The sequence below is a fragment of the Manihot esculenta genome, chromosome 18 (genome assembly GCF_001659605.2).
Source record: "Manihot esculenta cultivar AM560-2 chromosome 18, M.esculenta_v8, whole genome shotgun sequence".
NCBI classification, from domain to species: Eukaryota; Viridiplantae; Streptophyta; class Magnoliopsida; order Malpighiales; family Euphorbiaceae; genus Manihot; species Manihot esculenta.
This window is the reverse complement of record NC_035178.2, coordinates 20,539,719-20,611,807: the sequence shown is the minus strand read 5'-3', so window position 1 is coordinate 20,611,807 and position 72,089 is coordinate 20,539,719. Positions and strand designations below refer to the sequence as shown.

Below are 72,089 nucleotides of genomic sequence, written 5' to 3'. Positions count from 1 at the left end.
CCTGGCCAGCCACTATAAAAGGGTCCCTTAGCCGAAAATGGGCGAGTTTTTCTCCCCATTGTCGGCCAAGGTGAGCTCTCCGCCGTCCCTCACCAATCTTTGAGTTCTTCCTTCAGATCTTTCAAGATTTTCACAAGTTTTTGCTTTCCTTTTAAGATTTTCAAGTTTTGAGCAAGTTTTGAACTTGGAGACCCAAGGAGCTAAATCTCTCCCAACTCCAAGTTAGATCGCCTCTACTCTCGATCTTCAAGAGGTAAGAGTCGATCTCTAGCTTACATTGTGTTTTAAACAAGTTTTATGCAAGTTCATGGGGTAGAAAATGCATGAGTAAGCTTATGTTGAGTTTATGGGTTTTTGATGAGTTTTTGAGCAATGTGGCTTGTAAATGTGTGTTTGATGTGTTGTAGTTGGGGTTTAAGGTAGTTTGAGACCCCTAGGAGCTTGTATGCATGTTTTGGTTGAGCTAAATGCATGATGGTATGAGTTAGGAGGCATTTGTGCATGTTTGAACCAAGTTTCTGCCCTTTGGGAGAAACCAGGTTCGGCAGCCGAAAGGACTTTCGGCCGCCGAAAGGACTTTCGGCCGCCAAAAGGACTTTCGGCCGCCGAACCCTCTTATGGAGGCAGCATTCGGCTGCCGAAGCTTGGCCCCGAAAGAGGACTTTCGCCTCTGTCTGGGAGTTTCGGCCGCCGAAAGTGCCGCCGAACATGCATGAGTTTCGCCTCTGTCTGGGAGTTTCGGCCGCCGAAGGTGCCGCCGAACCTGCCTGACTTTCGGCTCTGGAGGGACTTTCGGCCGCCGAACCTGCCGCCGAAAGTGCCCTGTCCAGCCTTTCTTTGCATGTTTTTGCATGGATGTTTCATGATGTTCTAGGGGGTTTTTGGGGGATGTTTTTAGAGTTATGCTCCAATTGTTTGGTCCCTCATTTGAGTCCACCTATATAGGTTCAGACCCGAGGAACCGAGGACCCCAGCAGTGAGTTCAGCTGCTTCTTATTCAGTAGAGCTTCAGCCAGAGGTGAGTGGAATAACTCTTATGCTTTTAAATAAATAAACCAGTTTTAGCATGATTCACGCATCATGAATGCCATGAGATATAGTAGGGTGCTTGCATTAGAACTCACGAATATGTTGCATTGCATAATATGTTGATGATGCGGATGAATGTTGAATGATCCTTTAGTCCTCCTATGTTATGATATGATGATGATACGGTACGGAAGACCAGTGAGGCCCATTCTACGCCCCTGGCACCATGTAAGACAAAGACCAGTGAGGCCCATTCTACACCCCTGGCACAGTTGGAATGTTATGTTATGCTATGTTATGATTATGTAAGAGAAAGACCAGTGAGGCCCATTCTACGCCCCTGGCACAGTTGGACCATGTAGAGGACTATTGGTGACAAATTCATCCTTGATGTGAGTAGCTGTGATGTGATGCATTTCATGTTATCATATGTTTCAAATGTTTTATTATTCTGCTCACTGGGCTCTTGTAGCTCACCCCTCTCCCTTAACCCCTAGGCTTGCAGGTACAGGGTAGACCAGGAGGTCAGCAAGAGTAATGAAGTCTTATGTATGTAATAGATAGCGTGGACATGATAAATGTATTAATGTTATGTAAAAGTACGGTTTTAGTCATGTAATGATATTGAGGATTAGAGATTGTGCTTGACTTTATGTATAAGATATCCCTTTTAATACATGATCTTAGATGTTTTATGATGCTTATGTAAACCAACTCAACGTACGATGTATCGCCCATTGGGGCATTGATGAGATCCCACAGAGGGGTCATGTTTATGATTATGTTTATGTTCAGTGCATGCACAGGTTGAGTTGGTGTATGAGAGAATGAATGAAAGAAAAGTTTTAAATTTTATGTATGTTGTTGATCATGTATGGGATTAAACAGGTTTATAGGTTGCATGTCAGGCTTGCTACGGGTCCCGGCGGCCTTAAGCCGACCTGGGTCCTAGCGCCGGTAGCGGTCCGATTTTCGGGTCGTTACAATAACCTTTTCAGTTATCAACAATATTACTACTGCAGATAGTGGTGAAAGGATCGAATTCACAGGGAATTGAAAACTTACCTATCTTCCTTATCAAGACCAAGAAAATAAAATGAGAGCGAATAAACTGAAAGCGAAATAAACTGACAATAAAAGTAAAAGAGGGGTCTTGAGATTGATTCAGTTAAACTAATAAAGAAAGTAATAAAGTAAGTGAATAATAAAAGTAAAGAGAAATTAATAATAAGAAAGCTTTAGTTGAAGAATTGGATCCACTTCAGTTGTTGGGATTGATCATTGACATTTAGGTTCCTTTGTTTGATTCAATAAATTAGTTATGGAGATAGAAGACGCTTCTCACCTCCATATCTCTCCTTGGGCATAAATCAATTAGGGAACGTCCTCTAATTAATCACTAATCAACAAGTTGCCAAGGAACGTCCTTGGACCTTTGGCACCAAAACAACTGTCAATTGCATTAAGAGATAGAGAGACCTAATTCTAGCTACCCAAACGCATGGTGATATTGCTAGATTATGCAATCTCCTTAGTTTTTACACCAAGTGTTCTTATGTTTGAATAATCCAAGCAATTACGGACTTAAACTACTCAAACTAACAAATTATTACTTTGAAATCAAGAATCAACATAGATCTAAACAACAAAGCAATAATGGAATCAAGCATGAAATTGCATAAATATTGAATAACCAAAAGATAAACAATGTATTATCAAGTCTCCTAATCCATAAAACAACCAAAGTTTCACCTAATCTTCAACTAGAATTAAAGGTTTCAGCCACTCATGGCTGAAACAAAACCAAAAAAATAAAGAAAAGAAGAATAAGATGAGTGGCCGAAGCCTTGGAGAAGGAGAGGTGGTGCGGCTGCCGTTGTGTGGCCGAATGGAGGAGTAGGTGTGGAGAAAAAAGATGGCCGGCCCTTGAAGAGGTGTATTTATAGTGTTTATGTGCCTGCCCTAGGTCTTTAACTTGCTGCACAAGTTGATCTCTTTGCTGCCCAAGTCCTTCCCTTGCCGCCCATGTGTGCATTGATGAGGTGGAACCTCTCTTTGAATTTTAAATTTTGAATGTGCAAGACTTGGGGGGCAAGTGTGTCTTCTTTGGCTTTTTTAACAAGCTGAATTTGAATTTTAAATTTGAATGTGTATCTTTTAGAGATTTGGCTTCTTCAATAAGGAAAGGGATTCTTGAAGATTTGAATTTCAAATTGCTATACACTTTCCTTGTTTGCCACTTTCCTTATTTAGCAGTTTCCTTATTAGGCTGAATCTTGAATTTGAATGCTCTTGGAGATTTGAAATTTGAATTTCAAATTACTTTCCTTATTTATCTCCTCTTCAATTGCAACTTGGCATGCTTGCTCTCCTTTGTTCCATTTTAGGCAGTTTTAAGGGTATTTTCTCCAAATTACCTATTTACACCATTTTCTGCAAAATAAGATCAAAATCACAAAATTAGTCAGAAAAAGTGTATATTAACATCAATTACATCATGATAAAATGGTCTAAATTTGGACTGATCAATTATGAATTTAGACAACTGATTTGAAAGAATATTTCAGAAGAGATTTTCATTTTGCCACTTAAACCTTAAACAAATAGAGGACAAAATTACCCTTATTCCAAATATTTTAGGTTTTGAAAGCTTAGAGGTTAAAACTGTCTTTTTCTCAAACCATCAAAACATTGCGTTTTAAGATCGCTCAAAACAAATCGTTTCATTAAATCGATTAAACGCACAGTTTTGAAGTTTTTAAAGCTTCTTCGATTAGAGCACATATAACAGAAATATATAGAACTTAATAATCTGGTTTCAAATAGACATTTGCTAAATTTAAAAACAGATATCTAAAGATAACCTGAGTGACAAAGTTTAGAGAGAGAATATGGTCATGATCTGATTAGAATAGCAAACAAATTTCATTCCATTTATTCAAGATGTATCATTCTTAGTTCCCTTCTGATTCTACAAAAGACTTCCTCACTTAAATGCTTAGTGAAAATATCAGCAAGCTGTTTTTCTATTGGAACGAATTCTAGATCAATATCACTATTTTGCACATGATCTCTTATAAAGTGATATCTGATCTCTACATGTTTCCCTTGAATACCGGACGGGATTTTTAGTTAGATTGATATCACTAATATTATCACATTTTATGAGCATATGATCAACTTTTATACCACTGTCATTAAGTTGTTGTTTCATCCAAAGGATTTGGACGACACAGCTTTCAGTAGCTATGTATTCAGCCTCAGCTGTGGATAAGGCTACTGAAGTCTGTTTCTTTCTAAACCAAGAGACTAAGGCATGACTAAGGAACTGACAAGTTCTAGAGGTGCTTTTTCTATCCATTTTACTTCCAGCAAAATCAAAATCACTATAACCAACAAGATTGAAATTGTCACACTTAGGATACCAGAGACCAATAGATGGTGTGCTTATCAAATGTCTAAAATTTCTTTTAATAGCAACCAGATGGGATTCTTTAGGATTAGACTGAAATCTAGCATATAGACATACACTAAAATGAATGTCAGGTCTGGATGCAGTGAGATAGAGAAGAGATCCAATCATACCTCTATATAATTTTTTATCTACTTCTTTACCTTTTTCATCTCTGTCTAATTTGATGTTTGAATTCATCGGGGTCCCAATCCCTTTTAGCTTATTCATCTTGAATTTTTTTAGCATATCCTTGATATATTTTGTCCGATTTATGAAGATTCCTTCGGCTGCTTGCTTAATTTGAAGTCTAAGGAAGAATGTCAGTTCTCCCATCAAACTCATCTCAAATTCACTCCGCATTAACTTGGAGAAATTCTTGCATAAAAAATCATTAATAGCACCAAAAATTATATCATCAACATAAATTTGGACAATCAAAATATCATTCTTTTGTGTTTGTGTAAATAAAGTTGTATCAACTTTTCCTCTTGTAAAATCATTGTATAATAAAAATTTGCTCAATCTTTCATACCAAGCTCTAGGAGCTTGCTTTAAACCATACAGATCTTTTGAAAGTTTAAAGAAATAATTTGGAAAAATTGGATTTTCAAATCCTGGGGGTTGTGCCACATAAACCTCTTCTTCTATTTAACCACTTAAAAATGCACTTTTAACATCCATTTGAAACAACAAGAAATTTTTAAAACAGGCAAAAGCACAAAGCATCCTAATAGCTTCAATTTTAGCAACTGGAGTAAAAGTTTCATCAAAATCTATTCTTTCCTCTTGGTTGTATCCTTGAGTTACTAATCTTGCTTTGTTTCTAACAACATTTCCATTTTCATCCATTTTATTTCGAAAAACCCATTTAGTACCAATGATAGATTGATTTTTAGGTTTTGGAACAAGTTTTCAAACCTTATTTCTTTCAAACTGATTTAATTCTTCTTGCATTGCAAAAATTCAGCTTTCATCGTTTTGGGCTTCATCAAAAGATTTTGGTTCTAATTTTGATATAAAAGCAACATTATTGAAATATCTTTTTAGTTTATTTCTGGTCATCATCCTTTGATTTGGACTATCAATGATATCTTCTCTTGGATGCTATTTGTAGTATCTCCAATCTTGTGGAAGATCAGTATGAACTTGATCATTAATTTGTAAATCTTCCACATTTGGCTGATGTCCATTACTTGTCTCTTTAGTTAAGGTTTCTTCATGACCAGCATCAGTTTCATCAATTTGTTTATATGCTATTTTCTCGTCTATTTTCTCTTTGTTAAACTTCTACTCAAATTCAGCTTCATAGATATCTTTCTTTTGCACAACAGTGTTAGATTCATTAAATACCACATTAATAGATTCTTCAATAATCAAGCTTTTTCTATTAAACTATAGGCTTTGCTCGTAGAAGAATATCCAAGAAAAATACCTTCAAAAATATTTCCATCAAACTTACCAAGATGTTCTTTATTATTTAAAATATAGCATTTACTTCCGAAGACATGAAAATATAAGATGTATGATTTCTTGTCTTTCCATAATTCATAAGGTATTTTCTTTAAAAATTCTCTAATAGTGACTGTATTTATACTATAACATGATGTATTGACAGCTTTAGTCCAAAAATATTTTGGAAAGTGATTTTCATTTAACGTAACTCTTGCCATTTTCTTGCAAGGTTCTGTTTTTCTGTTCAACCACTCCATTTTGTTGTGGAGTTCATGATGCAGAAAAATAATAAAATATGCCATGATTTGAACAAAATCTATTAAACATGTAATTTTCAAATTCTTTTCCATGATCACTTCTTAAAGATGTAATGTAGTACCATTTCTCATTTTGAACACGTTTGCAAAAAGTTTCAAACACATTGAAAGTTTCATCTTTATGAGCTAAGAAGAAAACCTAAGAAAATCTTGAATAATCATCAACAATAACAAAACCATATGATTTTCCTCCAAGGCTTATGGGTGTTATTGGTCCAAACAAATCGAGATGCAATAGCTCTAATAGTCTTGATGTTGAAACTTCATTTTGAGGTTTAAAAGTGACTCTTGTTTGTTTTCCCATTGAGCATGCTTTATATGGATGATCATTTTCAAAGTTTAATTTTGGTAAACCTCTAACAAGATTCCTTTTTGAAAGTTTTGAAATCAGATGCATGCTTGCATGTCCTAGGTTTCTATGCCATAGCCAACTATTGTCATCAAAATTAGCAAAGCATTTTTCTTCACTATTTTTGAAACACTCTAGATCAAGCAGATAGACATTATCAATTCGAGATGCTATAAACAGGGTATTATCATTCATATCAAGAATTTCACAATGTGTGGATAGAAATGTTACCTTGAAACCTTTGTCACAAAGCTAACTTACCCTCAACAAGTTATATTTCAGACTTTGAACAAAGTGCCACATTTTCGATACATGATTTTAATCTAATTATTCCATTTTCGATAATCTGCGCTCTTCCTTTATCTCCAAATCTTACAAATCCTTCTGATTTCATGAAAAACTTACTGAATAGAGTCTTGTCTCCATTCATGTGACATGAACACCCACTGTCAACATGCCACTTATTTGTTTCCTCTTTATTCTTCAGACAGACCTGAAATCAGTTATCTAATTTAGGTACCCAACTTTTTGGGTCCTCTGTATGTTAGTAAAAATAGGGGTTGTACCTTTTGATATCAAGATTTTCTTGACTTTTGTGTTTCCTTTTCTTATAGGACATGAATAAACCATATGACCTTTTTGATTGCAATATAAGCATGTAGTACTTGGAAAAGATGATGATGATATTTTTACAAAATGATTTCTATATTTATAATTTTGATTTGCAAAACTATTATATCCAATTCTTTATTTTTCTCCAAACAGTCTTTGTGAACCAAGTGGAAGCTTAAGAGATTGTTTTCCTTTTGTGAATTTTGCAAGATCACTAGTTAAAGACTCTGTTTTTGTTTCAAGAACTTTTTTCTTTTCTGAAAGTTTTTCACAATTTTATTTTGAAATTTCTAATTCTTTTTTTAAGTCATTAAAAAAAATCATCTGAGTTTTGTAAAATTCATTTTCTTTTAAAACCATACTAAGATAAATATTTGAATCATCACTTGAGCTTTCATCAGTTGCATCCCATATAGCGGCCATAGCCTTCTTTCCTTTATCTTCCTTCTTCTTTTTGCTTTTTGGATAGTTGGGTCTGATGTGACCTGGCTTGTTACATTCATAGCAGATAATTGCTTTTGGTCCATGTAACAGCCCGAAAACCGGTACCCTTCTGTAACGGCTCCAAACTGTTCGGCACTAGGATCCAGATCGGCTTAAGGCCGCCGGGACCCGTAGTAAGCCTGACATTCCTTCTATACTTCTGGTCTACTCCTATCCATGATCAATCTCTTCATAAAACTTTATACTTTTAAACACCCCAGGCTTACCCCGAGGGACTGTAACTAAAAACTTTTCTTTCATTTTCCAAGCTCAGCTCATGCATACTCTTACTTATTAAGCTTGGCCATAAAACATCTGTAAAACATTTCATGCATCATGAAAACATTTCTCTTTAAACTCATTGATCATGTACCATTCCAGAATTAGCCAACCATAGGCAAACCATACCTCTATACATTAGGCAAAGCACATATCTATACCATCTTTCTTAAACTCTTCCTAACATGACTCTATCTCTTTATAACATGGTCTTTCCTTTCATACCTTTTTCATTTCATACTCGTACATCCTTAGTTACATACCTTTCCTTTAGCATACATCATGTCCACAACTAAACTTCTATACAAGCATACATAACATAACATATCATTACTTTGAACCTTACATCTCACATATCATAATACCAAACATCTCTTCACAACATATACATAACCTTATCTATATATACATCCACACTATACTATTACATCACTTCTTCATCTTTGACTTCCTCTAATCATCTCTGATCAACTCTGGCCCTGCATACTGGGAATAGGGGAGAGGGATGAGCTTCTCAAGCCCAGTGAGTGGAATCCATAAAAACCATTCATTAAAACACATGCTCTTATGTCATACATCACATTACAATAATACACATCAAGGAAGAAGTTGTCACCTATAGCCCTCTTCCTAACTGACTCACTTGTACAATTTCTTTTGTACTTAACCTTCTGAAAACAGATTTGTCAGGGCGATTAGGCCTCCTGACTGATTTCTGAAAACGTTTTGTCAGGGCGATTAGGCCTCCTGACTAGCTCATGAAAACATTTTGTCAGGGCGATTAGGCCTCCTGACTAACTTCCTGAAAACATTTTGTCAGGGCGATTAGGCCTCCTGACTAACTTCCTGAAAACATTTTGTCAGGGCGATTAGGCCTCCTGACTAACTTCCTGAAAACATTTTGTCAGGGCGATTAGGCCTCCTGACTATACTGACTCAATAATAGGGGCGGTTAGGCCTCCCTGCTCATACTCTTTATGCTTGACTCTTCCATTACTCTTTTCTCGACTTTTCATGTCATACTGAGGGCTAAAGGGTTATTCAACATATATCCGCATACTCATCCAGTTATGCAATGCAGCATCTTCATGGTTCTAGTGCAACCTATTATCACATGGCATTCATGATGCATGTCTCATGTTCGTCACATTATTATCTTGTAGTATTAACCATCCTAGCATTAACATGGCAATTATGATGCATGGATCATGCTGAAACATTCTTTAATTTAAAACATGCATAGTTAGTCCCACTCACCTGGAACCTCTGCTTTACTAACTTGGGCCAACTCTGTACTGTAGCTAAACACCTCTCCTCTGATCAAATCCTACACAAAAGGACTCTTATGAGGTGTTAAACATCTCTAGCATAACTCTAATACACCTTCCCAAAACCCCTCTAAAGCCTCATAAACATGCATGAAAAATCATGCAAAGGAAGGCAAAACAGAGCACCTTCGGCGGCACTTTCGGCGGCCGAAAGTCTCCTCTAGAGACGAAACTCACCTACTTTCGGCGGCACCTTCGGCGGCCGAATGTGCATGACAGAGCCGAAAGTCCAACTTCCGGAAGCAGCCTTCGGTAGCCTAAGCCACCTCCACAAGGCATTCGGCGGCCGAAACTCACTTCGGCGGCCGAACCTGAGTTCTTTCAGAACTCAGTTCATGCACAACCACACTCCCTTAACTTCCCTAACTCACTTCTCTTGCATATAACCTCACCAAACCATGCATAACCCTCTAAACATACCTAAAGGGGTCTCAAACACCCTTAAACTCTAACAACATCAACACATAAACACATAGTGCACATAGGGTCCCTAAAACCCTCCCATGCACACCCATGCTCATCTAACCCTTTCTTCCCATAAAACTCCTAAAACTATCCATAAAACATGCTTAAAACATCATAAAACGTAGAGATCAACCCTTACCTCTTGAGTTGGTGTGACCTCAACTTCAAAACGTGGAGCACCAAGCTTTGCAAGCTTCAACTCCAAAATTTGCTCAAAACCTTCAAAACCAAGTTAAAACTTACTAAAACTTTGAAAGATCTTAGAACAACTAAGAAATCATGCCAAGGAGGACATGAGCTCACCTTGGATGGGAAGAGGGAGAAAACTTTCCTCTTCCACCGCCCTAAGTGGCTTTTATAGAGGAGCTGGTCAACCACGTTCGGCGGCCAAACATGCAGGCGAACCATGCAATGTTCGGAAGCCGAACTTTTCTTTCGGAAGCCGAACCTCAAGCACTTTCGGCGGCCGAATGTCACCTTCGGCGGCCGAACCTGTGCTTTTGTCTCCTTAGCCTTTCTCTTCAAAACTCAAAACCATTTTACATAAAAACCATAACACACTTAAAACATATAAAAACCTTTTGAAACCCTTTGCTTAAACCCCTACAGGCAACTCCGACATCCGAACTTCCACCGAACAATAGGAATTCCGATGCCTGAACAAGCCGGGTATGACATTCTACCCCCCTTAAAAAAAACATTCGTCCTCGAATGTTAAAACAACATATAACATATAAGCAAAGAAACATGCAAGCATGCAAAACTGAAAACTCTTCTCTACCTTTACTTTTCTCTTCTGCTCTTCTTCTCCTTCTTTGCTTTTACCTTTCTCTTTTCTGCCTTTTCTACTCTTACTATTCTCTGTTTTCCTCTTCTTTCTCTGTACTGATCTAACTTCTACTCTAGCCTTTTACTACCTGAACCGGAATCCCTGGTCTATCCTGCTTTTCCCACACATCACTGGAACATTCCAGGGTGAGGTACTAGGTCAGATAAACCATCGTCTACTAGCTGCTTTACAGCACTACTCATCCACTTCTCTTATAACTCTTACCTCTCAAAAACTCTTAGAACTTATACCAACACATCAAAGTTCACAACTCCACATATTAGTGTATCCAAGAGTGAACATACCTAACCCCATTAGGTTTGATGTGTCAGTCTCCTGTTGAGTCCAGGTGAAGATCCGTATCGGAGCTGACGGATTCGCTCCAGGAAAACCTACCAAAGAAGAAGGTACGCCTCTCTCTCCACCTTGACCGCTAGCTTGATCCAACGCTGGAACTGCTGGCTGAGCTGCTTCTCCTGAAACTGTTCGTGGTGACCGTGCCTTGTTAAACTTAGTAGGACACTCACGTGCAAAGTGCCCTTCCTGTTTACACCGATAGCAAGCAGTTGTCCCCGCTAGACACACTCCTCCGTGTGCTCTTCCACATCTCTTACATCTTTTAGGGCCTGAACCAGAGACATCCAGACTAGCCTTCAGCCTCTGCCCAAACTTACCCTTCTTTGACCTTCTCAGACCTCTGGTCTTCTTCTTGCCTCTTGTGGCGGCTGTGCTCCGAGTAGAGGGATCAACTTCTCCTGTGCTTGACCTCTTGGACTCCTTGGTCCGAGCATCATCTTCTGACTTTCTCATACTTTCTTCATCCATACTCACCTGCAACCCTACATCCCTCCTCTGCATCATTCCTTCCCTGTCAGCCTCAACAGACCTTCCTAGGTCTCCTGCTATCCCCTCTCTACTTGCTCTTGCCTCTGGCAATTCTGGGGAAAAGGTATCCATACCGTCCCATTCAGATGGATCTGACTCCACCGATTGACCATCACCTTGCATCTCAGCTCTTTCTGAAACACGTAGGCCCACATGCAATCAAACATAGCATCACGTAATCTCTTCTATAAACATATGTATTATGAATGCATCTGTCACCAATAATCCTCAACCTAGCATACATGTCATGACCAACTGTGCCAAAAGCCATTTCTGGTCTCTCAACTCATCTCATATCATAACATAGCATATTGAGGAATCAGGGATCAGTTAACATCCATAATACATCTAAAATGCACATGCATCAAACATGGCATTACACATCAACATGCAGGACAGGACTCCTTATCCTATCCTAGTGGACATGATCTTTCTCTTAATCGTTCTTATGGTGCTTGCCTTACTAAAACAACCTCTTTCCGATGTGAGAGACCTTGCTCAACTCACCGTACTTATGAGGCCCTCTGCTCTGATACCAACTGTAACAGCCCGGAAACCGGTACCCTTCTGTAACGGCTCCAAACTGTTCGGCACTAGGATCCAGATCGGCTTAAGGCCGCCGGGACCCGTAGTAAGCCTGACATTCCTTCTATACTTCTGGTCTACTCCTATCCATGATCAATCTCTTCATAAAACTTTATACTTTTAAACACCCCAGGCTTACCCCGAGGGACTATAACTAAAAACTTTTCTTTCATTTTCCAAGCTCAGCTCATGCATACTCTTACTTATTAAGCTTGGCCATAAAACATCTGTAAAACATTTCATGCATCATGAAAACATTTCTCTTTAAACTCATTGATCATGTACCATTCCAGAATTAGCCAACCATAGGCAAACCATACCTCTATACATTAGGCAAAGCACATATCTATACCATCTTTCTTAAACTCTTCCTAACATGACTCTATCTCTTTATAACATGGTCTTTCCTTTCATACCTTTTTCATTTCATACTCGTACATCCTTAGTTACATACCTTTCCTTTAGCATACATCATGTCCACAACTAAACTTCTATACAAGCATACATAACATAACATATCATTACTTTGAACCTTACATCTCACATATCATAATACCAAACATCTCTTCACAACATATACATAACCTTATCTATATATACATCCACACTATACTATTACATCACTTCTTCATCTTTGACTTCCTCTAATCATCTCTGATCAACTCTGGCCCTGCATACTGGGAATAGGGGAGAGGGATGAGCTTCTCAAGCCCAGTGAGTGGAATCCATAAAAACCATTCATTAAAACACATGCTCTTATGTCATACATCACATTACAATAATACACATCAAGGAAGAAGTTGTCACCTATAGCCCTCTTCCTAACTGACTCACTTGTACAATTTCTTTTGTACTTAACCTTCTGAAAACAGATTTGTCAGGGCGATTAGGCCTCCTGACTGATTTCTGAAAACGTTTTGTCAGGGCGATTAGGCCTCCTGACTAGCTCATGAAAACATTTTGTCAGGGCGATTAGGCCTCCTGACTAACTTCCTGAAAACATTTTGTCAGGGCGATTAGGCCTCCTGACTAACTTCCTGAAAACATTTTGTCAGGGCGATTAGGCCTCCTGACTATACTGACTCAATAATAGGGGCGGTTAGGCCTCCCTGCTCATACTCTTTATGCTTGACTCTTCCATTACTCTTTTCTCGACTTTTCATGTCATACTGAGGGCTAAAGGGTTATTCAACATATATCCGCATACTCATCCAGTTATGCAATGCAGCATCTTCATGGTTCTAGTGCAACCTATTATCACATGGCATTCATGATGCATGTCTCATGTTCGTCACATTATTATCTTGTAGTATTAACCATCCTAGCATTAACATGGCAATTATGATGCATGGATCATGCTGAAACATTCTTTAATTTAAAACATGCATAGTTAGTCCCACTCACCTGGAACCTCTGCTTTACTAACTTGGGCCAACTCTGTACTGTAGCTAAACACCTCTCCTCTGATCAAATCCTACACAAAAGGACTCTTATGAGGTGTTAAACATCTCTAGCATAACTCTAATACACCTTCCCAAAACCCCTCTAAAGCCTCATAAACATGCATGAAAAATCATGCAAGGGAAGGCAAAACAGAGCACCTTCGGCGGCACTTTCGGCGGCCGAAAGTCTCCTCTAGAGACGAAACTCACCTACTTTCGGCGGCACCTTCGGCGGCCGAATGTGCATGACAGAGCCGAAAGTCCAACTTCCGGAAGCAGCCTTCGGCAGCCTAAGCCACCTCCACAAGGCATTCGGCGGCCAAAACTCACTTCGGCGGCCGAACCTGAGTTTTTTCAGAACTCAGTTCATGCACAACCACACTCCCTTAACTTCCCTAACTCACTTCTCTTGCATATAACCTCACCAAACCATGCATAACCCTCTAAACATACCTAAAGGGGTCTCAAACACCCTTAAACTCTAACAACATCAACACATAAACACATAGTGCACATAGGGTCCCTAAAACCCTCCCATGCACACCCATGCTCATCTAACCCTTTCTTCCCATAAAACTCCTAAAACTATCCATAAAACATGCTTAAAACATCATAAAACGTAGAGATCAACCCTTACCTCTTGAGTTGGTGTGACCTCAACTTCAAAACGTGGAGCACCAAGCTTTGCAAGCTTCAACTCCAAAATTTGCTCAAAACCTTCAAAACCAAGTTAAAACTTACTAAAACTTTGAAAGATCTTAGAACAACTAAGAAATCATGCCAAGGAGGACATGAGCTCACCTTGGATGGGAAGAGGGAGAAAACTTTCCTCTTCCACCGCCCTAAGTGGCTTTTATAGAGGAGCTGGTCAACCACGTTCGGCGGCCAAACATGCAGGCGAACCATGCAATGTTCGGAAGCCGAACTTTTCTTTCGGAAGCCGAACCTCAAGCACTTTCGGCGGCCGAATGTCACCTTCGGCGGCCGAACCTGTGCTTTTGTCTCCTTAGCCTTTCTCTTCAAAACTCAAAACCATTTTACATAAAAACCATAACACACTTAAAACATATAAAAACCTTTTGAAACCCTTTGCTTAAACCCCTACAGGCAACTCCGACATCCGAACTTCCACCGAACAATAGGAATTCCGATGCCTGAACAAGCCGGGTATGACATTCTACCCCCCTTAAAAAAAACATTCGTCCTCGAATGTTAAAACAACATATAACATATAAGCAAAGAAACATGCAAGCATGCAAAACTGAAAACTCTTCTCTACCTTTACTTTTCTCTTCTGCTCTTCTTCTCCTTCTTTGCTTTTACCTTTCTCTTTTCTGCCTTTTCTACTCTTACTATTCTCTGTTTTCCTCTTCTTTCTCTGTACTGATCTAACTTCTACTCTAGCCTTTTACTACCTGAACCGGAATCCCTGGTCTATCCTGCTTTTCCCACACATCACTGGAACATTCCAGGGTGAGGTACTAGGTCAGATAAACCATCGTCTACTAGCTGCTTTACAGCACTACTCATCCACTTCTCTTATAACTCTTACCTCTCAAAAACTCTTAGAACTTATACCAACACATCAAAGTTCACAACTCCACATATTAGTGTATCCAAGAGTGAACATACCTAACCCCATTAGGTTTGATGTGTCAGTCTCCTGTTGAGTCCAGGTGAAGATCCGTATCGGAGCTGACGGATTCGCTCCAGGAAAACCTACCAAAGAAGAAGGTACGCCTCTCTCTCCACCTTGACCGCTAGCTTGATCCAACGCTGGAACTGCTGGCTGAGCTGCTTCTCCTGAAACTGTTCGTGGTGACCGTGCCTTGTTAAACTTAGTAGGACACTCACGTGCAAAGTGCCCTTCCTGTTTACACCGATAGCAAGCAGTTGTCCCCGCTAGACACACTCCTCCGTGTGCTCTTCCACATCTCTTACATCTTTTAGGGCCTGAACCAGAGACATCCAGACTAGCCTTCAGCCTCTGCCCAAACTTACCCTTCTTTGACCTTCTCAGACCTCTGGTCTTCTTCTTGCCTCTTGTGGCGGCTGTGCTCCGAGTAGAGGGATCAACTTCTCCTGTGCTTGACCTCTTGGACTCCTTGGTCCGAGCATCATCTTCTGACTTTCTCATACTTTCTTCATCCATACTCACCTGCAACCCTACATCCCTCCTCTGCATCATTCCTTCCCTGTCAGCCTCAACAGACCTTCCTAGGTCTCCTGCTATCCCCTCTCTACTTGCTCTTGCCTCTGGCAATTCTGGGGAAAAGGTATCCATACCGTCCCATTCAGATGGATCTGACTCCACCGATTGACCATCACCTTGCATCTCAGCTCTTTCTGAAACACGTAGGCCCACATGCAATCAAACATAGCATCACGTAATCTCTTCTATAAACATATGTATTATGAATGCATCTGTCACCAATAATCCTCAACCTAGCATACATGTCATGACCAACTGTGCCAAAAGCCATTTCTGGTCTCTCAACTCATCTCATATCATAACATAGCATATTGAGGAATCAGGGATCAGTTAACATCCATAATACATCTAAAATGCACATGCATCAAACATGGCATTACACATCAACATGCAGGACAGGACTCCTTATCCTATCCTAGTGGACATGATCTTTCTCTTAATCGTTCTTATGGTGCTTGCCTTACTAAAACAACCTCTTTCCGATGTGAGAGACCTTGCTCAACTCACCGTACTTATGAGGCCCTCTGCTCTGATACCAACTGTAACAGCCCGGAAACCGGTACCCTTCTGTAACGGCTCCAAACTGTTCGGCACTAGGATCCAGATCGGCTTAAGGCCGCTGGGACCCGTAGTAAGCCTGACATTCCTTCTATACTTCTGGTCTACTCCTATCCATGATCAATCTCTTCATAAAACTTTATACTTTTAAACACCCCAGGCTTACCCCGAGGGACTATAACTAAAAACTTTTCTTTCATTTTCCAAGCTCAGCTCATGCATACTCTTACTTATTAAGCTTGGCCATAAAACATCTGTAAAACATTTCATGCATCATGAAAACATTTCTCTTTAAACTCATTGATCATGTACCATTCCAGAATTAGCCAACCATAGGCAAACCATACCTCTATACATTAGGCAAAGCACATATCTATACCATCTTTCTTAAACTCTTCCTAACATGACTCTATCTCTTTATAACATGGTCTTTCCTTTCATACCTTTTTCATTTCATACTCGTACATCCTTAGTTACATACCTTTCCTTTAGCATACATCATGTCCACAACTAAACTTCTATACAAGCATACATAACATAACATATCATTACTTTGAACCTTACATCTCACATATCATAATACCAAACATCTCTTCACAACATATACATAACCTTATCTATATATACATCCACACTATACTATTACATCACTTCTTCATCTTTGACTTCCTCTAATCATCTCTGATCAACTCTGGCCCTGCATACTGGGAATAGGGGAGAGGGATGAGCTTCTCAAGCCCAGTGAGTGGAATCCATAAAAACCATTCATTAAAACACATGCTCTTATGTCATACATCACATTACAATAATACACATCAAGGAAGAAGTTGTCACCTATAGCCCTCTTCCTAACTGACTCACTTGTACAATTTCTTTTGTACTTAACCTTCTGAAAACAGATTTGTCAGGGCGATTAGGCCTCCTGACTGATTTCTGAAAACGTTTTGTCAGGGCGATTAGGCCTCCTGACTAGCTCATGAAAACATTTTGTCAGGGCGATTAGGCCTCCTGACTAACTTCCTGAAAACATTTTGTCAGGGCGATTAGGCCTCCTGACTAACTTCCTGAAAACATTTTGTCAGGGCGATTAGGCCTCCTGACTAACTTCCTGAAAACATTTTGTCAGGGCGATTAGGCCTCCTGACTATACTGACTCAATAATAGGGGCGGTTAGGCCTCCCTGCTCATACTCTTTATGCTTGACTCTTCCATTACTCTTTTCTCGACTTTTCATGTCATACTGAGGGCTAAAGGGTTATTCAACATATATCCGCATACTCATCCAGTTATGCAATGCAGCATCTTCATGGTTCTAGTGCAACCTATTATCATATGGCATTCATGATGCATGTCTCATGTTCGTCACATTATTATCTTGTAGTATTAACCATCCTAGCATTAACATGGCAATTATGATGCATGGATCATGCTGAAACATTCTTTAATTTAAAACATGCATAGTTAGTCCCACTCACCTGGAACCTCTGCTTTACTAACTTGGGCCAACTCTGTACTGTAGCTAAACACCTCTCCTCTGATCAAATCCTACACAAAAGGACTCTTATGAGGTGTTAAACATCTCTAGCATAACTCTAATACACCTTCCCAAAACCCCTCTAAAGCCTCATAAACATGCATGAAAAATCATGCAAGGGAAGGCAAAACAGAGCACCTTCGGCGGCACTTTCGGCGGCCGAAAGTCTCCTCCAGAGACGAAACTCACCTACTTTCGGCGGCACCTTCGGCGGCCGAATGTGCATGACAGAGCCGAAAGTCCAACTTCCGGAAGCAGCCTTCGGCAGCCTAAGCCACCTCCACAAGGCATTCGGCGGCCAAAACTCACTTCGGCGGCCGAACCTGAGTTCTTTCAGAACTCAGTTCATGCACAACCACACTCCCTTAACTTCCCTAACTCACTTCTCTTGCATATAACCTCACCAAACCATGCATAACCCTCTAAACATACCTAAAGGGGTCTCAAACACCCTTAAACTCTAACAACATCAACACATAAACACATAGTGCACATAGGGTCCCTAAAACCCTCCCATGCACATCCATGCTCATCTAACCCTTTCTTCCCATAAAACTCCTAAAACTATCCATAAAACATGCTTAAAACATCATAAAACGTAGAGATCAACCCTTACCTCTTGAGTTGGTGTGACCTCAACTTCAAAACGTGGAGCACCAAGCTTTGCAAGCTTCAACTCCAAAATTTGCTCAAAACCTTCAAAACCAAGTTAAAACTTACTAAAACTTTGAAAGATCTTAGAACAACTAAGAAATCATGCCAAGGAGGACATGAGCTCACCTTGGATGGGAAGAGGGAGAAAACTTTCCTCTTCCACCGCCCTAAGTGGCTTTTATAGAGGAGCTGGTCAACCACGTTCGGCGGCCAAACATGCAGGCGAACCATGCAATGTTCGGAAGCCGAACTTTTCTTTCGGAAGCCGAACCTCAAGCACTTTCGGCGGCCGAATGTCACCTTCGGCGGCCGAACCTGTGCTTTTGTCTCCTTAGCCTTTCTCTTCAAAACTCAAAACCATTTTACATAAAAACCATAACACACTTAAAACATATAAAAACCTTTTGAAACCCTTTGCTTAAACCCCTACAGGCAACTCCGACATCCGAACTTCCACCGAACAATAGGAATTCCGATGCCTGAACAAGCCGGGTATGACAGTCCATACTTTTTGACAAATCTTTTGTACTTGCTTCCACCTCTTCTAAATGCTCTTATGAAGAGCATTGCTAATATAACCATTTCTTCTTCATCACTGGATAAACTTGAAGACTCACTTGTATCTATCTTCAAATCAATAAACTTCTTTTTACCATCTATCAGCTTTTCTGATTTCAAAGCCATACCTTTCTTAACTTCTTTTTTCTCTATGATTTCCTTTTTGAACATCATTTCATGGACAATTAGTGATCCAATCAACTCATCATATGTATATCTTGTGAAGTCTTTTGTATCAAAAGTGAATATGGTTTTGGCTTCCCAAGACTTTGGTAGTGATCTCAAAATTTTTCTTTACCAACTCAACTTCCTTAAAGCTTTTTCAGAGTGCTTTTAGTAGATTGACTAGATCAATAAATCTAGTACTCATTTCAACAATGTTTTCACCCGATTTTTTTTCAAATAATTCAAAGTCACGAACTAGCAGTTTTGCTTTTGATCCCTTCATTTAATTTGTACCTTTATAAGTTACTTCAAGCTTGTCCCATACTTCTTTTGCAGACTCACAACCTGAAACACAATTGTATTCAGTTACATCTAGTGCACAATGAAATATATTTAAAGCTTTGGCATTTGCATATTTTTTTTCCAATCAACATCATTATATTCCTCTTCAGTCTTCTCTCTAGTTCCTTCTGTGACCAAAGGAATTTTAGGGCCTTTAATAATCCTTTGCCAAGCTTCTATATCAACTGATTGTATAAATTTTTTCATTCTAACTTTCTAAAAGGAGTAATTTGTACCATTAAAAAGAGGTGGTTGTGTGATTGAATAGCTTTCGGCTAAAGGTGTAGGTATACCAGCAGAATTAGATGAACTAGCCATTTTAGAATTTCCCTAAGGTGTTTGAACCTCAAACAAGAGAGTTAGGCTCTAATACCAATTTGTTGTCCCAAAAATAAGTGACTAAGAGGGGAGTGAATGGGTCACTTTATAGCTTAATTGAAAAATTGTGGCTACTAATTCTGAGTGTAAAAGATGAATGATTCAAGTAAGCTTTTATAAAGATTTCTTGAAAGATTTTGAGATGTATTTAACAACAAGTACACCAGTAAATAATAGAAGCTTTAAAAGAAAATCAGAGAATGAAATAGTAAGCTAAATTTATCAAAACCTTATCAGCAGAAATTATAACTTTCAAATGGGTATCTTAAATTAATAATAAACATTTAAAGATAAGAGAGAAGAAAATCAAACAGTGAGATTTTATAGTGGTTCGGCAAGCTTAGCTTACATCCATTCTCCCAAGGACCTCTATTGAGTCTTCACTTCACTATAACCCCTTTTAGTAGGCAAGAGAATAGCCTTTTACACAATCAACAAGCTTATCAAGTGCTTGTAGACCTATACACATTTGATTCACACTCAAACTCTCACTCAAGCTTTAACAGGTGCTTAGAGACCTATCAAGTGATCACACAATTGATCACACAATTGATCAACCTTATATAGGTTTTGATTTAGAAAAAGACACTCTTAGCAACTCTTTATCAGATACAGTAGAAATACTATTAAAAGGAGAGAGAGTAGATTTCCTAATGAAGACCAGTTATGAGAATGAAAAGCTTTAATGCAAAGGTATCAAAATTCTCTCAAGAATTTTGTGCTTTCATTACTTATTTATGAAGAGCTTTTCATCTCTTAAATAGATGTCCAAAAATCTTTTCTCTCATAGCTGCAGAGATATCTTAACGGTAATAATTTGAAAAACTAGTCGTTAAACCATTTAAAAACCGTGCAAACTTAAATCAGTTACTTTCACAGTCTGAGAGTAGTTAACTAAAAATGAGCATAGGTAGAAATTAGATATCTAAATTTAAACTGTTGCTAAAATTAGATATCTAATTTTAGTCTTTCAAAAACTTTAAACATTTTCTTTGCTTTTTTCAAGAAGTGAAATGAGATGAATAGATTCATTATTGGCATATCTACTCACTCTTTTACAATAAATCCTAGAGATACCTTTCTATACTTCTTCTTCTTTCTTTGATTCATCTTGTGTTGACATATGCAAAAGAAGTTATCTAGCGAAAAGCCTCAACCCAACACTCCAAATTCCAAATGGGCTAGGAAAGAACTGATACTCGTAAGTTATCCTTCCCAAGTTGTAGACACTTACTGAAGAAGAGATATCTGAGACGATAATAGGGCACCCCTCAACAAGAATGAGGGCATTTAATGGGATCACCGCTACTTTACCGGTGCACAACTCATTGGCACTTAACAACCTCACTCTTTTTCTTACATGTACAACTTGAATACACTGGGAAAGGTATTCAGAGCCACCAGAAACATCAGATACTTTAAAATATTTGAAAAAAGTTTGATTTGATGTTAAAGTTTTGCGTTTGAGTGTTGAGAAAAGGAAAGAAAATCTGAGTTCCTTTTAATGTTTGGTTGAAGTAAAGAATTCTTTATATATATATTTTAATAAGCTTAAATATGTATATTTATAAACTTAATATTTTATTTATTTACATATTTTATGAATTTGTTTTATTTATTTATTATTATAATTTATTTATTTGTAATTATATTTATTTATTCAATGGGGCATAAAAATGAAAATATAAGCATTTTTTTAAGGTTTTAAATATCTATATTTTTAAGTTACTGAAAAGTGCTATGATTTTAAAATTAAATGACTATTAAAAAAAAAACAAAGTTGAATTACCCTAAACTCCCCAAGATTATCATTATGCGATAGTTTATCCTCGTACATACTTTTAGATTTACATTACAAAGTCCCTAAATTTTATTTTCCTTTTATTGAAAAGTCTGTGTCAATGTCTTTTAAACAGGTCATAAGAGAGAGTTTTTTTTTTTTTTCTAATGATAAATATACCCTCATCTTCTTAAAATTTAAATCCCAATTTCAAATCTGAAAATCAATATTTATATTTTCATAAATATACTTCAAAACGTATAATTTAATTCATGTCAAAATAATATATGTAATATTATACTGTTAATAAAAAGTGTCAAAATAATACATGTAATATTATGCTATTAATAAAAAGTGATAATTTTTTAATAGTATATAATGTAATAATTAAAATATAATTATTAATTAAAAGATAAATATAACAAGATATATTATCATTCATTCATTTTTATTTTAGGATTTACAGTGTTATTTGTATTAAATTAATATTTTATAATATGATTTTCATGTTATATTTAGATGGCGTTTAAAAATTATTATTTTTTGCTAATAATATAATTCTCCAAATACTATTTTTATATAAATTAAATCACAGATTTTAAAATAAAAAATCAATAAAAGTATGTAGTACGTTTTATAATTTTCCTTATAATGGTATCAACATAAGAAAAAAGTAGGGTTATTAGGAATTTGATTTTTTATTTTGATTTTTTGGATTCTATTTAATATTTGAGGATAACGGGAGATAGGTGTAAAATGTACGTGTGTAAAATATACGAATGTCCTTATTTATAAACAAAAATATATTATAATGATAGGAAGATCCATAAATCAAACAAAAATATATTATAATAATAGAAAAATTCATAAATTTTTAAAATCTAAATTCATAAACAATAAATCAATGACACACCTTGTAATTTATATATAATAAAGTTGTTAAACGAATGATGTATATAAATTTAAAATTTAAAAATTATCTGAAATTATAGGGTTTCTTATCGAATTTGATTTTGCAAAATAAACTGAATATTTTAAAATTTACATTTTAGAAATGTATTTTAAAATAAGCCCAAGAAAATTTTATTTTCTCAGACACAAAAAAAAAATCAATTTGTTGAAACAATCAGTATTTTCTAATCTCTAAATTGATTAGAATCCATTTTAATTTAAATAAAAAAATGAGAAAAAGACAATCTCTAAATTGATTAGGATCAATTTTAATTTAAATAAAAAAATGAGAAAAAGACGGATAGAGAGCAGAGAGAGTGAGAGAGAGGAGAACTGAGCCAAAAAAAAAAACATCCAACCAATTTTTGTGTTGGTGGGCACTTAACTGCCCCCTTGCATTATCCTTCGTAGTTGCATGGCAATCCATGCAACTGCCAAGTCACTTTTTTTTTTTAAGTTATTTTTTTTCTCTTTTTATTTAATCAAATAATACATGGACTTTTATTTAAATAAAATAGAAAACTTTATTTTATTGTTTTTTTTTTTAACTTCTAGACTCAATTTTAGCTAAGTTTTTTTTTTATTATTTTCCAAACTCATACATGATAGACACATTATTATATACACTATGATTTTATACTTAATAAATAGACTATGTGACCTATACATATTTCGAGAGCTCAAATACTACATATGTTAGGATAGTATAATCGCTCATAAATACTATATATATTAGGATAATATAATCGCTCAAATGATGAAATTAAGAAGAATTGCATAATGTAATATCCTATATCATTTATCATATTTGATTACCATGAACTCAATTAATTTTTTTTTATTTATAATTATGTTTTATCGATAAACATAATTGATCAATTAATGAATACAAAATTAATATGATGCTTTCATATGATATTTCTCAAATATCGATATTTTCAGTCTTAATTCAATTTATTTTTCTAGAAATATCTTGTCCGATCGAATTATTCATAATTATTTGTAAATATCCAAAGATAGCAAACATTAAATTAAGTATCAAATAATAAATCAGAGTTCTAAGAATATTAGTAAGATTACTTATAATCTTTAGGGTTTCATACATTAACAAGTAGAGATCATCGCTTGTACTCCCATCAATAGTCACAAACACATGTGGTATGAATTACATGTTATGACATCCCTTCTATTCATAATGAAGCATATTTCTATTGAAGATACCATACATATGATAATTTGAGCATACCCAATATTCAAATTTGAGTTCTCTAAACTACTCATTTCTTATCAGAACTCCATTTGGCTATTAAGACAGATAATGTGACTTATTCATATAAGATTAATGTATCTAATACAATAATTTTCTACTATTATTCTTAATCCTTTTGAGATAAAATATCGCACTATAAGTTTTTGAGCTCTCAATTTTATTTACAGATTAAAAAAACTTATAATTCTCTTACGTTTTATTATCTCACTAGATAATAAAACCAATGCCATGAGATGAAGCATTTGTTATTTATCCGACACACTTCTGATAATTATATCTCTTGATATGAAATAGTATATATGAATTGCATAATTGCAATAATATTTTAAAATATTAGCTTAATACTTTATCCTTTATGCTAACTCAATGATTTTACCAGTTTGTATAAAACATCTTTCATACCAGTCTTCATTAGAGGACCCAAAGTCATTTCATGCATAGAAAAGACTTTCATATTATGTGTATCTATATCCCTGATATAGTAAGTAGTGCTATTCCTTATAACTTCTTACTTCTTAAAAAGATATATCCTGAGGTAGATTTAGACTCATCTAAATCTCTTGTCCAATATGTATCCTAATAGCCTCCCACTCACAGGCTATTTCCTTGATAACATCATGAATAATCTAATATGTATCTAAAATATCTCAATATCCATTTTACTATATCCAGTATGCTCACCGAGGGTTAGATTAATATTGAATTACTATACTCATAGCATAGAATATATCAAGTCTTGTATACTTCATAGCATACATTAGGCTCCTGACCTCACTCGTGTATAGGACATTTTTATTTGAGCTCTTTCTTCTAAAGTCTTAGGAAATAATTTCCAACTTAAAATTTTCTCTTTGAAAAAATAGGAGTATCTATAAGTTTGAATCTTACATATTCAATCATTGTAAGACTTTCATAATATATTGTTCTTGAAAAAAGAGACAATAATTTTGTCATTGATCCTTTAGAATCTTGACTCTAAGATTATATGCAATTTCTTTTATCTCAAAAGATGATAATCAATTCTTAATAGTTACTATATATTCACTATCATTTCTAACTATTAGTATTTCGTCTTATACAATGATAAGATTATTAATTTATTCTTGGATCTTTTTAGTATATTTACAATGATCCTTATTGATTACAGTAAAATTATAAGACCTGACTGTATTAAGAAATCTAATATACCACAGTTTTGAAGATTGTTTAAGGCAATAGATTGATTTTAAGAATCTGCGCACTTTTTATTTTTGACCATTTACACTAAAACTTGTGGGTTGTTTTTAATCAAGGTAAACCTCGCAGCAGGTTAAAAAAAAACATATAATTCTTTCCTTCCTATTGTGTGTATCCTTAGTTACCAAACGAGTTTTGTATCTCTTGATATTGCCATCAGCCTTACATTTCACTTTGAGAATCCACTAAATCTGAATCGCTTTATATCCTAATGACAACTCTATATTGACTAACTCTTTTTTGACTCCTGTTGTTTCAATATATATTCCAAGAGAGGGTGAATTGGACTTTTCAATTTTTCAGCCTTTGTGATGCGAGCACGGGAATGATACGATTATTCAACAATAAGTTGTGCATTGAAGTTTTCATACTCTTCAAAAATTCAATATGGGAAGCTCCAAATCATGACAAATTAAGTTACCATTGCTTAATTCAAGCCTTATGAGAGGAAAACTATATTTAGGAAGTATGGATAATGAGAAAACAAGCCACACTCTCTTCAACACATGTGGACGCGCAACATAATTTTAGATTGCGTAATGCATATATAGCCGAATTGCACTTAGACCAATTTTATTATTTTGATATTTTAGTATTTTGTGGAATTTATTTTAAATTAATTTGGCCTATATTAGAAGCCAAATTCATGCAACCCATTTAGTAAAGAGATTTCTCCAAGACAATTTAGGAAAAAGATCTTTAATGTAATCTATATTTGACTATTTGACTAGATGCCCTTTCTATGTTGTAATTAAACCTTCCTTTACTAGAATTAGGGTTTTGAGACTATAAAAACACCCTTAACGGTGGTAGTCACAAACGATTGATTGATCAATAAGATAAAGAAGTTGATTCTTAGAACTTTAGTTCTTCTCCATTGTTTAGCAACTTCTCAAGGCTCAACCTTATAATGTTCTAATATGGATTTTCTCCATAATTAACCTATCAAGAATTCTTGTATCATTCTCTAGCTGGAATATAGTTTTCATCTATTTGCTAATCTATTTGCAACCCTTACTCTAACTAGCCTATATCCACTCTCTCAAAGATCCTCTTTGTGTTTTCACTTCTACTATCTTCTCTTTTCAATGGGTAAGAGACAAGTCTTTTGCATCTACAAGACTTCACTAGGTACTTGCAACCCTTTATAGTGTCTCTCAAATACTCTAACTCTTCAAGCTTCACTAGGTGCTTGGACAACCCACACAATTAGCAATTAATGTTGATATTTCACTCAATTCACTCAATACAAATCAAATATAAAAGGATGAGAGAGTAGGTTTGCCAATGGAGCACAATAAATGAACTTAAAGCACTTGAAATGAAAGCAAGATAATAAATATGGTTTCCAAGGTTTTGGTGTATCTCAAGACTTTCATTAAGTGCAAAATGACTTTAGAATGAAGTATTTATTGTCCAAAACCAAATACAATAGTCTAAGACACTGCTAGGAACTAAAAAATACATTTTAAATGAAAATAGCCATTATTTTATCTTTTTTCTTCGAACTAGTGCAAAGATAGATTTTTATAATAGTAGCAAACTAATAACAATAGCAAATAGATTAACAAACGAATTACTGTTTCTGTTTGATTTTTCTCTTAAACAAAATTTAATTTGTCTAGACCTTAGAAAAAATATATTTATTTTAAAGACTCTCAAATATGTCTAAAATAACTCCAAGTGAAATAATCTAAAAACATGAAGGGTTAAATGTAATACATTGGCATTCCACCTTTTACCTTTATACATGAGTCCTATGATTTAATGAGCTAAATTTTAAACTTTCAATGATCTTAATAGCACTTGTAATATATTCTCTTGTCTTCCTTTGTCTTTGATTCATCTTGTGTTGCCTTGAATAGTCTTTACTTGTAGCTACTTTCAACACAACATGATAGTACAATAGAACCTATGAAGAATACTTGCATACAAACTGAAATATTGTTAGATAGATTCTAGTTAAGTTTTGCTATCATCAAAATCAATGCTCACCTTGAGTTAAGGGGTCAACAATCTCCCCTTTTTTGATGATGAGAAATCTCAATTGAATCTCCAAATAAGAATAAAAAAGGTGTGTGTGTATGTATAAATATATATGCATGCATGTATGATGGAAATTAACTTCCCCTAAAAACATGTACACATATACACAAGAATTCTTAAAACTCAATATTCAAAGATTCAAGGGAAAATTTTTCCCTAAATATATCAATCTTAATCTCATTAATATTTCTTAAATTATTCACAATATCAAGCTCAAATACTTTTAATATCAAGCTCAACTTATCAAATATCCAAAATCATATCATGATCATTCACATTCATTCATGTCAAATATCCACACAATATTAATTAAAATATCAAACATCCAAAAACTCTAAAATCTCTCCATTTTTGTCATCAGTAAAAAGACAAATATAGGAGAGACAAGCCTTTTACATTCACAAGACTTCACTAGGTGCTTTAACAATCTATATAACTAGCAATTAATGTTGATTTTTTCACTCAACTCACTCAATATAAATCAAACATATAAAAAATGAGAGAGTAGGTTTTTCTATGGAGCACAATTAATGAATTTAGAGCACTTGAAATGAAAAGCAAGACAATAAATATGGTTTAAAAGGTTTTGGTGCATCTCAAGGCTTTTATTAAGTGCAAAATGACTTTAGAATAAAGTATTTATAGTCCAAAACCAAATATGACCATTAAGACACTGCTGGACACTAAAAAAAAAATTAAATGAAAATAGCCGTTATTTTTTCTTTTTCTTCGAACTAGTACAGACATAAATTTTTGTAATGGTAGCAAATAGATTAGCAAACTAATTATTGTTTGTCTGATTTTTCTCTTAAAAAAATTGATTTGCCCAGATCATAGAGAAAATACAGTTATTTTAAAGACTCTCAAACATGTCTAAAATAACTCCAAGTGAAATAATATAAAAACATAAGGGGTTAAGTGGACACATTGGTATTCCTCCCTCTTACTTTTGTACATGAGTAACTTAATGAGCTAAATTTGAAGCTTTCAATGATCTTCAATAGCATTTGTAAGACATTTTCTTATCTTCCTTTCTCTTTGATTCATCTTATGTTGCCTTGAATAGTCTTTACTTGTAGTCACTTTCAACACAACATGATAGTATAATAGAACCTAAGAAGAATACTTCCATACAACTTGAAATATTATTAAATAGATTTTACTTAAATTTTGTTATCATCAAAATCAATATTCACCTTGAGCTACGGGGTCAACAAGTCCATTTCCCGATTCCATTAATTTAATATTTTTTTCTTAGTTGAAGACCTAAAAGCTTAAAAAACATTTTTCTCACCTCATCTGCATCAGGAGTAATAACTTTCCCTTCAATCTCAAAATGTTAACTAAAAATCCTTGGATGAATCATTCGTTGTAGCTGAGATTGATCTATTGACCCATTAATAGACATGTTACTCCCACTCGAATTAGATTCTATGACTACGCTTACTTCAGGATGCAATTATGAACTAATAACCATATTCAGTTGTATCCAAATTTCTTCCACTTAGGAGTGTGTCCATCAAAATGTCTATAGCGAAAACAACCTAGTTGCGAGTTAATTTAGACATAAGACTAATGATACGAATCCAATAGGCAGATCTGCAACAATGATATGGAGCAACCTTATATCATTCAAATGAGTCTACAAAAAATTCAAAATCATGTTAATATGATCCAAATACACTTGGGACATGCTTTAATTTATATGGAACAAATTTAGTGCAACACTTGCAATTTTGGGCTTAAGGAGCATAATAAAGCGTATGGGTCAAAGCTACTCAAAGGAAAGCCTAAAGTGAGAATAAAGGAAGGCTTTTGTGAATATTTAAGTCCATTGGGTCTAATTAGAGCGTGTACAAGTCCATCAAACCAAGTGAGAAGATTTGAAGAAACATGTGTAATGCATGTACAACTTAAGGAGCATGTACAAGGCATGTGCACAACTCATGGGCAGCCTTAGGGGAGTGTTATACATGTTATTTGGATCTTAATAATATACTTTGTAAGCCCATTTATTTGGGATAAGCTTATACTATCTTATTTGCTTTAGTATTACTAGTTTAGTTGTTTGGACCTAGTTTTTGGGGCTTAGTATGCTGCTCCTTTGCTATTAGCTTTTAATTCGGTTAGCCTTTTTTGGCACTTTAGTTTAGTTTATTCTTAGTCTTTTAGGGTTAGATTTAATTTTCTCTATATAAATTCCACCCATCCTTTGCGTGGAAGAATTTTTAATCAAAATTCAGAATTATTCATACTATTTACGTACCTTTGTTATTGTGAAAGTGTGAGATTACATTCTTCCAATTGCATCAAGAATCAAGATAAACTTATCAATTCAATTGTGGCATTTGTTTTATTTATTTAATCATCAATTATTGGTGGTCTTGTTATCCTTGCGTTGGGTGCCATAGAGGGGAGTTTACTATTGATCTTTGGAGCTTTTTCACTCTGTCATATTATTCTTGGACTTGATCAATACGATTCTGCGTCAGTTGGTATCCGAGCTAAAAGTTAAGATAAATTCTGATTTATCTTAGTTTAGTATTTTACATTTGAGTTTTTTTGCATTTTTAATTTCTGGAGTTTCAGTTTTGTGCTAGTTTAATTTGTTTAGGGTCTAAACTTATTTGAGTGCTTATTGATTTAATTTTGATTGTTAAATTAGTTAAGTTTTGTTCTTGATCAATTCGGTAAAAAAAATAGAAAATTAAAGGAAGAATAAGAAAGAAAATCGAAAAAATAAATAAGAATAAAGAAAGTAAAAAAAAAAAAAAAAAGAAGAAGAAGAAGAAATAGAATCCTTGATGTATCTTGTTGGATTTTTTTTTCCTTGTCCTTGCTGAAGCAGGATTTGCTTTCCTTAAATCTAAAAAGGAAAAAAAAAATTGCTCCCTTTGCCCTAATTTTTGGATTGCTATTATTTTAGAGACTGTTTGGATTGACTTTCTCTTGTTTTAATGAATTGAATACTATATTTGATCACCCATATAATTGTGCATATTTAGAGTTTTAAATAAATTTTTTTAGCACAAAATAATTAATTTGGCTTCAAAAATTAATTATACATGAGAATTCTTAATTAGTTTAAGTATTCTTGCTTTCTTGCTTTGTTGGGTAGAAATATTTTAGGTTCCATGTTTGATTTGCTTTGTAGTAATTTAAATTCTTATATTTTGTTTTCTTTACACTGTTAGGGTATTATTTGATTATGATTACACTCTAACTTGATATAATCAAGTAGTACATAATCTTGTCTTTGTGCTACCATTCATTTTGTCTTGTGTCCTCTTTCTAGTGTGTTTGAACTTGCTTTTCTTTCTTAGGATTTTAATCTTTGTTTCTAAGCATTCTTTTGAGTTGTTGGGTTGGTCTAAGTTCTGAAGTTCAATTGGAAGAATGCAAAGAGTGGTAAAAGAGTGCAAACACATGAGGGAGTGCTTTGCTACTAACTATATTTTTTTAATTGTGATTTTTGTTGTTATTTTTAAACATGAGTTTTGATAAGGATGGAGATAATAGAGAGGAATTGAGATGGAGATTAAGAAAAATATTTCCTATCTTATGCTTGATTTTGCAATAAATAGGTTTAAAGATTTGTATTCAGCATTGTGAAAATAGATGGATAAGGAAGTTATATATAACTTTAGAGAAGCTATGTTATTACTTGAGAAGCTTCAAGGTTATGAAGAGAATTTACGTGAAGTAAAGTTGGTGATGAAGAGGTTTGTTGCTAAGAAAAGAGAAGAGATAAGAAAGAAGAGGAGAAAGAAGAGGAGAAAGAAGGGGCTAAAGTTTCAATTTCAACTTCTATAGAGATTGAAATTAAAGAGAAAGCCGTAATGCATGAAATTAGTAAAGTTGTTGCTGAAAAATTCATCATTAAGCTTAAAGAAGAGATTATGATTGATGGTGGACATAGGGAGGACATGATTGATGAGGTGGAGGAGGCAAACGAGGTTGTTTTGGAAGTTATAGAGGAGAATGGGTCACATCCACATGTTGTTTCTATGACTAATATTGTTATGCCTAGTTTGCTTATTCTTAATGTGCAGGTTGTTGATGAGAAAATTCATTAAAAGAGTTTCATGCTATTCCATCTTGTCATAGAGTTCTTGGACTTGATCCAAAGGGTTCCGCGTCATGTCCTATCTCCAAATATTTCGAAAAAAATTCTAAAAATATGATATCCTATCTTTCAAACTCAGTTATACTTCCATTCTCTTGCTCACTAAAGAATATATATCCTTTTAACTGCTTAAAGTATCTAAGAAAGAATATATCGTTCCCCTTATACCTAAAATTTAGAAAGTTCGTGAGCAAATTTACAATCCTATGCTTTTAAAATTCACAAACAAGTTTGTGTTTAGTCCATAACTCATATGGAGTGGAAGTTACTAATTATGTGAGCATTAGGTTTAGCTTAATAGTGATTACTAATAATATATCACTCCAATAGATGATTGACAAAAGACCTAATCTAATAGGGTTCTATTTCTTCTTTCTATTATGCAATTTCTAAATTGCTCTGACAAAAATTTTCTACCTCGATTAGTTCTTAAATCCTTTACTTTTTTTTATCTAATTGATTCTCAATTAAATAAAAAAAATTAATAAAGCAACTTAAAATCTTAATTTAATAAGATATCAAATAGACATAACTTTATAGTGTGTAATCATTACTTACAAAATGGATGCCCCTTATGCCTAGTCCACATATATAAAATCACTAGATAGATTAGTCGCAACAGAAAATCAAATCTTATTCCCTTACAAAAGGTTTCCTATATATTTTCAAACTAGGCAATGTATATAAGTGGATATATTCATTTTGTTAATACTACCAAATAGGCCATCTTTGGCTAATCACTCCATATCTTTTAACTTATGAGGCTAAGCATAGGATGACACGTATTTACATCATTCATAGACGTATCAAAACATATAAAATAGGAAAAATATATACTCTGGGAGTTACTTATAATATCTAAGCCACTACAACCATTCCAGAAATATCTAGAGTCACTAGAACTTGTACTTAAAATAAGTTTACAGCCTTTTCATGAAAAATATAACCTACACAAAAACTGAATTCCAATGAATTTATGAGACAAAGTGGATATTTTTACGAGCAAGAACTACCTGCTACATATAGCAAGCTTGTAGGTACTTAACTCCTTCACCTCCACTATGAATTATTTCCTAACGAATATACATCTTACCCATAGAAAAAGTCATCAAAATTCTACGAAGGTATTTTGATGATGTTCTATACAGTTGAAACATTTAACCTTAGAAATTTTTTCCTTCTTCAATTCGAAAGGAACCTATGCCCTTCCTTTATTGTTGTTTCTTATTAGACTAAACTTTTCTTTTTCTATTTCTCACCTTGATATTTCCGTTAGTTCCCCTTTCTTTCTTGGAAATTAAAACTAGTTATGTATACTATTGTTGTAACGACCCGGAAACCGGACCGCTACCGGCGCTAGGATCCAGATCGGCTTAAGGCCGCGGGACCCGTAGCAAGCCTAACATACATCCTATCACCTGGTCAAATCCCATACATGATCAAAACTTTAACATAAAAACTGTAACATATGATGTATAGACCGAGCTTGACCTGTATGCGACATAACTGGAAACATAAAGAACCCCCTACTAGAGCCCTCATCAAAACTCTAGCTGGGTCAACATAACATACATCAAGCTGGAATTACATCCAAAGAACTAGAACCTAACCTGTGCATGCATCAAACCACAAACATAAGACCTCCACTAGGGTCCTCATCAAATACTCTAGCGTGTTAAATAATACATGCCACCAGTTTGGTTCAAACTCAACTCAACATTAAAACATAACATACATCATGTACTAAACAGGGACTAACCAAGTCTTAAGGCCAAGCACAACACTAATCCATAAATATAACTCTACTTTACGTTACATTACATTACATTATCTTACAATACATTATCTCAATTTACTTACATTACATGTCCACACTAAAAGTACTAATCTATTACATTAACAAGACTTTTACCCTTGACGTCTTTCGGGACTACCTCTGACCTGCAAAACTGGGGTTAGGGGAGAGGGGTGAGCTAAAAAGCCCAGTGAATAGAAATAGAAAAACAGTTCATTAATTATATGCTTTCATAAAATGCGTCACTGCACAAACATTTCACATAACGAATGGACATGACCACCAAAACTCCCTCTGTCTGTAACATAACATGGTGCCCGGCCCTTCGGGCTCATCAGGACTTCATTATGCCCGGCCCTCGATGGGGCTCCTTAGGACTTCATTAACATAACATATCTAGGGCTATTGGGGTCGCCTTGGTCCATCCACATCAACAGTAAATAATGCAATGCGTCATATTCGTGTAACTAGTGCAATCAACCTATTACATATAAACATGATGCATGAACATGCTTTAGGCATTTGCTTTCTTAAAGTAAAAGATTAAGTTTAGTTCTACTCACCTCTGGCAGACGCTGGACTGACTCTGCAACTGCTAACACTGATGGCCTCCTCGGTCCCTCGGGTCCAATCCTACACAGGTGGACTCGAATGAGGTGCCAAACACACTCTAAACAACTCATAAACAACTTTCCAAAAAAACCCCTAAAATATCACTTAAACATGCATAGAAAATGCCAATGAAAGGGCTGGACAAGGCACTTTCGGCGGCACTTTCGGCGGCCGAAGCCTCACTCCAGATCCGAAAGTCAAGCACCTTCGGCGGCCGAAAGTCTGCTCCAGATCAGAAACACAACTTTCGGGGGCAAGGTTAGGCGGCCAAACTATGCATGCACAGGCAGGTTCGGCGGCCGAAACTACCTTCGGCGGCTGAACCTGAGTTAATCCAGAACTCAGCCTCTTATGCATACAAGCCTCCCAAGCCTTCTAAACACCCCAAACAAGCACCCAACCTTTTAAAAACATGCATAAACCCTTAACCATGCACAAAGGAGCTTAAACAAGCTTAAACTCCAACAAAGAACATCATAGAGCATACATAAAGAGCTTATGACCCACATAAGCCAAAACCATCAAAACTATTCAAAACCTCACTTGCTCTCTCCCAATCATGCATACACTCTCCCACATGCATAAAGGAGCATAAACTAACATAAACTCTTCAACACAAACATCACATAACATATATTGGGCATAAAACCCACATAAACCTAAACATGCATATCTACCCATACTCAACCATTAAAACTCCATTAAACTTACTTAAAACTTCATTAAAACACAAGGAAAGTAAGGATCTACACTTACCTCTTAAAGATCGAGGGGTGGTGCGATCCCTAACTCGAAGGTGTGGAGGATCCAAGCTCCAAAAGCCTCCAAGCTCCCAAAACTCCTATTTAAGCTTCAAAACTTCAAAACAAGGGTAGAACTCATGAAAACTTAAGGGATGGGTAGAGAAAGCATGAAAACGACCAAAGGAGTACAAAAACTCACCTGAGCTCGAGAATGGGGAGAAAACTCGCCCATTTCCGATCTAAGGGCTCTTTATAGGTGGCCTGGTCAAAGACCTTCGGCAGCCTAACGTGCCCCCTAAACTCATGCATGTTCGGTGGCCGAACCTTGGTTCGTTCAAACAAAGCTTTCGGAGGCCAAAAGCGCTCCCGAAACCTTCCCATGTTCGGCGGCCGAACCTGGTAAATGCCTCCTTGGTCTTTTCTTTTCAAAACTCAATTCTTTTCCATTTAAAACCATGAAATCAGTAAAAACATTTTAGAAACATATTTTACCCCTCTAGAAGACTCTGGCATCTTCGAAATTCCAGATTCCAACGGAGATTCCACCGGAAGGGAGGGATTCCGATGTCAGAATCTAGCCGGGTATTACATTTTTCCCCTTTTAAGAACATTCGTCCCCGAATGTTCCACAACAAACAGGCATTCACAAATCATAACATCAATCATACACAAATAATCAAGCAAAACTTAAAAACCTCTCTCCTGAAAGAGAAACACAGGCACTGCTGGAGCAAGAACTCCCGGGTCTTCCAAACACACCTTTCCAAAAGAAACACCTTAGCAATACCCAACCTTCTCCTGAAACTCAACACGCTTCCACTGCGCTACTCTGATCCTTACTCTTTCTCTCTTCATCTTTACTAACTGGCTTCTTCTCACTGCTAATCCAAAACTAACTCTAACTCTCACAGGTAGTACCCGAATCTCAGATCTATCTTAGAAAACAACCAGCCCCTACTAGCTGCTCCAATAGATCATCAATCCTACATGGGAATACCTGCCCTTGGTAGTGACCTTGTTCAACTGCCCGAAGTTGACACAGGGTCTCAAAGATCCATCCTGCTTTTCCCACAACAACACTGGAGCAATCCAGGGTGAGGTACTAGGTCGGATAAAACCCCTTTTTTACCAAGCCTCGCCCCTACTCTGACTACTACTTCTCTCTATGCAGGCGCCATCCTGTAGGGGAGAATAGAAATGGTTCTGGGTCCAGACACCACTCCTATGCTCAACTCTAACTCCCTGACAGGTGGTAAACCTGACAACTAGCCTGGGAAGACATCTAAGCACTCTCTAACAACTGGCACTGAGGCTGGTTCCTTGACCGGACTACTAAACTCTCAAACAAGAGCTAGAACCCTTTGACAACCCCTCCTACACACCCTACGAGCCTGACAAGCCGACATCAAACCTCTAGGCATCCCTACACTGTCCTCACAGAAGACCACCTCTGACCCATCCCGTCCTCTGAACCTGACTACCTTGTCTCTGCAGACCAAGATAGCACTACGAGTAGAAAAACCCAGTCCAACCCTAAACTGACGTCCAAACAGTCAATTCTAGGACCTCAAAGTCGGGTGGAAGGCATCTACCCTCAACTGTCACAGAACTGAACCGGCAGACTGACTCTGCCACAGATGGGTCACACTCGGGTCCACTGACCCAAAGAGAACACTCTAGCCCAGAAGCTATCAACTCAACCTCTCGACGGCTCCTAGAGCAACTAAAGAAAGAGAAACACCAGGGTTTACAAAAACATATACATCAGAACATTCAAAAGCGAGCATACCTTACACCACCATGTTTAATGTGTCTGCCTCCTGCTGAGCTTGGGTGAAGATCCGAGCTGAAGCTGACGGACCTTCTCCGCGGGAACCTTCAGAAGAAAAGGCTAACCCTCTCCCTCTACCTCGACCACTGACCTGCAACAGGGCTGGAGTTGCTGGCTGAGCCGCTCTACCTGAAGTTGCCCGCTGAAACTGTGCCAACCAGGGCGCAATGGGACACTCACGTACCATGTGCCCTTCCTGACCGCATCTAAAACATAGATTAGTCCCAATCAGACAGACTCCCTTGTGCGGCCTACCGCACCTCAAGCATCTTGAACTGCCTGAGCCAGAGCTAGAACCACCACCTAATCCTAGACTAGCCTTCAAATTCTTCCAAAGCTTCTTCCTCTTCCCCCTCAGGGTTCTGCCCCACTTCTTGCTTTTCGTGGAGGCTGTACTCAGAGTGGAGGGATCAATCCCTTCTGAACCTGAGATTCTGGAATCCTGAGTCTGAGCATCCTCCTGAGAATCTCCCATACCTTCTTCTAGCACTCTGATTCCCAACCTGACATCTCTTCTCTGAACACCCATCTCTACTTCCCTCATACTAGCTGACATCCTTCTTGGAGCCATTCCTTCTCTGCTTACATTAAAAGACCTTCTAGGGTCCCTTGATGTTCCCCATCTGCTGACTCCCCACGACTGCGCTCTTGGCAGAGCAGGGGGAAAGGTGTCCATACCTTCCCTCTCAGATGGAACTCCAGTCGATTCCACAGATCGACGAAAGCCTCGCATCTTAGCTCCTCTGAAGAACAACACACAAACATGCAAACAATCATTAGCATCATACGGTTCAGGTGGAAACACATGAACCTGCAACATACATAGCATACATAGCATATCATTAGTGCACATGCAAAACATCATGGCATTTCACATCATCAATCAAGACAGGACTCTACATCCTATCCTAGTGGACATGATTTTTCCTATTGTGCTTGCCCTTCTATGACATCTATGAGCCCGACACACTATAGGTCCGACCATATGAACCTGAGGCTCTGATACCAATCTGTAACGACCCGGAAACCAGACCGCTACCGGCGCTAGGATCCAGATCGGCTTAAGGCCGCTGGGACCTGTAGCAAGCCTAACATACATCCTATCACCTGGTCAAATCCCATACATGATCAAAACTTTAACATAAAAACTGTAACATATGATGTATAGACCGAGCTTGACCTGTATGCGACATAACTGGCAACATAAAGAACCCCCTACTAGAGCCCTTATCAAAACTCTAGCTGGGTCAACATAACATACATCAAGCTGGGATTACATCCAAAGAACTAGAACCTAACATGTGCATGCATCAAACCATAAACATAAGACCTCCACTAGGGTCCTCATCAAATACTCTAGCGTGGTAAACAATACATGCCACCAGTTTGGTTCAAACTCAACTCAACATTAAAACATAACATACATCATGTACTAAACAGGGACTAACTAAGTCTTAAGGCTAAGCACAACACTAATCCATAAACATAACTCTACTTTACGTTACATTACATTACATTATCTTACAATACATTATCTCAATTTACTTACATTACATGTCCACACTAAAAGTACTAATCTATTGCATTAAAAAGACTTTTACCCTTGACGTCTTCCGGGACTACCTCTGACCTGCAAAACTGGGGTTAGGGGAGAGGGGTGAGCTAAAAAGCCCAGTGAGTAGAAATAGAAAAACAGTTCATTAATTATATGCTTTCATGAAATGCGTCACTACCCAAACATTTCACATAACGGATGGACATGACCACCAAAACTCCCTCTGTCTGTAACATAACATGGTGCCCGGCCCTTCGGGCTCCTCAGGACTTCATTATGCCCGGCCCTTCGGGCTCCTCAGGACTTCATTATGCCCGGCCCTTCGGGCTCCTCAGGACTTCATTATGCCCGGCCCTTCGGGCTCCTTAGGACTTCATTATGCCTGGCCCTTTGGGCTCCTCAAGACTTCATTATGCCCGGCCCTCGATGGGGCTCCTCAGGACTTCATTAACATAACTTATCTAGGGCTATTGGGGTCGCCTTGGTCCATCCACATCAACAGTAAATAATGCAATGCGTCATATTCGTGTAACTAGTGCAATCAACCTATTACATATAAACATGATGCATGAACATGCTTTAGGCATTTGCTTTCTTAAAGTAAAAGATTAAGTTTAGTTCTACTCACCTCTAGCAGACGCTGGACTGACTCTGCAACTGCTAACACTGATGACCTCCTCGGTCCCTCGGGTCCAATCCTACACAGGTGGACTCGAATGAGGTGCCAAACACACTCTAAACAACTCATAAACAACTTTCCAAAAAAACCCCTAAAATATCACTTAAACATGCATAGAAAATGCCCATGAAAGGGCTGGATAGGGCACTTTCGGCAGCACTTTCGGCGGCCGAATGTCCCTTTCAGAGCCGAAAGCCATGCAGGTTTGGCGGCAGGTTCGGCGGCCGAAGCCTCACTCTAGATCCGAAAGTCAAGCACCTTCGGTGGCCGAACATCACCTTCGACGGCCGAACATCACCTTCGACGGCCGAAAGTCTGCTCCGGATTCGAAACACAACTTTCGGGGGCAAGGTTAGGTGGCCAAACTATGCATCCACAGGCAGGTTCGGCGGCCGAAACTACCTTCGGCGGCCGAACCTGAGTTCATCCAGAACTCAGCCTCTTATGCATACAAGCCTCCCAAGCCTTCCAAACACCCCAAACAAGCATCCAACCTTTTAAAAACATGCATAAACCCTTAACCATGCACAAAGGAGCTTAAACAAGCTTAAACTCCAACAAAGAACATCATAGAGAATACATAAAGAGCTTATGACCCACATAAGCCAAAACCATCAAAACTATTCAAAACCTCACTTGCTCTCTCCCAATCATGCATACACTCTCCCACATGCATAAAGGAGCATAAACTAACATAAACTCTTCAACACAAACATCACATAACATACATTGGGCATAAAACCCACATAAACCTAAACATGCATATCTACCCATACTCAACCATTAAAACTCCATTAAACTTACTTAAAATTTCATTAAAACACAAGGAAAGCAAGGATCTACACTTACCTCTTGAAGATCGAGGGGTGGTGCGATTCCTAACTCGGAGGTGTGGAGGATCCAAGCTCCAAAAGCCTCCAAGCTCCCAAAACTCCTATTTAAGCTTCAAAACTTCAAAACAAGGGTAGAACTCATGAAAACTTGAGGGATGGGTAGAGAAAGCATGAAAATGATCAAAGGAGTACAAAAACTCACCTGAGCTCGAGAATGGGGAGAAAACTCGCCCATTTCCGATCTGAGGGCTCTTTATAGGTGACCTGGTCAAAGACCTTCGGCAGCCTAACGTGCCCCCTAAACTCATGCATGTTCGGCGGCCGAACTTGAGGTTCGGCGGCCGAACCTTGGTTCGTTCAAACAAAGCTTTCGGAGACCAAAAGCGCTCCCGAAATCTTCCCATGTTCGGCGGCCGAACTTCACTTTCGGCGGCCGAACCTGGCAAATGCCTCCTTGGTCTTTTCTTTTCAAAACTCAATTCTTTTCCATTTAAAACCATGAAATCAGTAAAAACATTTTAGAAACACATTTTACCCCTCTAGAAGACTCTGGCATCTTCGAAATTCCAGATTCCAACGGAGATTCCGCCGGAAGGGAGAGATTCCGATGCCGAAATCTAGCCGGGTATTACAATTGTACTCATTGGATTTAAATGCAGACGTTCCTATTCTAGCTCCAAAGAGCATATAATATCTTTCATATACTTAATATGAAAGTTGTGTGTAAATAACATGTTTCATGTGATCTTAGGTCTTTAGGCAAAAAGCGTATGACAGCTTGGATTTATTGTTTATCATTTATGTTGTCCCTTGAAGCAACCCAAGAGGGGGGTGAATTGGGTTTATAAAAAATTTAAAGGCAAAAACACAACTTAGAGAGGGATAAGGAAGAGTATGATCAACACAAGGATTTATAGAGGTTCGGCTATCTCAAGCCTACGTCCTCTCCTCAAGGCCCACCTTGAGAGTTCAACTCCACTATCAAATCTTCTTTAGGTGAAGATTAAAACCCTTATTGTAACATCCTCTGGGCCCACAATATTAGATATTGTTCGCTTTTTGGGTTCGAGGGCTTTGGCCCAGCCTTCCCCTCACGGTTTTGTTTCTCAGGGTTCACGCAAGCGTCCTTCCCCTGAAAACGCGTCTTCTGTGGTCTCTTGGGGCTTGCCCTTATAAGGCTTCCACCCTCCTTACCTCTTTCCGATGTGGGATACTTTCAATCCACCTCATAGGGCTTCTACCCCCCATAAGGCCTGAGCGTCCTCGCTCATCACATCGTACTCATAAGGCCCAAGCTTGTAACATCCTCTGGGCCCACAACAGTAGATATTGTCCGCTTTGGGTTCGAGGGCCTTGGCCCAGCCTTCCCCTCACGGTTTTGTTTCTCAGGGTTCACGCAAGCGTCCTTCCCCTGAAAACGCGTCTACTGTGGTCTCTTGGGGCTTGCCCTTATAAGGCTTCCCCCATCCTTACCTCTTTCCGATGTGGGATACTTTCAATCCACCTCATAGGGCTTCTACCCCCCATAAGGCCTGAGCGTCCTCGCTCAGCACACCGTACTCATGAGGCCCAGGCTCTGATACCAATTGTAACATCCTCTGGGCCCACAACAGTAGATATTGTCTGCTTTGGGTTCGAGGGCCTTGGCCCAGCCTTCCCCTCATGGTTTTGTTTCTCAGGGTTCACGCAAGCGTCCTTCCCCTGAAACGCGTCTTCTGTGGTCTCTTAGGGCTTGCCCTTATAAGGCTTCCCCCCTCCTTATCTCTTTCCAATGTGGGATACTTTCAATCCACCTCATAGGGCTTCTACCCCCCATAAGGCCTGAGTGTCCTCGCTCAACACACCGTAATCATGAGGCCCAGGCTTGTAACATCCTCTGGGCCCACAACAGTAGATATTGTCCGCTTTGGGTTCGAGGGCCTTGGCCCAGCCTTCCCCTCACGGTTTTGTTTCTCAGGGTTCACGCAAACGTCCTTCCCCTGAAAACGTGTCTGCTGTGGTCTCTTGGGGCTTGCCCTTATAAGGCTTCCCCCCTCCTTACCTCTTTCCGATGTGGGATACTTTCAATCCATCTCATAGGGCTTCTACCCCCCATAAGGCCTGAGCGTCCTCGCTCAGCACACCGTACTCATGAGGCCCAGGCTCTGATAACAATCTTAGAGCAAGCCTTTGCTCTTTACAATTCTCCTTTTTCACTCAAGAGCAATCCTTTACTCAATACCGCACTCACTACAGTAGAAACACTCAACAACCTTTACTCACTCTTGAAAAGCCAACAAATTACAACTCAAAACAAGCTTTCAAGAAATTAATGCTTTGGCTCAAGGTTTTGAGAAAGAGAGAGTGGAAAAAGATTTAATCACAATAAGTATTTGCTTAGACGGTTGTTGTAACCTATTCTTATCAAAAGCACGTTATATTTATAGCTCTATCATAAATATGGCCGTTTGGGGTGCATTAAATGCAACTAGAGCCGTTTATGTGCAGAAAAAACCGTTATATCGTGCTCAGAAAAACTCAGGTTCGGCGGCCTAAGGCTAAAGTTCGGCGGCCGAACCATTTGAGGTGAAGAACATCATCCTTTAAAAATGGACTTTCGGCGGCCTAAAGTCAAAGTTCGATAGCCGAACATGTGAGACTTTCGTCTCCGTCCCTCGCTTTCGGAAGCTGAAGTTTAGGCTTCGGAGGCAGACTTAAAACTCACTTTCGGCGGCCGAAGGTCAATGTTCGGCGGCCGAAAGTGTGGGACTTTCGTCTCTGTCCTTCAATTTCGGAAGCCAAACTTTTGGCTTAGGGGGCATACTGAAATCCCACTTTCGGCGGCCGAAGGTTAATGTTCAACGGCCGAAAGTGTGGGACTTTCGTCTCTATCCTACACTTTCGAAAGTCGAAGGTTTGACTTTAGGGGGCACAAAAATAATTCTTTAAATTTTTGAAAAATCATAACTTAGGTTATAAAAATCCATTTTTCAATCTGTTTGAATTTTTGTAACCTATATTTTTAGATCTTTTATTTTGATAAAGAATAATTTCAAAATCACTTCTTTTGAAAAATTTCATTTTAGTCCCCAAAAGATGAATGCTTAAAAAATTGGCCATATCTAAAAAACTTTTAGAAATGCAAGAAACCTTGAGCCATCACAATTAATTAATTGAAATTTACAATGAATAAATTGACAAAATATAAACAAGAGATTACTTTCTGATCCCTTTCTAGTGGTATGCTTCCAAAGTAGTCACTTTTAACTTTTGGAGACTGAAGCAATTTCATTCATGTTAGTAAGGGACCTACAAGCTCAACACAAACACCTTTGAAGATAATTAGTAGCACACCAATTGTTTATTAATTGTAACAGCCCGAAAACCGGTACCCCTCTGTAACGGTCCGAACCATCACTGGCACTAGGATCCAGATCGGCTTAAGGTCGCCGGGACCCGTAGCAAGCCGACTATACTCTCTGTGTACCTGATAAATCCCATACATGATAAAAAATACTCAACAATCCTGTAAAACTCTCCAGGCTTAACTACTGCTACTCAGATATGCCAATCTGAAATGACCCTCAGGGCCTATACCAGTGACTACTATCTGCTGTGGGTCAAGGGATTGAAACCCTTTTAATATGTAACACAATCCATTGGTATCTCATCAAAGCCATACATTAAGCCTGATACACACATTTCTCATCAAGAAATGTAAAACAGGATTCATGTACAAGGGATTAATCATACATCACACTAAAGCAAAGACATTAGGGAAAGCACAAGTCTATCCAGTATATGACAGTACATATCTATACATTACATCACAACTAATCTTTTATTTACATCATGTCCACTACGCTATTACAAACATACATTCATGCATATCTTTCTTTATTCTTGTTGACTCTGACTTCCCATAGCTATCTCAGAACCTGCAAAACTGGGGTTAAGGGAGTGGGATGAGCTCTATAGCCCAGTGAGTAGGAACAATAAAACAGTTCATTCATTACGTGCTCTCATGGAATGCATCACATCACAAACATATCATCTCACGGATGAATTTGTCACCACTAGCCCTCTACTGTATGTCATAATATGTCCTGCTGTGCCAAGGAGACTAGGTCATCACCTGGACTTCTCTTATCTATCTCATATCATAACATGTCCCACTGTGCCAAGGAGACTAGGTCATCACCTGGACTTCTCTTATCTGACTAGCTATCTGTCTATCTCATAGTACCAGGAGCGACCTGGTATGGCTATCTCATGCCATATCTCATCTGATCTCATAGTATCTCTGATTATATCAAGGGCTAAGGATCATCCAATATTCATCCACACAAATATCATCTTATGCAATGCATCATATTCGTGGATTCTAATGCAACACAACCTAATACATAACATGGCATTTTATGATGCATGAATCATGCTAGAAACGTGTCATTTCTCAAGTAAAATATGAAGTTTAGTTCCACTCACCTGTAGCCACTGCTTGACTCACTCTGGGCTAACTCTAACTCGGAAGCAGCTACTACTGCTAAACACCTCGGTTCCTCGGGTACAATCCTACAATGGAGGATGCAAATGAGGCACCAAACATACTTGATAGAGCATAATTTAGTCCATTTTATATTAATATTATTGATAAATATTTACATGATTTTTGCTTAATTTATTGTTTTTAATATTATTTTGCAGAAAATAGTGTAAAAGGACAATTTGGAGAAAAACCCCCTAAAACTGCCTTATTTAGAGCTTAGAAATAATTGGGCAGCAAAGGACACTTGGGCCCGCTTATGGACAGCCCATGGAGCCACTCAATTCACACCCATCCTCAGTACTTCACACACGGGCCAAGCTCGTTCAGCACACTGGACACATGCAAACGGCCCATTCCCGCACAATCGTGCACGGGACCAAAGCACTCCATCTACGCACACTTCACGTGGACCGAGCTTCTCACATGGGACCGCCCACTCAAGCCAAGCTCGTGGACCGCACTTCTTCACATGGACAGTGGACCCCATCCATTCACGCCCATTCCCGCTTCGACGCCCACTTCGCCATTCCCTCCAGTGGATCAAGCCCGCACGTCCACCTTGTACTCATGGACCGCGCTTCACCTAATCATGCGCATGTGGACAGCAACTCTAGATTAGGGTGCACATCTCTCACTATTTAAAGGACAATTCCAATCTCTTCCAGGAGACTACAATTTCTCATTCGGCAGTTTCCGCAGAGCTCCTGCGCAGCTCCTTCGGTTCTTTCTTTTTCCTTTATTTTATTTTATTTTTTTATTTTAATTTTCTATTTTTAATTCAGCCAATGAGTGGCTGATTTCTTTAATTCTAGTTGAGGATTGGTTGAAACTAAGGTTGTTTAATGGGTTGTGAGATCTGAACATAAATTATTGTCTTTGGTTTTGTTCAATATTTATGCAATTGATGCTTTAATTACATGATTACTTTGTTGTTTTGATCAAATTGGCCACTTGATTTTAATTGCAAAGTTAATTGATTGTTAGTTGGGATTATTTTTAGTCCGTAATTGCTGGAAATATTCTGACCTTAGAACACTTGGCGTAAAAACCAAGGAATTGCATGATCTAGCGTTATCTCCATACGTTTGGGTAGCTAGGATTGGATCTCTCTATTTCTTTATGCAATTGACAATTGTTTTGATGCCTATGGCCCAAGGACGTTCCTTGGCAATTTGTTAATTAGTAATTAATTAGAGGACGTTCCCTAATTAATTTAATCATAAGGAGAGACATGGTGGTGAGAAGCGTCTTCCACCCCCATAACTAATCTATTGAACCAATCGAGATAATTTAAGTTTCAATGATCAACCCAAACAACCAAAGTGGATCCATATCTTCAACTAGGCTTTTCTCATATTGATTTACTCTTTTATTTTAATTATTTGCTTTCTATTATTACTCTCATTATTAGTTACTACAATCAATCTCAAACCCCCCATTTTACTTTTATTGCAATTTATTTTTATTCTATTTCCAGTTTATCTCATTTGATCCCACTTTCAGTTTTTATCTCATTTTTTGTTTATCTCATTGTTTCAGTTAATTTTATTGGTCTTGTTGAGAAAAAATAAATAGGTAATCAATTCTCTGTGGATTCGATCCTTTCACCACTATCTGCAGTTGTAAAATTGTTGATAACCAAAAAGGTTATTTTTGACCGGTTTCGACAACCGCGAGTCAAAAATTGGCGCCGTTGCCGGGGAGTTGATTTAACTTATTTGTTTTTCTTTCAAGACCAAATAAAAAAAAAAAAAAAAAAAAAGAGAAAGGTAGCACCACTGAATCTACCTCTGAAGAAGTCACCATCGCAGAATTAAATCATGGATGAGGAATGGACACCTTTTCGCCTCGCAGAACTTTATGAACAAATCGCTGCTGCGAAAAGTTTTGTTATAGACCAAACTGCACAAGCTCTTGAAGCACAACAACTCCAACAAATACATGCATGTAAAGGATTCTATGAACCATCAAGATATGCAATGCCTCAAGATCTCAGAACTAATCTTCATAAGACGTTGGAGACTTTGCAAAATGTTCAACAAGAAGCAGATCGAATAGCCGCCAAAATGAGAGCAGACATGGTAAGAAAAGAGGAAGAGCTCCAAGATGGTGAGACAGATGATGAAAGTTGGCAAGTACAAGAACAAGCCTCTGAAGAAATACAACCAGAATACTGTTTGTCCAAACAAACTGATCAAACATAACTTGTTGATAGTTTAAATATCATTGATTGTTTAAACAAAGATGTTTTTGATATAAAAGATGATATACTAAATGATGATCCTTGCAGGGAAGAGAGCCAAAAAGAGCCGGAACTGAAAGAAACTAACTGTTACATCCAACAGGTGGACTGCGAACACGCACAGAACAAAGGAGAGCCAATCACACCTCTTTAGATCAATCTTGCGCAGTCAGAAGGAACTCCAACTGAACCACCTCAGCTTAGACCGCAGGACAGTCCTGCAACTCCTCTAGTTGCACCTCTTCAGCTTCCATCGCATGAAACTCCTTTCATTCTTCCATTGCAGATCAATCTTGCGCAAGAAGGAGTACCTGAAATCCTCTCAGGCGCGTCCTTTCAGCTTCCAACACAAATCAGTCTTCCACCTCAGTTAGGTCCTATGCAGAAGGAGGAAACTGAAACTCCTTTCATCCTTCCAATGCAAACAGTCCATGCCCAGGAGGAACAAATGGTAGTCCAATGGCCCAAACCAAAGGAGCATGCAGATCAATGCCTGCCCAAACCTCCAGATAAGGTAGAATTTGTTTTGCCTGAACTTAATGCCAAATTGCAGCCACCCATGGAGAAATATCAATTGAAGTTGGAAGTGCTCAAAAATGCAAACATAAAGGCTAGAGGCACACCTCATCTGAAAGAGGAGAAGCTAATCATGTTACTTCATGAGTACATGGAAAAATTAGGATGGGCAATGACCCAATCAAAAGGAATGCTACACTTTTTGCTCAATGCAGTTGGGACTCTTTTCCCTTCTCCAATTACTTGAGCCTTGATCAAGAGGATCGCACCATGCACACCACACCCAGGGGAGTACTCAGTTTCTTTTGCATTTTAATATTTCCTATACATTGAGGACAATGCATGATTTAGGTGTGGGGGTGCATATTTCTGAATTTTTACTTTTTAAGTTTATTTTTGCTTTGATTTTTAGTTTGCTTGCATTAGTTGAAATTTTTTTCATTTTTTTTGCTTTCAATAATACACACACAACCACAACCATCTTCTTCTTTTTGTTTTGCTCTACTCAAAACTGATGAACTATGTTGAATGAGTCTTTCTTTCCATGACCCCATTGATGTGAAAACTCTTTAAACTTATGTTGAATCACTTGCAGTGGGTTATATTCATGCTTGAGAATTGCCTTTTGAATTGAATCTTTGAGTTTGCCATGGTGAAAAATATATTGATGACCCTCAATTGATCGAGAATAAATTAAAATTGTGTGAATGAACTTAATGTGACTTGATTTAGCAATTGGTGTTGATTTGCCCAAATCATTGAGAGAAAGAAAATTCAGCAAAGGCAAAGACCTCAAAAGCACAAATTGAAAATTGCTCCAATGGTCAAAAGACTATGAACAAGGCAAGTAGCCACTTGGGTAGGTGACCAACTGAAAAATATAAACCTTCAAATAAAAAATAGGTTGGTGACCTTTCCAAGCGAGATCTAAAGTGCAAAAGCCTGAATAAAGTACTTCAAGGTAAGGGCAAGTCAATCCAAAAGCTAGAAAAAGTCTTAACAAAAATGTGCATGTATGGTCTCTCTTGAGGAAAACAAATCCTAGCCATGGTAAGTAAAGGGAAACAAGGAAAAAAGGTGAGTAATCTTCATACATATATTCTTCACTGCAATGATTCAAAATAGGGGTTTAGAGTAAGAGTTTAAGTGGAAATAAGGATCTAGAGTGAGAAAGCTTGTTTGACTATGTTTATTTGCTTGAGGACAAGTAAAAGGCTAAGTGTGGGGGTATTTGATAGAGCATAATTTAGTCCATTTTATATTAATATTATTGATAAATATTTACATGATTTTTGCTTAATTTATTATTTTTAATATTATTTTACAGAAAATAGTGTAAAAGGACAATTTGGAGAAAAATCCCCTAAAACTGCCTTATTTAGAGCTTAGAAATAATTGGGCAGCAAAGGACACTTGGGCTCGCTTATGGACAGCCCATGGAGCCACTCAATTCACACCCATCCTCAGTACTTCACACACGGGCCAAGCTCGTTCAGCGCACTGGACACATGCAAACGGCCCATTCCCGCACAATCACGCACAGGTGAATCAAGCACCCGTGCACGGGACCAAAGCACTCCATCAACGCACACTTCACGTGGACCGAGCTTCTCACATGGGACCGCCCACTCAAGCCAAGCTCGTGGACCGCGCTTCTTCACATGGACAGTGGACCCCATCCATTCACGCCCATTCCCGCTTCGACGCCCACTTCGCCATTCCCTCCAGTGGATCAAGCCCACACGTCCACCTTGTACTCATGGACCGCGCTTCACCTAATCATGCGCATGTGGACAGCAACTCCAGATTAGGGCGCACATCTCTCACTATTTAAAGGACAATTCCAATCTCTTCCAGGAGACTACAATTTCTCATTCGGCAGTTTCCGCAGAGCTCCTGCGCAGCTCCTTCGGTTCTTTCTTTTTCCTTTATTTTATTTTATTTTTTTATTTTAATTTTCTATTTTTAATTCAGCCAATGAGTGGCTGATTTCTTTAATTCTAGTTGAGGATTGGTTGAAACTAAGGTTGTTTAATGGGTTGTGAGACCTGAACATAAATTATTGTCTTTGGTTTTGTTCAATATTTATGCAATTGATGCTTTAATTACATGATTACTTTGTTGTTTTGATCAAATTGGCCACTTGATTTTAATTGCAAAGTTAATTGATTGTTAGTTGGGATTATTTTTAGTCCGTAATTGCTGGAAATATTCTGACCTTAGAACACTTGGCGTAAAAACCAAGGAATTGCATGATCTAGCGTTATCTCCATACGTTTGGGTAGCTAGGATTGGATCTCTCTATTTCTTTATGCAATTGACAATTGTTTTGATGCCTATGGCCCAGGGACGTTCCTTGGCAATTTGTTAATTAGTAATTAATTAGAGGACGTTCCCTAATTAATTTAATCATAAGGAGAGACATGGTGGTGAGAAGCGTCTTCCACCCCCATAACTAATCTATTGAATCAATCGAGATAATTTAAGTTTCAATGATCAACCCAAATAACCAAAGTAGATCCATATCTTCAACTAGGCTTTTCTCATATTGATTTACTCTTTTATTTTAATTATTTGCTTTCTATTATTACTCTCATTATTAGTTACTACAATCAATCTCAAACCCCCCATTTTACTTTTATTGCAATTTATTTTTATTCTGTTTTCAGTTTATCTCATTTGATCCCACTTTCAGTTTTTATCTCATTTTTTGTTTATCTCATTGTTTCAGTTAATTTTATTGGTCTTGTTAAGAAAAAATAAATAGGTAATCAATTCTCTGTGGATTCGATCCTTTCACCACTATCTGCAGTTGTAAAATTGTTGATAACCAGAAAGGTTATTTTTGACCGGTTTCGACAACCGCGAGTCAATACTCTATGCAACTGATAAACAACTCCCCAAAACCCCTTTAGAACACTTCAAAACAAGTATGCAAAACAAGCAAAGGAAGGTTGGACAGCGCACCTTCGGCAGCACCTTCGACGGCCGAATGTCTCCTCCAGAGACGAAAGTCGGGCATGTTCGGCGGCCGAATCCTCCTTCGGCTGCCGAACCTGAGTTCATCCAGAACTCAGCTTCGTGCATACACACGCCTCCCACACCTTCCAATCCTTCCCAACATGCATCCAACCTCTCTAACTCATCCATATCTCAAAACAACAAGCACATAGGAGCTTAAGACAACTTAAACTCCAACAAACAAGCTCAGCAAGCAAACATAAAGCATAAAGGGTCTATGAACCCTAATATGCACAACTCATGCAAACTCAAGCATGAACTCCCCTTCCCTTCATAAAAACTTATAGAAAACAGTATAAAAACCAAGGATCTCCACTTACCTCTTGAAGAACAAAGGCTGGTGTGATCCAAACTCGAAGATATGGAGATCCAAGCTCCAAACTCCTCCAAGCTTTCAAACTCTTCAAAAACACATAAAACTTACTTAAAACTTATTTAACTTTGAAAGATTTGATGAAAATCCATGAAAACAATCCAAGGAGATCAAGAACTCACCTAGGCCAGAAAAAGAGAAGAATCCTCCTTTTTTCTGGACTCGGTGCCCTTTATAGATGAACAACCGCCTCAGCTTCGGCAGCCGAATCGCATGCAAAACCATGCAACGTTTGGCGGCCGAACTCAGACTTTCAGGGGCCGAATCTTAGGCATTTTCTGCAGCCGAACTTTACCTTCGGTGGCCGAACCTGGCAAAATTCCTCATTGGCCTTTTCTCTTCCAAACGCAATCCTTTCGCTCTTTAAAACCTTCAAACACTTAAAACCTTTAAGAAAATCTTTCTCTTACCCTTCTAGATACCTCTGACATCCTCGAATTCCCCCGGGCGATAGGAATTCCGATGCCTAAGCTAGCCGGGTATTACATTCTTCCCCCCTTTAAGAACATTTGTCCTCGAATGTTCAAACAACAAACAAATAAACAACGAAGCGGAAATCTGCTCTCCAAAGAGAAACACAGATATCGCTGGAGTAAGAACTCCCGGGTCGCCTAGCCATACTACCCTCTTGGGGTGATTCTAAAGGACTTCTCTTCTCAGATCTTTCTATTCTTCTATTCTACGGGCTGAGTGTGTATGATCCGTTCTAACTATGCTATACAGGTGAGATTTCCTGAGATCTCCACCTCTGGTTCATACAGAACCTCTATCGGATCCAACACCATTCTAGAATAAAAGAACTAAGGAAACCAAATGGTTCTCCTCTTAGAAGTAGATTACTCCTAGCTCTTTAGTCCTCTACAGGATTCCATGGATTTAACCTTTTAGCTTTCACCCCTCAACGGCTCACCACACACAACACTGTAACCTTCTGCTACGCACTGTGATCCTTGCCCGCCTTTCTTCTTCTTTACTATACTGGCTTCTTCTCTTCTGATCCCTTCTAACTATAAGATAAGCTGGTAAGCGACTTCTGACTGAGGGCAGTTAACATCTCATCTGCCTCATCCAGTAGATATTATTTTGTATACTCAGAGTCACTGAGCAGTTTTACCCCTTACCTCTGTTTTAGACTCTTCACTATAAACTCCTTTGAGCGATAAAGATCTCATCTTCACTCAACTGCTAAACTGACTTTTCTCTAACTTTCGACATATAGTTCCCGACTCTCAGATCTATTATGAAAAAAAACCAGCTTCTACTAGTTGTTCCTATAGATTATCCATTTTGTATGGGAACACTTGTCCTTGGTAGTGATTTTGTTCAACTGCTCACAGTCGTTACAAAATCTCAAGGTTTCATCCTTCATTTCTCACACCGACACTGGAACATTCCAGGGTGAGGTACTAGGTCAGATATAACCTTTATCTACCAAGCTTCTCTATACTATTCTACCTATGCTCGCTCTACAGGTGCCATCTTGTAGGGTAGAAGGAAAGAAATGGTTCCGCGTCCAGACACCACTTCTCGTCCAATCTCTGACTCCCTGACAGATGGTAAACCTGACAGTTCGTCTGGGAAAAACATCTAGAACTCATTAACTACGGGCATTGAGGCTAATTCCCCGATCTGACTACAAAACGCGCTCACAAGAGCTAGAACCCTCTGACTTCCTTTCCTGTGTACCTATAAGCCTGCTGGGCTGACATCAAACCTCTAGGCACCTATACTTTGTCCCTTCCAAGGACTACCCTTGATCCATCCAGCACTCTGAACTCTCCTACCTCATCTCTGTAAACACAGGTAGTACAATGAGTAGCTAGCCAATCCGCCCTAGAATGACACCAAATAGTCAACTCTAGAACCATAAGGTCAGCTGGATGGCATCTACTCACCACAACTCTGAACTGAACTAACTGACTGACTCTGCCTCAGATGGATCACACTCAGGTCCACTGACCCAAGGAAAACACTCTAAGCCCAGAAGTCATCAAACCCACTCTATCAACGGCTCACAACCAACAAGGAAAGCAAAACACTAGGGTTCAAAACAAACAGCATACACATCCGAACATCCACAAGTGAACGTACCTGACGTCACTGTGTTCGATGTGATAGCCTACTACTGAGTCAGGATGAAGATCCGAGCTAAAGCTAACGGAACTTCCCTCGGGAACCTACTAATGGAAAGGCCAACCCTTTCCTCTGCCTCAACCACCACCTAATCCCAGACTAAACTGAAATTTCCATTCTTACTCTTTTCTTACTCTTCTACTTCTTACTCTGTTTTCTGCATTAATTCTTATACTTGAGGGCTGCACTCGGAGATGAGAGATCACTCTCCCTATACCTGGATAAAATCCAAGGCCATAGCATCTCGTTGCAACACTCTCGAGCTCTTTCCTGGCTTACTAACCTCTAGCTACTACTCGTTTGGCTTTTACTCTCTCTCTCACTTTACTGGTGCCATCCTGCAGAGAAAACTATGAATGGTTTTGGGTCTAGACACCATTCCTCTATCCCATTCTACTCTTAACAGGTGGTAAACCTGACGGCTTGTTTGGGACAACATCTGAAACGTTTCTCTGGCTGCGGGAACTAAAACTGGTTCCCCTCCTGATCTGACTACCTGCTATGCTTTCTGACACAAGCAAGAAACCTCTGATAACCTCTCCTAAACAGTTTAAGAGCCTATAGGGCTGATATCAAATTCCAGGCATCGCTACACTGTCCCCTCAACAAACGACTTGTGATCCATCCTAATCGCTACGCCTGACTACTCTGTCTCTGCTATCTAAGGCAGTACTATGAGTAGCTCGCCCATCCACCCTTAGAATGACATCAAACAATCACCCTAGAACCACTAGGTCAGCTGGAAGGCACCTACTCACAACTAGCACTGAACTCAACTGGCAGACTGACTCTGCCGCTGATGGATCACATTTGGGTCTATTGGCCCAAAGAGGCCATTCTAATCCCAGAAGCTATCAAACCCCTACTCTCTATGGCTCTCAAAGCACTAAGGAAAGCGAAACATCAGAGCCTCTAATAGCAGACACATCAAAACATATGGAAGTGAAAAGTACCTGTCACCGCCATGTCCGATGTGTGAGCCTCCGGCTGCGTCAAAGCGAAGATCCGTGCTGGTACTGATGGACCTTCACCTGGGGAACCTGTGGAAGAAGGAGTGATCTCGCTCCCTCTGCCTCTGCCCAGCGCCATGGCTAGAGCTCCTGGCTGAGCCACTCTATCTGAGGCTGTCTGCTGGGACTGTGTTATCAAAGTCGCGGTGGAACACTCACGTGCTATGTGCCCCTCCTGTCCGCACCTGAATCATGCTGTTGTCCCTTCTAGACAGACTCCCTTGTGCCTCCTACCACACCTCATACATCGAGAACTATCCCAACCAGAACTCGAGCCATCACTAAAACCCATACTAGAGTTGACCCTCTTCCAGAACTCTTTTTTTCTTTGACCCTTTCAGGCCTCTCACTTTCTTTTTTTATTCTTTGCAGCAGCCTCACCCAAAGGGAAACGAGCACTATCCTCTGGGTAAAAGCACAACATCACACAAAACATCAAATGATCCATGGTAAAACACATGAATCCACAACATATATATCACATATCAATAATGCACATGTATCTCGTCATGGCATTTCACATCATCATGCAAGACAGGACTCCACATCCTATCCTAGTGGACATGATTTTTGCCTATTGTGCTTACCCTCCTATACAAGACAACACCTCTTTCCGATGTGGGATATCTCTAGTCCTTGAGCATCTTTGCTCAACACATCGTACTCTTGAGGCCCTATGCTCTGATACTAATCTGTTACTGCCCGGAAAGCGGTACCACTCTGTAACGGTCCGAACCATCACTGGCACTAGGATCCAGATCGGCTTAAGGCCGCCGGGACCCGTAGCAAGCCGACTATACTCTCTGTGTACCTGATACATGATAAAAAATACTCAACAATCCTATAAAACTCTCCAGGCTTAACTACTACTACTCAGATATACCAATCTGAAATGGCCCTCAGGGCCTATACCAGTGACTACTATCTGCTGTGGGTCAAGGGATTGAAACCCTTTTAATCTGTAACACAATCCACTGGTATCTCATCAAAGCCATACATTAAGCCTGATACACACATTTCTCATCAAGAAACGTAAAAGAGGATTCATGTACAAGGGATTAATCATACATCACACTAAAGCAAAGACATTAGGGAAAGCACAAGTCTATCCAGTATATGACAGTACATATCTATACATTACATTACAACTAATATTTTATTTACATCATGTCCACTACGCTATTACAAACATACATTCATGCATATCTTTCTTTATTCTTGTTGACTCTGACTTCCCATAGCTATCTCAGAACCTGCAAAACTTGGGTTAAGGGAGTGGGATGAGCTCTATAGCCCAGTGAGTAGGAACAATAAAACAGTTCATTCATTACGTGCTCTCATGGAATGCATCACATCACAAACATATCATCTCACGGATGAATTTGTCACCACTAGCCCTCTACTGTATGTCATAATATGTCCTGCTGTGCCAAGGAGACTAGGTCATCACCTGGACTTCTCTTATCTATCTCATATCATAACATGTCCCACTGTGCCAAGGAGACTAGGTCATCACCTGGACTTCTCTTATCTGACTAGCTATCTGTCTATCTCATAGTACCAGGAGCGACCTGGACTATCCAGGAGCGACCTGGTATGGCTATCTCATGCCATATCTCATCTGATCTCATAGTATCTCTGCTTATATCAAGCGCTAAGGATCATCCAACATTCATCCACACAAATATCATCTTATGCAATGCATCATATTCATGGATTCTAATGCAACACAACCTAACACATAACATGGCATTTTATGATGCATGAATCATGCTAGAAACGTGTCATTTCTCAAGTAAAATATGAAGTTTAGTTCCACTCACCTGTAGCCACTGCTTGACTCACTCTGGGCTAACTCTAACTCGGAAGCAGCTACTAGTGCTAAACACCTCGGTTCCTCAGGTACAATCCTACAATGGAGGATGCAAATGAGGCACCAAACATACTCTATGCAACTGATAAACAACTCCCCAAAACCCCTCTAGAACACCTCAAAACATGCATGCAAAACAAGCAAAGGAAGGTTGGACAGGGCACCTTCGGCAGCACCTTCGGCAGCCGAATGTCTCCTCCAGAGACGAAAGTCGGGCATGTTCGGCGGCCGAATCCTCCTTCGGCTGCCGAACCTGAGTTCATCCAGAACTCAGCTTCGTGCATAAACACGCCTCCCACACCTTCCAATCCTTCCCAACATGCATCCAACCTCTCTAACTCATCCATATCTCAAAACAACAAGCACATAGGAGCTTAAGACAACTTAAACTCCAACAAACAAGCTCAGCAAGCAAACATAAAGCATAAAGGGTCCATAAACCCTAATATACACAACTCATGGAAACTCAAGCATGAACTCCCCTTCCCTTCATAAAAACTTATAGAAAACAGTATAAAAACCAAGGATCTCCACTTACCTCTTGAAGAACAAAGGCTGGTGTGATCCAAACTCGAAGATATGGAGATCCAAGCTCCAAACTCCTCCAAGCTTTCAAACTCTTCAAAAACACATAAAACTTACTTAAAACTTGTTTAACTTTGAAAGATTTGATGAAAAACCATGAAAACAATCCAACGACATCAAGAACTCACCTAGGCCAGAAAGAGAGAAGAATCCTCCTCCTTTTTTCTGGACTCGGTGCCCTTTATAGATGAACAACCGCCTCAGCTTCGACAGCCGAATCGCATGCAAAACCATGCAACGTTTGGCGGTCGAACTCAGACTTTCGGGGGCCGAATCTTGGGCATTTTCGGCGGCCGAACTTTACCTTCGGGGGCTGAACCTGGCAAAATGCCTCCTTGGCCTTTTCTCTTCCAAACGCAATCCTTTCGCTCTTTAAAACCTTCAAACCCTTAAAACCTTTAAGAAAATCTTTCTCTTACCCTTCTAGATACCTCTGACATCCTCGAATTCCCCCGGGCGGTAGGAATTCCGATGCCTAAGCTAGCCGGGTATTACATTCTTCCCCCCTTTAAGAACATTTGTCCTCGAATGTTCAAACAACAAACAAATAAACAACGAAGCGGAAATCTGCTCTCCAAAGAGAAACACAGATATCGCTGGAGTAAGAACTCCCGGGTCGCCTAGCCATACTACCCTCTTGGGGTGATTCTAAAGGACTTCTCTTCTCAGATCTTTCTATTCTTCTATTCTACGGGCTGAGTGTGTATGATCCGTTCTAACTATGCTATACAAGTGAGATTTCCTGAGATCTCCACCTCTGGTTCATACAGAACCTCTATCGGATCCAACACCATTCTAGAATAAAAGAACTAAGGAAACCAAATGGTTCTCCTCTTAGAAGTAGATTACTCCTAGCTCTTTAGTCCTCTACAGGATTCCATGGATTTAACCTTTTAGCTTTCACCCCTCAACGGCTCACCACACACAACACTGTAACCTTTCGCTATGCACTCTAATCCTTGCCCGCCTTTCTTCTTCTTTACTATACTGGCTTCTTCTCTTCTGATCCCTTCTAACTATAGGATAAGCTGGTAAGCGACTTCTGACTGAGGGCAGTTAACATCTCATCTGCCTCATCCAGTAGATATTATTTTGTATACTCAGAGTCGCTGAGCAGTTTTACCCCTTACCTCTGTTTTAGACTCTTCACTATAAACTCCTTTGAGCGATAAAGATCTCATCTTCACTCAAATGCTAAACTGACTTTTCTCTAACTTTCCACATATAGTTCCCGACTCTCAGATCTATTATGAAAAACAACCAGCTTCTACTAGTTGTTCCTATAGATTATCCATTTTGTATGGGAACACTTGTCCTTGGTAGTGATTTTGTTCAACTGCTCACAGTCGTTACAAAATCTCAAGGTTTCATCCTTCATTTCTCACACCGACACTGGAACATTCCAGGGTGAGGTACTAGGTCAGATATAACCTTTATCTACCAAGCTTCTCTATACTATTCTACCTATGCTCGCTCTACAGGTGCCATCTTGTAGGGTAGAAGGAAAGAAATGGTTCCGCGTCCAGACACCACTTCTCGTCCAATCTCTGACTCCCTGACAGATGGTAAACCTGACAGTTCGTCTGGGAAAAACATCTAGAACTCATTAACTACGGGCATTGAGGCTAATTCCCCGATCTGACTACAAAACTCGCTCACAAGAGCTAGAACCCTCTGACTTCCTTTCCTGTGTACCTATAAGCCTGCTGGGCTGACATCAAACCTCTAGGCACCTATACTTTGTCCCTTCCAAGGACTACCTCTGATCCATCGAGCACTCTGAACTCTCCTACCTCGTCTCTGTAAACACAATGAGTAGCTAGCCAATCCGCCCTAGAATGACACCAAATAGTCAACTCTAGAACCATAAGGTCAGCTGGATGGCATCTACTCACCACAACTCTGAACTGAACTAACTGACTGACTCTGCCTCAGATGGATCACACTCAGGTCCACTGACCCAAGGAGAACACTCTAAGCCCAGAAGTCATCAAACCCACTCTATCAACGGCTCACAACCAACAAGGAAAGCGAAACACTAGGGTTCAAAACAAACAGCATACACATCCGAACATCCACAAGTGAACGTACCTGACGTCACTGTGTTCGATGTGATAGCCTACTACTGAGTCAGGATGAAGATCCGAGCTAAAGCTAACGGAACTTCCCTCGGGAACCTACTAATGGAAAGGCCAACCCTTTCCTCTGCCTCAACCACCACCTAATCCCAAACTAAACTGAAATTTCCATTCTTACTCTTTTCTTACTCTTCTACTTCTTACTCTGTTTTCTGCATTAATTCTTATACTTGAGGGCTGCACTCGGAGATGAGAGATCACTCTCCCTATACCTGGATAAAATCTAAGGCCATAGCATCTCATAGCAACACTCTCGAGCTCTTTCCTGGCTTACTAACCTCTAGCTACTACTCGTTTGGCTTTTACTCTCTCTCTCACTTTACTGGTGCCATCCTGCAGAGAAAACTATGAATGGTTTTGGGTCTACACACCATTCCTCTATCCCATTCTACTCTTAACAGGTGGTAAACCTGACGGCTTGTTTGGGACAACATCTGAAACTTTTCTCTGTCTGCGGGCACTAAAACTGGTTCCCCTCTTGATCTGACTACCTGCTATGCTCTCTGACACAAGCAAGAAACCTCTGATAACCTCTCCTAAACAGTTTAAGAGCCTATAGGGCTGATATCAAATTCCAGGCATCGCTACACTGTCCCCTCAACAAACGACTTGTGATCCATCCTAATCGCTACGCCTGACTACTCTGTCTCTGCTATCTAAGGCAGTACTATGAGTAGCTCACCCATCCACCCCTAGAATGACATCAAACAATCACCCTAGAACCACTAGGTCAGCTGGAAGGCACCTACTCACAACTAGCACTGAACTCAACTGGCAGACTGACTCTGCAGCTGATGGATCACATTTGGGTCTATTGGCCCAAAGAGGCCATTCTAATCCCAGAAGCTATCAAACCCCTACTCTCTATGGCTCTCAAAGCACTAAGGAAAGCGAAACATCAGAGTCTCTAATAGCAGACACATCAAAACGTATGGAAGTGAAAAGTACCTGTCACCGCCATGTCCGATGTGTGAGCCTCCGGCTGCGTCAAAGCGAAGATCCGTGCTGGTACTGATGGACCTTCACCTGGGGAACCTGTGGAAGAAGGAGTGATCTCGCTCCCTCTGCCTCTGCCCAGCGCCATGGCTAGAGCTCCTGGCTGAGCCACTCTATCTGAGGTTGTCTGCTGGGACTGTGTTATCAAAGTCGCGGTGGAACACTCACGTGCTATGTGCCCCTCCTGTCCGCACCTGAATCATGCTGTTGTCCCTACTAGACAGACTCCCTTGTGCCTCCTACCACACCTCATACATCGAGAACTATCCCAACCAGAACTCGAGCCATCACTAAAACCCATACTAGAGTTGACCCTCTTCCAGAACTCTTTTTTTCTTTGACCCTTTCAGGCCTCTCACTTTCTTTTTTTATTCTTTGCAGCAGCCTCACCCAAAGGGAAACGAGCACTATCCTCTGGGTAAAAGCACAACATCACACAAAACATCAAATGATCCATGTTAAAACACATGAATCCACAACATATATATCACATATCAATAATGCACATGTATCTCGTCATGGCATTTCACATCATCATGCAAGACAGGACTCCACATCCTATCCTAGTGGACATGATTTTTGCCTATTGTGTTTACCCTCCTATACAAGACAACACTTCTTTCCGATGTAGGATATCTCTAGTCCTTGAGCATCTTTGCTCAACACATCGTACTCTTGAGGCCCTATGCTCTGATACCAATCTGTAACAGCCCGAAAAGCGGTACCCCTCCGTAACGGTCCGAACCATCACTGGCACTAGGATCCAGATCGGCTTAAGGCCGCCGGGACCCGTAGCAAGCCGACTATACTCTCTGTGTACCTGATAAATCCCATACATGATAAAAAATACTCAACAATCCTGTAACACTCTTCAGGCTTAACTACTGCTACTCAGATATGCCAATCTGAAATGGCCCTCAGGGCCTATACCAGTGACTACTATCTGCTGTGGGTCAAGGGATTGAAACCCTTTTAATCTGTAACACAATCCACTGGTATCTCATCAAAGCCATACATTAAGCCTGATACACACATTTCTCATCAAGAAACGTAAAACAGGATTCATGTACAAGGGATTAATCATACATCACACTAAAGCAAAGACATTAGGGAAAGCACAAGTCTATCTAGTATATGACAGTACATATCTATACATTACATTACAACTAATCTTTTATTTACATCATGTCCACTACGCTATTACAAACATACATTCATGCATATCTTTCTTTATTCTTGTTGACTCTGACTTCCTATAGCTATCTCAGAACCTGCAAAACTTGGGTTAAGGGAGTGGGATGAGCTTTATAGCCCAGTGAGTAGGAACAATAAAACAGTTCATTCATTACGTGCTCTCATGGAATGCATCACATCACAAACATATCATCTCACGGATGAATTTGTCACCACTAGCCCTCTACTGTATGTCATAATATGCCCTGTTGTGCCAAGGAGACTAGGTCATCACCTGGACTTCTCTTATCTATCTCATATCATAACATGTCCCACTGTGCCAAGGAGACTAGGTCATCACCTGGACTTCTCTTATCTGACTAGCTATCTGTCTATCTCATAGTACCAAGAGCGACCTGGACTATCTAGGAGCGACCTGGTATGGCTATCTCATGCCATATCTCATCTGATCTCATAGTATCTCTGCTTATATCAAGGGTTAAGGATCATCCAACATTCATCCACACAAATATCATCTTATGCAATGCATCATATTCGTGGATTCTAATGCAACACAACCTAATACATAACATGGCATTTTATGACGCATGAATCATTCTAGAAACGTGTCATTTCTCAAGTAAAATATGAAGTTTAGTTCCACTCACCTGTAGCCACTGCTTGACTCACTCTGGGCTAACTCTAACTCGGAAGCAGCTACTACAGCTAAACACCTCGGTTCCTCGGGTACAATCCTACAATGGAGGATGCAAAGGAGGCACCAAACATACTCTATGCAACTGATAAACAACTCCCCAAAACCCCTCTAGAACACCTCAAAACATGCATGCAAAACAAGCAAAGGAAGGTTGGACAGGGCACCTTCGGCAGCACCTTCGACGGCCGAATGTTTCCTCCAGAGACGAAAGTCGAGCATGTTCGGCGGCCGAATCCTCCTTCGGCTGCCGAACCTGAGTTCATCCAGAACTCAGCTTCGTGCATAAACACACCTCCCACACCTTCCAATCCTTCCCAACATGCATCCAACCTCTCTAACTCATCCATATCTCAAAACAACAAGCACATAGGAGCTTAAGACAACTTAAACTCCAACAAACAAGCTCAGCAAGCAAACATAAAGCATAAAGGGTCCATAAACCCTAATATGCACAACTCATGCAAACTCAAGCATGAACTCCCCTTCCCTTCATAAAAACTTATAGAAAACAGTATAAAAACTGATGCGAAACCCCGGCCTATTAGAGACTGAAACGACACATACCCTAGTAAAAAGAACTTAATTCAGAAAATAATTCCCCAATCTAAAGCACCCTTAATTAACATGCAATTAAGAACACTTATAATGGATTGATTTCAAGAGCAGCAAGAATAAGAAACATACAAGTTAGTATCAAACCTTATTCGTGATGCAATGTCAAGAACCAAGATCTCTCTTAAGCTCTCAAAGAAGAATCGCATAAAGCAATTGTATTGAATAATTGATAATCTGTGTCTACAATAGAAAAATGGATGCTTTATATAGCCTAAATTAAGACCCATGATCTTTGCCACTACCCACAACTATGCATGGACCCATGATCTATGCCACTATCCACTACTAGGTAACCACCCACTACTGTTTAACTACCCACTACCAAATAACTACCCACTACTGATTAACTACCAACTACTAAATGACTACCCACTATAAATACAGAATTTGAATTGTCAATAAGGACACATTTGGCCTAATTGACTTGGAATGGCCAGATTGTTCTTCAACTTCAAAATGAACTTGCAAAGCTTCAACATATTCCTTCATGAATCCTTGAAGTGCTTCCTTCAACCTCTTGGATCTCAGCCTTGTAATTGGTCCTTGAGGCAATGCTAGCTCATCATTTTTGGTGTTGTTGGTCGTGCTTACATCATCCCCTCCCTCTTGAAAAGGATTCGTCCTCGAATCTGTACCAAAATCAAAAGGAGACAAATCAGAAACATTAAAGGTAGCACTTACACCAAACTCACCTGGCAGATCAATTATGTATGCATTGTCATTGATCCGTTTCAGCACTTGATATGGTCCATCCCCTCGTGCATCGAGTTTTGATTTCCTTTGAGTTGGAAACCTTTCCTTTCGCATATGGATCCAAACCCAATCACCTGGTTTGAATACAACTTTCTTGCGACCCTTATTGGCCTGTTTCTCATATATGCTGTTACGCTTCTCAATATGCTCACGCGCTTTCACGTGTATTGATTTAACCATTTCAGCCTTCGCTTTTCCATCTATATTAGACAACTCGTTCAAAGGTAAAGGCATTAAATCTAGTACAGTTAATGGATTAAAACCATACACAACCTCAAAAGGTGAATAACCAGTAGAAGAATGGACTGCTCGATTATAAGCAAATTCAACATATGGCAAACATTCTTCCCAAGTTTTCAAGTTCCTACCCACAATAGCACGAAGCATAGTTCCTAAAGTCCTATTAACAACTTCAGTTTGGCCATCTGTTTGTGGATGACAAGTAGTAGAAAATAAAAGTTTAGTACCCAATTTCCCCCACAAAACACGCCAGAAATGACTAAGGAACTTAGAATCTCTATCAGAAACAATAGTCTTAGGTATACCATGCAAACGGACTACTTCCCTGAAAAACAAATCAGCTATGTTCGTTGCATCATCAGTTTTATGACATGGAATAAAATGTGCCATCTTGCTAAAGCGATCTACAACAACAAACACTGAATCTCTACCTCTTTTTGTCCTAGGTAAACCTATCACAAAATCCATAGATATATCAGTCCAAGGTTCAGTAGGTATAGGCAAAGGAGTATACAACCCATGTGGCAAGGACTTAGATTTAGCCTGTTTACATGCAAAGCATTGAGCACAAATTTTCTCTACATATTTTCGCATGTTAGGCCAATAAAAGTGTTCATTCAACATGTCTAAAGTCTTTTGCACACCAAAATGTCCCATTAATCCTCCTGAATGTGATTCTCTAACAAGCAACTCACGCACTGAACAATTAGGTATGCATATTTGTTTCCCCCTAAAAAGAAACCCATCATGCAAATAAAACGTTTTAAATGCCCCATGTTCACAAGCCTTAAATACATCAGAAAAATCAGTATCATTCTCATACATATCTTTCAAATGCTCAAATCCTAACAACTTAGAACTAAGCATGGAAGTCAATGCATAACGTCTAGATAATGCATCGGCAATCACATTCTCTTTACCTTGCTTGTATTTAATCACATAAGGAAAGATTTCGAGATATTCAACCCACTTACCATGCCGCTTGTTCAACTTCCCTTGTCCCTTCAAGTGTTTGAGAGACTGATGGTCGGTATGAATCACAAACTCATTAGGCAGCAAGTAGTGTTCCCAAACTTCAAGAGCCCTAATCAGTGCATAGAACTCTTTGTCATAGGTGGAATAGTTCAATTGTGCGCCACCTAACTTCTCACTAGAATATGCTATGGGTCGGCCTTCCTGCATAAGAACAGCACCAATACCAATCCCAGAAGCATCACATTCAATTTCAAAGGTTTTAGAAAAATCAGGTAACCTTAAAACAGGAGCGGTAGTAAGTTTTTCCTTCAATGTGTTAAATGCAAGTTCCTGTTCTTTACCCCACTTAAACCCAACAGCCTTTTTAATAATCTCATTTAGAGGTGCAGCAATAGTGCTGAAATCTCTAACAAACCTCCTATAGAAGCTTGCCAATCCATGAAAGGATCTCACCTCATTAGCATTCTTAGGTGTAGGCCATTCTTGGATAGCCTTAACCTTTTCAGTATCTACCTCAACTCCACGTGAACTAATAATAAATCCTAGGAATATGACACTATCAGTACAAAATGTGCATTTCTTAAGATTAGCATACAGTTCATGTTCACGCAACTTCTGTAAAACAAGTTCAACATGCCTAATGTGGTCATCCATGTTTCGGCTATAAATCAATATATCATCAAAATACACAACCACAAACTTACCTAGGTAATCACGCAAAACATGGTTCATCAATCTCATAAATGTGCTAGGTGCATTAGTTAAGCCAAAAGGCATGACTAACCATTCATATAAACCATATTTTGTCTTAAAGGCAGTTTTCCACTCATCACCTAACTTCATCCTAATTTGATGATAACCGCTTTTCAAATCAATTTTTGTAAAGAAAACAGCACCACATAATTCTTCAAGCATATCATCTAATCTAGGAATAGGATGGCGATACTTTACAGTGATTTTGTTGATCGCACGACAATCAACACACATGCGCATTGTTCCATCTTTCTTTGGAACCAACAAAACAGGTACTGCGCATGGACTAAGGCTCTCCCTGATATGTCCCTTAGCTAGCAACTCATCAACTTGCTTTTGCAATTCCTTCGTCTCCTCAGGATTGCTACGGTAAGCTGGACGGTTTGGAATCTGAGCTCCAGGAACAAAATCGATTTGATGTTCTATTCCCCTAATGGGTGGCAACCCAGATGGCACCTCCTCAGGAAATACATCCGCAAACTCCTGCAATAACTTAGAAAAAGAACTAGGCAATTCAACAGTAGGATTAGTCTCAATCATAAAATTGGAACTAAAACGCAATATAATCAAAGCTCTCTTCCCTAAGTATGCTTTCTTCAGCTCTCTCTCTTTACAATAAAAGGAAGACTTGCTGAATTCTTCACTCTTCTCACTCAGCTCTCCTTTTACCTCCACACTCACTAACGTTTTCTCTCCTGCACATCTCTCATTTTTATCCTTTCCCGTGCAGTCACTCTCCTTTGGGCCATTCGAAACTTTCATTTTACTACTGGCCCCTTTTCCCTCATTCTTTTTACTTGTCTCACCTCCCTTACCCAATTTAGCAGATTGTTGTAATTTCACTTGATCTGCATATACATCTTTAGGAGATAATGGTACAAGTATATGTTTTACACCGAGGAACGTAAAAGAAAACCTATTACTATACCCATCATGAATGACACGCCTATCAAATTGCCATGGTCTACCTAACAAAATGTGTCCAGCCTGCATGGGTACAATATCACAAGTAACCTCATCTACATATTTGCCAATAGAAAATGACACTTTACATTGCTTGGTTACCTTTGCCTCGCCGCTATCATTCAACCACTGAAGTCTGTAAGGATTAGGGTGTTTAATAGTTTCTAGTCCTAATTTATCAACTAAAATAGTACTAGCACAATTAACTTGACTACCCGAATCTATTATCATGCTACAGACTTTACCACCAACCAAACAACGAGTGTGAAAGATGTTTTCACGCTGTTCAAGTCCCTCTTCTTTAATAGAAACATTTAAAGTACGCAATATCACTAAGGACTCTCCTTGAACAGGATACTCTTCTATCTCTACATCAGAACAATCTTCTAAAGGTGGTACTTCATCAGAATCAGAATCACTTTCGGAGACTATCTCATCTCCCCTCACTACCATAGCATGTTTATTAGCACACTCATTGGCATAATGCCCACGCCCTTTACATTTAAAGCACTGAATATCTCTAGTTCTATTTGATTTAGGGGCTGATTCATTTTTACCATGAGAGTTGGGTGTTTCTTTGGAAGGTAACATGCCTTTTTGAGTTGAAGACTTTTCAAACCTTTTAGGATCAGGCTTGGTGTTCCATTTGGAACCCCATTTGCTGTTGGAGTTTTGAGCAGCCCTGTTGCTCCCCCATCTATTTCGGCCTCTTTGTCTTTCCACCTTAATTGCAATGTTCACCAAGTCTTCCAAATCAACATATGGTTGCAAATCAACCACATCAGCAATCTCCTTGTTTAGACCACCAAAGAAACGAGCCATAGTCTGGTCTTCCTCCTCCACTATGTTTGCTTTGATCAGGAGCAACTCCATCTCCTTATGATACTCATCAACAGACTTTGATCCCTGAGTTAATCTTTGCAATTGATGATGGAGAACTCTATGGTAATAAGTAGGCACATATTTCTTCCTCATGATTCGCTTCATCTCATCCCAACTAGCAATGGGTAACTCTCCATTCCTTCTCCTAGATTTCACAAGCTCATCCCACCATATTAGTGCATAATCTAAAAATTCAAGGGCAGCAAGTTTTACCTTTTTATCATCGGAATAGTTTTGACAGTTAAAAACCATCTCCACTTTACGCTCCCACTCTAAATAGGCATCAACATCAGCCTTACCATTGAAGCTTGGAATCTTCATCTTTATGGAGTTCATACTGTTATCTACATATGGTACACGATCATTGAACCTTCTGACTCGGACAGGGGCTGATTGTGCCTCATTTTCCTCATCATAGGATGGATCGTGTGTATCATCATCCCTCTGAATGGACTTGCCCTTTGAAGATCTAAGGTTGTCCTCAAGGTTATCCATTCTCGAATTTAGCTTCTGAAAGCTATCCATGAAAGCTTTATATATATCTTTAAGATCAAATGTAGGGTCAGAAGTGTCACCAGTATTATGCCCAGACATTATAGAAAAAAAATTCACAATTCTCTCAACTCACGTGTTTAATTTTCAAGCACTCACTTGGTATCTCAAAAGTGCACTTCAGAATAAGGACTCAATAAGCCAAGCTTGTATGATTCAAATAATAAGGAAAGCAAGGAAAGACCTAAGAAGAAAAGATAGGAAACAACACTAGATGCAAACTGACCAAAATGAACAAATAGATTGATTTAGCACACAAAAGTTAAATTTCGTGTACTAAGTGTAATTAGATGTTCAACAATGTGCAATTTGTCAAACTAAATGTAAGGAACCAACAGACAGGAAGACACCAAATTGACAAACTAAGAATCAAAAATTGACAAGACGGATGTGCTTAACACGAAGTTTTCCCTAAGCATGCAATCCTAGGTTAACTGATATTAATATTGACTCAACAAAATTAATTCAAAGCAAGCAAACAAAATAGACACTTAAAACAGCAAGTATTAAGTACAACTGTTTTGTGAAAATACTACCCAAATTTGTCCTAAACCTACCCCAAACATGTATTTCGAATTCCAAGCCCAGAAATATGTTCAAGGTATATGAAATATGATTTATATCAGTAGATATCAATCAGGATGAAGTTTGAACAAATGAACCAAAGTGGCAGAAATTCTTTTTTTTTCCTTTTTTTTTTCTTCTTGTTTTGATTTTTTTTTTTTATGGACAGAAGTAAAACACTGGAAATACTATTCTAAGAGTATTAGAATGACAGCATATGAATTAGGGCAGAAAGCATAAACCAAATCACTAAAGATAGTAATTCAGCCTAAACAAGAATTTAGGGTAAAATTTGATTTGAACAACAACCAAACAATGTATTCGGCTCTAATAGGTATCCCAAACCAGATTTCCAAAGTGATATATTCAGCCAATAATGGACAAAATTGAATGCAAAGACGCAAAGGATAGTTAAGAAATTATTACTAAGCCTAGCTCTGATACCAATTGATGCGGAACCCCGGCCTATTAGAGACTGAAACGACACATACCCTAGTAAAAAGAACTTAATTCAGAAAATAATTCCCCAATCTAAAGCACCCTTAATTAACATGCAATTAAGAACACTTATAATGGATTGATTTCAAGAGCAGCAAGAATAAAAAACATACAAGTTAGTATCAAACCTTATTCGTGATGCAATGTCAAGAACCAAGATCTCTCTTAAGCTCTCAAAGAAGAATCGCATAAAGCAATTGTATTGAATAATTGATAATCTGTGTCTACAATAGAAAAATGGATGCTTTATATAGCCTAAATTAAGACCCATGATCTTTGCCACTACCCACAACTATGCATGGACCCATGATCTATGCCACTATCCACTACTAGGTAACCACCCACTACTGTTTAACTACCCACTACCAAATAACTACCCACTACTGATTAACTACCAACTACTAAATGACTACCCACTATAAATACAGAATTTGAATTGTCAATAAGGACACATTTGGCCTAATTGACTTGGAATGGCCAGATTGTTCTTCAACTTCAAAATGAACTTGCAAAGCTTCAACATATTCCTTCATGAATCCTTGAAGTGCTTCCTTCAACCTCTTGGATCTCAGCCTTGTAATTGGTCCTTGAGGCAATGCTAGCTCATCATTTTTGGTGTTGTTGGTCGTGCTTACATCAAAAACCAAGGATCTCCACTTACCTCTTGAAGAACAAAGGCTGGTGTGATCCAAACTCGAAGATATGGAGATCCAAGCTCCAAACTCCTCCAAGCTTTCAAACTCTTCAAAAACACATAAAACTTACTTAAAACTTGTTTAACTTTGAAAGATTTGATGAAAAACCATGAAAACAATCCAAGGAGATCAAGAACTCACCTAGGCCAGAAAGAGAGAAGAATCCTCCTCCTTTTTTCTGGACTCGGTGCCCTTTATAGATGAACAACCGCCTCAGCTTCGGCAGCCGAATCGCATGCAAAACCATGCAACGTTCGGCGGCCGAACTCAGACTTTTAGGGGCCGAATCTTGGGCATTTTCGGCGGCTGAACTTTACCTTCGGCGGCCGAATCTGGCAAAATGCCTCCTTGGCCTTTTCTCTTCCAAACGCAATCCTTTCGCTCTTTAAAACCTTCAAACACTTAAAACTTTTAAGAAAATCTTTCTCTTACCCTTCTAGATACCTCTGACATCCTCGAATTCCCCCGGGCGGTAGGAATTCTGATGCCTAAGCTAGCCGGGTATTACATTAATCATCAAAACAAGGATTAGGACATTTAGATCCAACAATCTCCCCCTTTTTGATGATGACAAACAATTGGTAAACAATAAGATAATAATCAAAAGTGTAGTGTGTGCATTTTAAAAATTACTCCCCCTTCATGTGCTCCCCCTATCAAAAATACTTTTTGCCATATTTAAAATGTGAGAAGGCACATAAGGGAGGTTTTGACTCAATGCAATGAGATGCAATGGATCTTATATGAATGAATGAGCCCCAATAAAAATGCATCACAAAAGAAGAAGCTGTAAATACACACAATATTCACAATCCAAGAGAGAGAAAAATATTTAATCCAAAAGAGTCAAATAAAAATCAAGGTAATAACAAATATAGCCAATATCCATAAAAAACATCAAATATGTACATATATGATATCATCTCTCCCCCTTTTGACATCATAAAAAAAATACCACAATACGAAAAGGGAAATAACAAAAGCAACTATATAAACAAAAAAAAATCACTGAGGAGGCTGAGGAGGTGGCACGCCAGAGGACTGCTGAAGGAAGTACAGAATCTGTCTGTGCTGCTCTATGAGAGTTTGCTGCTGGTCAGTGAGCCATCCCAACTGCTGCTCTAACTGAGTCTGGCGGTCAGACATATGAATTTGGCGATCAAACATCTGAATCTGGCGATCAGCCATCTGAGCAACCTGCAGCTCCAGACGACCCGTGGCATCATAAAGATCAGATGTAGTCTGGGAAGAGGTACCCTTCCCAGTAGACCGCCTTGTACTAGGAGTCTGCTCTGTCTCTGGATCAGCAAGAGAACCATCATCTGACTCCTCATCATCAGAACCAACATGTGTTTGCACTGATGCTCGTGCTGCTCTGCGTGCTGCAAAATCTCTCCTAGAATTATAAAAGTCATTGCCTCTCCTAGTCAGACCCATATGGAGGAGAGTAGCCTCAGTGTAGGGGGTGTACTCACTAGACAAGGGTAAGGCAGACTCGGTGCCTGGGTCAACCCTTAGGGCTCAAAGAAGAAGGGTAAGATGGCGACCAAAGGGGAGACAACCTCTACTCAGCCTAAGAGAGTCTGCTATGGTATGAATCATGATATGAGGTAGGTTAAGAGCTCGACCCTCTAGCAGATAGGACACTACAAACATATCAGAGTAGGAGAGAGCAGTCCTATGACCTGCTTGAGGGAGAACCTCATAGGTGACAATGTGATGTACGACTTTAGGTATGGTAGTGAGGTCACTGGTCATAAGCCTAGAGGGCTCCTCACGCTCAGTATCTCCTGAAATAATCCTAGTCTGGTGAAGGGAAGAGATCTCACCAGTGATCCACTTATGAGTAGTGGAGACGACAGCCCCAGAGTTACTGATGCCTAGGTGCTGAGCTATGATGTCAGGAGTGAGGTAAACTCGCTGACCATTAACAAAACTGACCAGGTGGGGGGGGAGTGTGATGTGTGAAGGTGTGTAGGTTAGCATAAAACTCCCTAACTAGCCTAGAGTGAGTGTCTGAGGGAGTGATCAGAAGATGCTCCCAACCCTGGACTCTAAAGGGCTGAAGGAATCCATGAGAGCGAAAAAGCTGGACACTGTTAGCATGAACTGTTCTCCCAGGATGAACAAACCTGAGAGAACAAGGCTGAAAGGCTGGATCTTCCTCTCTAACTATGGGAAACTCAAAGGGTGGAGAGGCAGGAGGGTCAGGGGAGGGGGACCTAGGAGCCTCAGACTGCCTACTAGACTGACCTCTAAGGTATGGATGTCTACGGGCTGTGTGTTTTCTACCCATTCTTAATCAGACAACAGCTAAAGAGGCAATGACAAAAACATAAAAGCTAACCATAAGCAACACATTATCACAAAACTCAACCCATAAACAACACAGTACCACAAAACTCAGTTAACTATTATTGCACCATACCCATATTCAAAACCAAAAATAATAAAAAAAAATTTCTGATTGCTTCATAATTTGCAACAAAAAAAAAATTGTAAAACAAAACAAATAATAAAAAAAATAACCCAGCTAACAATATGTATATATAAGGAGAGCAACAAAAAAAAAATAACCAGCAGTTTTTATCTATACCCATATTCAACAAACTCATCAAAACACAATCCAGTCAGATTAGAGAGCTAAAAACAAGATCAAATCAACAGAAAACGAAGTAAAAAGCATAAAAGCAAAGAGAGAGAAAAATTACATACCCAAACTCAAAACGCTCCAAAAGGGTTCTTTGTGGAGAAAAGAAAGTGTTTTTATGCGTTTAAGTGAAGAAAAAGAGAGGAAAAAGGAGGTTTTTGAGGAAAAAGAGGCTCAAAACAGGCGATTTTGGAGAGGGAGACGAAGAGAGCTTCAGGGAGAGAGAGAGAGCTTCGGGGAGAGAGAAAGGTCGCGCGAGAAAGATGAAGAAGACGATGAGCTGTCGCGGGGATTTTTAAATAACGCGCAATTTCGGCGGCCGAACTAAGCTTCGGCGGCCGAAACTAGACTAGTTTAGGAGGCCGAACTTAAACTTCGGCGACCGAACTTGGACAATGTTCGACGGCCGAATAAAATGTTAGGCGGCCGAAAAGAAGAGAAGAAAAAGACAAAAAAAATTTCGCTTTTCATATTGCCCTTGAAACTTAAGGTTAGGGGGCCGAAAATGCCTCCGAACCTGGAATTTTTGGGCTTCCCTTTTTTTCTCTTTTTTTTTATAAAAATAATAAAAAATTAAAACTATATCAAATAATTTGACAAGCTTTCAAAAAGATAAGCAAATAAAAATAAAAAAAACATACACTCAACAAGTAATACCATCTAGCATTCCCAATTCCATTTTAATGAAGTTAAATCTTTCTTCATTTAAAGGTTTAGTGAAAATATCAGCTAATTGGTTGTTTGTATCCACAAATTCAAGAGTAACATCACCATTTAACACATGATCACGAATGAAATGATGTCTAATGTCAATATGCTTAGTTCTAGAATGTTGAATGGGGTTCTTGGTTAGATTGATTGCACTTGTTTTATCACATTTAATAGGAATGTGATCAAGAGATACTTCAAAGTCTCTTAATTGTTGCTTAATCCAAAGGATTTGACTACAACAAAGACCCGCCGCCACATATTCGGCTTCGGCAGTTGAAAGTGCAACCGAATTTTGTTTCTTACTACACCAAGAAACAAGAGATTGTCCTAGAAGTTGACAAGTACCCGAGGTACTTTTCCTATCAAGAATGCTTCCGGCAAATTCAGCATCCGAGTAGGAACATAAACTAAAGGATGTACTTCTAGGATACCATAGCCCCAAATGCAATGAACCATTCAAATATCTAAGAATGCGTTTAACGGCATGCAAATGAGACTCTTTAGGATATGATTGAAAATGTGCACATAAGCATATAGATAACATAATATCCGGTCTAGATGCGGT

General features: G+C 38.9%; 1 protein-coding gene across 1 annotated transcript; it reads right to left on the bottom strand.

Moving 5' to 3' along the window:
* Window positions 1–21,045: 21,045 nt before the first annotated feature.
* On the bottom strand, window positions 21,046–66,079 carry LOC122722420 (the record flags this gene model as incomplete). The annotated part of the gene is made up of 7 exons (XM_043953119.1): window positions 21,046–21,288; window positions 61,793–61,917; window positions 61,972–62,106; window positions 62,260–63,032; window positions 63,165–63,798; window positions 64,246–64,492; window positions 64,952–66,079. Coding segments are annotated over 7 exons (3,285 nt in total), but the record flags the coding sequence as incomplete, so codon positions are not given.
* Window positions 66,080–72,089: the final 6,010 nt, after the last annotated feature.